The sequence below is a fragment of the Cinclus cinclus genome, chromosome 9, assembly GCF_963662255.1.
Source record: "Cinclus cinclus chromosome 9, bCinCin1.1, whole genome shotgun sequence".
NCBI classification, from domain to species: domain Eukaryota; kingdom Metazoa; phylum Chordata; class Aves; order Passeriformes; family Cinclidae; genus Cinclus; species Cinclus cinclus.
This window is the reverse complement of record NC_085054.1, coordinates 28,344,557-28,415,539: the sequence shown is the minus strand read 5'-3', so window position 1 is coordinate 28,415,539 and position 70,983 is coordinate 28,344,557. Positions and strand designations below refer to the sequence as shown.

Here is a 70,983-nt window from a genome sequence, read left to right as displayed (position 1 = left end):
AGGAGCTGGAAGCACACCCAGCTCCTGAGCCCTGCCCCGGATTTTGCTGGGATTTTGCTGGGATGTGGAATTTGTCATCATCACTGCCTGCCCTGGCCCTGGCAGGTGAGAGGATTTTGGGATCCCTTCCCTCCCAAAGCATCCTGTGATTCCAGCTTCATTCCTCCTTTCCTGGCAGTGAGGTGCTGTGCAAACCCGTCCTGACTTCCAGGCTGGAATGAGCAGGTTCTCACACACAGGAAATGTGGCAGCCGGAGAGATCCGAGCCCAGGGAACACGGCAGCCATGGGGGCTGCACGTCCTGAACATCCTGAAAATCCTGAACATCCTGAAAATCCCTGCACGTCCTGAACATCCTGAAAATCCTGAACATCCTGCACACCCTGCACATCCTGAACATCCTGAAAATCCCTGCACATCCCAAATATCCTGAACATGCTGCACACCCTGCACATCCTGCACATCCCTGAACATCCCTGCACATCCCTGCACATCCTGAAAATCCTGAAAATCCCTGCACATCCCTGCACATCCCTGCACATCCCTGAACATCCTGAACATCCTGAAAATCCTGAAAATCCCTGCACACCCTGCACATCCCTGCACACCCTGCACATCCCTGCACATCCCGAAAATCCCTGCACATCCCTGCACACCCTGCACATCCCTGAACATCCTGAACATCCTGAAAATCCCTGCACATCCCTGCACATCCCTGCACATCCCTGAACATCCCTGCACATCCTGAACATCCTGAAAATCCCTGCACATCCCTGCACATCCCTGCACACCCTGCACATCCCTGCACATCCTGAAAATCCCTGCACATCCCTGCACACCCTGCACATCCCTGCACATCCTGAACATCCTGAAAATCCCTGCACATCCCTGCACATCCTGAACATCCTGAAAATCCCTGCACATCCCTGCACACCCTGCACATCCCTGAACATCCTGAACATCCTGAAAATCCCTGCACATCCCTGCACACCCTGCACATCCCTGCACATCCTGAAAATCCCTGCACATCCCTGCACATCCCTGCACATCCCTGAACATCCTGCACACCCTGCACATCCCTGCACATCCCTGCACATCCCTGCACACCCTGCACATCCCTGCACATCCTGAAAATCCCTGCACATCCCTGCACACCCCTGAACATCCTGCACATCCTGCACATCCCTGAACATCCCTGAACATCCCTGCACATCCCTGCACATCCCTGCACACCCTGCACATCCCTGCACATCCTGAAAATCCCTGCACATCCCTGCACATCCCTGCACATCCCTGAACATCCTGAACATCCTGAAAATCCCTGCACACCCTGCACATCCCTGAACATCCTGAACATCCTGAAAATCCCTGCACACCCTGCACATCCCTGCACATCCCTGCACATCCCTGAACATCCTGAACATCCTGAAAATCCCTGCACACCCTGCACATCCCTGAACATCCTGAACATCCTGAAAATCCCTGCACACCCTGCACACCCTGCACATCCCTGCACATCCCTGAACATCCCTGAACATCCCTGCACACCCTGCACATCCCTGCACACCCTGCACATCCCTGAACATCCTGAACATCCTGAAAATCCCTGCACATCCCTGCACATCCCTGCACATCCCTGAACATCCCTGCACATCCTGAACATCCTGAAAATCCCTGCACATCCCTGCACATCCCTGCACACCCTGCACATCCCTGCACATCCTGAAAATCCCTGCACATCCCTGCACACCCTGCACATCCCTGCACATCCTGAACATCCTGAAAATCCCTGCACATCCCTGCACACCCTGCACATCCCTGAACATCCTGAACATCCTGAAAATCCCTGCACATCCCTGCACACCCTGCACATCCCTGCACATCCTGAACATCCCTGCACATCCCTGCACACCCTGCACATCCCTGCACATCCTGAACATCCTGCACATCCCTGCACACCCTGCACATCCCTGCACATCCCTGCACACCCTGCACACCCTGCACATCCCTGCACATCCTGAAAATCCCTGCACATCCCTGCACACCCTGCACACCCTGCACACCCTGAACATCCTGCACATCCCTGCACACCCTGCACATCCCTGCACACCCTGCACACCCTGAACATCCTGCACACCCTGAACATCCCTGCACATCCCTGCACACCCTGCACATCCCTGCACATCCTGAACATCCTGCACATCCCTGCACACCCTGCACATCCCTGCACATCCCTGCACACCCTGCACACCCTGCACACCCTGAACATCCTGCACATCCCTGCACATCCCTGCACACCCTGCACATCCCTGCACACCCTGCACACCCTGAACATCCCTGCACATCCCTGCACATCCCTGCACATCCCTGCACATGCAGGCCAGGCTTTACCGAGCGCGGTGCCGACCCCCGGCTGTCCCTGGAGGGATCCTGGCTTTGGGAGGAGCGGGAATGCCCGGCTCGCTGGGATTTGCACGGTGTCACGCTCCATGTGCTTCTGTCCCTGCTCGGTGATGCAGCACGGTGACCTCGCCTGGCTTCACCCCGCGGAGAAGGGAGGAGCTCCAGGGCTGGGGGATGGAGGGTGAGCAGGAATTGGGAATTGGGAATTGGGAATTGGGAATTGGGAATTGGGAATTTGGGATCGATTCCTGCCCTGCTCGCTCTGGAAGTTTGTTTCAAAGTGTTCATATTTATATCCAGGATGCTGAAAGGATATTTTTATTGGGATTTACCCATCCAGTCACTGTTTTATCCCCATTTCTCTTTTATCCCCATTTCTAATTCATTTTCGGAGACAGAAAATGGGGTCAAGCACTGAACGTCAATGTCTTGATAGAACCAGTAAAAACTAGAGGACAGAACAGGTGACAAGAATTGTTACAGTTTTTAATTCTGGAGGTTTGTGTCTGACACAGTTGTACTGCATGGTGCCAGCTGGAAGGGTTGGAATTTGGGAAGGGGCCCTGTGCATCCATTTGGGAACATCCCTGTGCATCCTTTTGGGAACATCCCCACATCCAATTGGGAACTTCTCCACATCCATTTGGGAACATCCCTTTCCCATTTGGGAGCATCCTCACATCCATTTGGGAACATCCCTGTGCCTCCCTTTGGGAATATCCCTGTGCATTCATTTGGGAACATCCCCACATCCATTTGGGACCATCCCCACATCCATTTGGGAATATCCCCATGCCCATTTGGGAACATCCCCATATCCTTTTGGGAATATCCCCATGCCCATTTGGGAACATCCCCATTCATCCATTTGGGAATGTCCCTGTGCCCCTTTGGGAACGTCCCCGTGCCCATTTGGGAATGTCCACGTGTCCATTTGGGAACGTCCCCGTGGCCATTTGGGAACGTCCCCATATCCACTTGGGAACATCCCCACATCCATTTGGGACCATCCCGGGGCTCGGTGTTGCCTGGAGCTCCGGAGCCAGCTCGGAGGGATAAATGAGGAAATAAAGGAGCGCGGCTGCCGCTGATGAGGGCCAGCTCGGCGGGAATGTTAATTGCTGTAATTGGCTCGCGGTTGCCATGGCGATCGCAGGGCGCTCCGCCGGGGCTGCCACGGGCGAGGGGGGTTTGCTCCCTGGATCCTCCCTGGATCCTCATTCCTGGAGGGTGGCGGCCCTGGAAAAAAAATCCCCATTTCCCTGCAACTCCTGCCTGGGGATGCGCTGCCTGTGGCAAGACACGGATATTCCGTGGATATTCCGTGGATGTTCCAGGGATATTCTGTGGATATTCCGTGGATATTCCACAGAAATTCCACATATATTCCACGGATATTCCGTGCATATGCAATGTACATTCCATGGATATTCCGTGGATATTCTGTGGATATTTCATGGATGTTCCACGGATATTCCATGAATATTCTGTGGCTATTCCACGGATATTCCTTTGATTTTCCGTGGATATTCCACGGATATTCCATGAATATTCCACGGATATTCAGTGGACATTCCATGGATATTCCGCTGATATTCCACAGCTATTCCATGGATATTCCGCTGATATTCCACAGCTATTCCATCGATATTCCAGGTGTATTTACTGCTGTGGGTGAACCTCTGCCATGGTTCTGTCCATCTTCTCTCCAAGAGGTCCCAAAAATTCCACTGGAGCCCGTGAAGGGATGGGAGAGAGGGGAGATGGGATTTGTTTTTTTTAGGAGCTACCGATAATCACATTCCTGGAATAAGGAATTGCCAGCTCCGCAGAGAGTCAATCCCTGCCTTCCTCAGGGTTTATTCATGGAGGATCCCAGCTCAGTTATTCCTCAGTTGTGGAGGAGCCTCCAGGAATTTCAGGCTTTTATATTTTGGGAAGTTCTCAAGGAGCAGAACCTGGGCTGTCACTTTTCCTAAGTGAGGATTCCTGTGTCCACTCTCCCATTCCCAGCCTCCATCCCTCCCTGAGCCCCCGCTGTTATTTTGGAGCAGAACAAAGTTTTAACGGAGGGCAAAGAGCTGCCAGTGGGCCCTTCCACGCTTCCAGTGACAATAATTCCCTGCCCAGCTCATCCAGGATCCATCCATCCATGGCTGTTCCTTCCCTACAGCCCAGAGCAAGGGGGGGAAATAAATCATTTGGAAGGGACTGAGCAAAATTCGGGATTATCCAGAGCTGAACTGCAGTGGATGAAGCGCCCCTGCGTGACACTGAGCTCTGAAGGCAGCAGGAAAACTTGGATGTGCAGAATTTCCCGGAGCCTGCGGAGTCACAGCTGATTCATTTGTGCTGTGACCAGGAAAAGCCATAAATAAATAATCTGCATGAAGGATTCTTCCTCTCCTCCCCGTTTCCTTTTCCCGGATTTCCAGGATGATGTGCTGGATCCCATCCCCAGGGCCTCGAGCCCCGTGAAGCTGCTCCCGCTCCCTTTTTCCCTTTTCCCTCCCTCGCTCCCAGGAAAGCTCTGGCGAGCCGGGAGAGCCACGTGCCTGGCTAATAATAGTCCCTGCTGCTGTAATTCCTCGGAAAATCAGGCGTTTGGGAAGGGTTATGGGAGCAGGAGAAGCTGCTCTGCACCTTCGGAGCTGTCCCGGGGCTGTTGTGATTCCCGAGCCCTCGCTGGGATTGGGATCCCACGGGAGAATCCCTGGCCTGGCACAATCCCTCCCAAAGAGCTTTTTTTTTAATTATTTTCCATTTCCCTCCAGCTTCCCAGGCCGGTTTTAGAGAGCCGGAGCTGGGCTGATTGTAAAGGATGATTTTTTTTCCTGCAGGGAGAACAACAGCCGTGCTGGAGAAAGGGAAAAACTTCTGTCCAGGCTTTATTGCCCAGCCAGGGGTTAAATCCTCGAGGATCATTTCAAACAGATTGCAAAACCGCCGGGCTCGTGGCTGGATCACAAGTTTTTATGGAAATGAAGCCCGAGGCAGGGCCGGGGAGCAGTGAGGGATGGCAGTGAGGAGTTCCTGGGTTTATTATTCATGGAGAAATCCAGCGGCAGCAGCGCCGTGCCCGGGGCTGGGAGCAGCGCTCGCTGCGCTCCTGTCTCCGCTTCCCACCCCACGGAGGAGCCCCGGCCCGGGGATCTCGCTCTCAGTATTAAAATCAAAGATTAAAAGAAGGAATTCAGGCAGAGATCTCAGTTTGAAATCTCCCTGGCCGTGCTGAGATTCCCAGGAAAAAAAAATTCCCCGGAACGGGGACCTTTATTTCTTTCGGAAGCGCAGTCGTTAGCGAAGTGACAATCTCCTTTTGCCGTTTGGTCTCACACAGTGACAATAAATCTGAGCTTTTCCTCCAATGATTCCACTCGAATCCGGGCTGGATCTGTTCGCTGAGCCAGGAGCTCGGCTCTAGCCCGGGTTTTCCCCCTTAGCCAGGAATTTCTCTCTCCCCACTCCAGCTCCATCATTTCAAAGTTTATTCCTCAAATTTAACTCCGCGTTGTTCCCCTGTCCTGCTCACCAGCTCCAAGCGTCAGCGCTGTGGAATCAAATCCCAAATTCCAGCCCCAAACACACAAACAAAACGTGGGCAGGAAATAAAACCCATCCCAAAGAAATCCAGCCTGGGGAAAGCCGGGAATGCTCCTGAGCGGCTCCGGGATGGGGGGGAAAGGGGACAGAACAACTCGATTTTAAAATTCCTGCGAAACCCCGGGGCTGGGGGGGTGGAGAGAGGATTTGGGAGCCCCGTGGCCACTGAACGTTGTGTGCTCACAAATATTTGCTATATTTGTGTGTTTTCCCCGCGTCCGGCTCGGGCAGGGAGGATTTGGTGCTGCTGGTGCAGAATTCCAGCTGCAAGCAGCCGGGATGAGCGCGGCGCTCCCTGAGCTCAGCCGGGAAGTCATCCCAGCCTAATTGGGACTTTTGGTTTTGTTTCTCTTCAAGGCAATAATTGCCCGTCCTCCCTGATTGTTCCGACAGAACAGGGAAAGGGTGATGGTGGCAGCCGGGGGAACAAAGCTGGGATGGGATTTATCCTCCCCGGGAAAAGAACAGGGGCTCAGCCACGCTGGGCTGGGTGCTCTCCTGAAAGGATTTTTTTTTTTTAATAGAAATGCCAGTTAATTTGATTTATAATCCGGAGTGTTAATGGAAGAGAATCATAAAGAAGCCAGCTCGGGGAGCTCGCCCAGCGTCGTGCAGCTCCTCTTTAATTAGCCCCGAGCTGCCGGACAATTCCGAGCCCTAAATCCCCCTCAAATCCAGCCCCGCTCTGTCCAGCACCCAAATCAAAGTTTTCCTTTCCGACGATCAGAACAGGACCCTCTGTTGTGGCGGTTTTGGTTTGTTTTTTTTATTTATTTTATTTTTCTTTCCCCGGTAATTTTATTTTCTCTCCAGCACGGCGGCTGCCAGAACCCAGCAATGAGCAATGTTTGAAGGGGCAAAAGCGCTGGCTGTAAATGTGCACAATATTCCACATTATATACATGTCATTCCTGAGCACTGTTGGAACGAGGCAGTGTCAAATCTGGATGACAGATTGAGGTGAAAGCTGGGAAGGGAGAGCCTGTGAAGGAACAGCCCTGACTGAGGCAGGCACCCTATAGAATTTATCCTGCAGGCTACAAGGAGCCGGCTCCATCGCATGAAGCCCGGCAAGAGGGATAATTGTCACTAATTTGGGGCTGGGCGGCCGCCGGTCTCACAATGCCACCTAGTGCTGCTGGCCGGGTCTCCGGAGCCCAGCCCCGATCCCAAAATCGGGACCTGGCCCCGGGTCCCCAGTGCCCAAAATCGGGATCTGGCTCCAGGTCCCCAGAGCCCAGCCCCGACCCCAAAATCGGGACCTGGCTCCAGGTCCCCAGAACCCAAAATCGGGACCTGGCCCCGGGTCCCCAGTGCCCAAAATCGGGATCTGGCTCCAGGTCCGCAGAGCTCAGCCCCGACCCCAAAATCGGGACCTGGCCCCGTGTCCCCAGAGCCCAAAATCAGGATCTGACCCCGCCTGCACTACCGGAGCTATAAAACAAAAAATTCCCCCTCCACCAGGTTGTTCAAAGCTGGTTTTGGGGAGGATCCCGGCGGTTCCCATGGGAAGGCCCTCGGGCAGTGGGACTGGGGATTCCAGGGATTGGGGTGATCCAAAAGAGGGATAACGATGGCCCGGGTGTAATTGGGGTGGTGATAACGATGGGTGTTATTGGGGTGATGATAACGATGGGTGTTGTGTAATTGGGGTGGTGATAACGATGGGTGTTGTGTTATTGGGGTGGTGATAACGATGGGTGTTGTGTAATTGGGGTGGTGATAACGATGGGTGTTATTGGGGTGATGATAACGATGGGTGTTGTGTAATTGGGGTGGTGATAACGATGGGTGTTGTGTTATTGGGGTGGTGATAACGATGGGTGTTGTGTAATTGGGGTGGTGATAACGATGGGTGTTATTGGGGTGATGATAACGATGGGTGTTGTGTAATTGGGGTGGTGATAACGATGGGTGTTGTGTTATTGGGGTGGTGATAACGATGGGTGTTATTGGGGTGATGATAACGATGGTTCGGGTGTTATTGGGGTGATGATAACGATGGTTCGGGTGTTATTGGGGTGGTGATAATGATGGGTGTTATTGGGGTGATGATAACGATGGTTCGGGTGTTATTGGGGTGGTGATAACGATGGTTCGGGTGTAATTGGGGTGGTGATAACGATGGGTGTTATTGGGGTGGTGATAACGATGGGTGTTGTGTTATTGGGGTGGTGATAACGATGGGTGTTATTGGGGTGATGATAACGATGGGTGTTGTGTTATTGGGGTGGTGATAACGATGGGTGTTATTGGGGTGATGATAACGATGGTTCGGGTGTTATTGGGGTGGTGATAACGATGGGTGTTATTGGGGTGATGATAACGATGGTTCGGGTGTTATTGGGGTGGTGATAACGATGGGTGTTATTGGGGTGATGATAACGATGGTTCGGGTGTTATTGGGGTGGGTGCTCTCCCCGCTGGGCTTTGGCAGGTTTATTTGGGGCTGGAAGGAAGGAATTCGCACAGGAATAAGGAATAAGGAAATGAGGAATAAGAAAAAGCAGGCTGCAGTCCGAGAGCTGTGCAACTTCCATTTATATTTCTATTTTTTTTTAGCTTAAACTATCTGATTTCACCCTTTTAATTTTTTTTTCTTTTTATTTGCTCCCACTCAGTGCTAACAACTTTCTGATAAAACATCCAGGCTCCACAGAGCTGGAAACCGGGAATGAGCTCCGCGGGAGGTGGAGAAGCTCCTGTGCCTCCAAGGAGGACCATTAACACTCATCCTTGGGACAGGAAATTCCAGAGGAATATTCCCAAAGTGTTCCTGGGCGCAGGTGGGAGTCAGGATCTCGGACACCCCGGACTTCCAGGGCCAACCATCTCCTTCCTCCGCGGTGGATTTTGGGATCAGAGCTCCCAGTCCAGCTTTGAAACTCCAAGCTTTCAGTCATTTTTAAAATGTCAGTTTTTAACGAAAGCTGTGATACTCAAATGCCTTGAAAATAACTTAGGAAAATTTTTTTGTGTAATTTTTTTGTGGTTTTGGGATGGGGTTTTTTGTTGTTTCTTTTTTTTTTTTTTTTGGGGGGGGGGGGGTGGGGGAGCGTTGGGGTGGATTTTTTTTCCTAAATCTGCAGCATCTGAAGCAAATATTCCGTCAGAAATAAATCATGGATCTCGGGAAGGGTTTTACATCCCAACGCTTTTCCATATGGAGGAAACAGAGGAAGTTATTTGGGTTTTTTTTTCTTGGTGCTGTTTCCCTCTCCCAGCACATTTGCGCATTTTGGACCTGGGAAAAAAAATCCGTGGATGCTCCAGGACTTGGGGCCAGAGCTGGGAAGCTTGGAAGGTTTTCCTGGGAAATCTGCCTGGCTTTTGTCAGAAAGAGCAACAAAAAACACAGCAGGTCCTTACAGCGCGTTTTTATCCCACCCAGCTGGCATTTCCTCTCGGGAAAAAAACGATCCGTTTAAAAAATAATAATTAAAAATCTGATGAGTCCTGCAAATACCAGCCGTTCCCGAGCTCCCTCGGAATTCCTGCTGCCTGTGCGTGTCCGTGTGCTGCTGCCGAGCTCCGGCAGTGGAAATTGTGGGAATTGTCCTCCCAGGAGGGAGGTGGCTGCATCCAACCCCTCTCCCGGAGCTCTCCCGCAGGGCACAGCCGAGTGAGTGGCTCTGATATTTAAAAGGATATTCCCGGCAGGAATAAATCTTGGGCTCTCTGAATCCATCCCAGGCTGTCTGGGGGGGCTCCGGTGAATTTTTAGTTTGGAGGAGCTGGAAAGAGCCAGGGTTTGTGTTGGTAATTTTTATTAATTCATGGAGAGCTGCTTCCTTGGAGATGGGGAGCCTGGAGAGAGGAAGGATCAGCAAATCCTGGAATGGTTTGGGCTGGAAGGGATGGGACGGATCATCCCATCCCATCCTATCCCATCCCAAGGCTGCTCCAGCCTGACCTTGGACACTTCCAGGGATCCAGGGACAGCCACAGCTTCTCTGGGAATCTGTGCCAGGGCTGCCCACCCTCCCAGGGAACAACTCCTGCCCAATATCTCATGTAATCCTTGTGGCTCTGTCAATTCACTGGCTCCTGGAATCCATAAATTTACTTGTTCCTGGGGATTTTTGAATTCAGTGATTGCTGCAGGTCCATGAATTGACTGATTCCTGGGCATTTGTGAATTCACTGATTCCTGGAATCCATGAATTCACGGATTCCTGCAGATCCATGGATTCACTGATTGCTGGGGATCCATGGATTCACGGATTTCTGGGATCCCTAGAGCCGAGTGTTTCCCCTCACGCCCTCTTTGCGCTGTCGATGCTCCTGTCTGCATCCCCAGGGCAGTAGATCCAGGGAATTCCATGTAAGAGCCAGGTCTGGAATTCCTTCCTTTGGGATCACAGGCTCGGGATGTGCTGGGGAGCGTCGCTGTGGGACTGGGGTGGGCACTTCCCATGGAATGCTGCCCCCATCCCGGGATCCCTTCCCGCTGTCCCTGTGCTCCCCTCTGTTCCTGCCGTATCCAGCAATGTTTTCCCTTTTGTATTGTACATTTTGTATATGGGAATTGTTCTTTTTTTTCCCAGGCTTTTCCCTGGGGTCAGGAGGAATCTTCTGGAACCAATTCGCATTGAACATTCCTTAGGCACTGGTTGTTTTCCCCACATCTTCCCAGACCCCATCTATGGGATCTCGGTTGTTCCCAGCAGTTCCCAGCTCCAGGGATTCCTCCTCCCCCGAGCCCTCCCAGCAGCCCCATGGAGCTGCAGAGGTGTGATCCAGGTGGGATTTGATGGAGTCACCAGCACAGAGAATGTCTCCTGTCGGGCGTGCAGGGAAAAGCGATATTTAACTTTTGGGAGCAGCCCCGCTTGTCCCTACAGCGGGATTTCTTCCCTGCCTCCATGAATTCCCATAAAACCGATCCTAAAAGACACGCGGGCTGTGCCTGCAGCGCCCGGCCCATTCCTGGAGCTGCAGCTCCATCTACCAGCGGCTCGGGGAATGGGATGTGGGAAATGGAGTGCGGGATATGGAATGTGGAATACGTGATGAGGGATGGCTGATATGGGATGCGGCATATGGAATGAGGGGTAGGGAATGCGGGATGTAGGATATGGGATATGGAATGTGGGATATGGGATGTAGGATATGGGATAGGGGACACAGGGTATGGAATGTGGGATATGGGATGTAGGATATGGGATAAGGGATGTGGAATATGGGATGGCTGATATGGGATATGGGATGTAGGATATGGGATACGGGATATGGAATGTGTAATACGGGATTCGAGGTGGTTGATTAGGGATATGGGATACGGGATGTAGGATATGGGACACAGCACATCCCCACCTCCATCCCCTCCCCGCAGAGCTCACCCGCTGCTCTGTGTCTATAAACATCTCCAATTTATGGAGATCTCCTCTCTTTAGCTCTCTCCAACCTTATCCCGGTTTCTGGAGCACCAGGCTTGGCTCGGACCGAGCCCCTGGACTTTCCCCTTCCACTACTATTAAATTTCGGAGGGATTTTTGTCCCGGCCCGCGGGAAGAGGCGTTAAAAACCTTCTCCCTCCGCATCAGAAGTGGCAGAGCCCAAATCCTTATGACCGATGGCAATCTCCTAGTGACGCAATTAACTCCCGTAATTAACACCTCCAGCGGACCCTGCAACTCCTGAAGCCAGCTAATAAAACCTGAATTTCTCGGGTGCTGCGCCTGGGGAGGAGCGGAAGGACAGTCTGAGCTCTGGATCTGGCTCGGAATTCCTTTTCCCCCTTGGAATGAGGGCAGCTCTGGGAGCGCTCCCGCTTTGCGCACACCGAATGCCAGGTGAAATCCCATCATTTCACATAAATCCCAATATGTGGCACAAACACCAAATCTCCGCTCGTTATCCGCTCCGAGCCTTTGGCGGGGGCAGCTGATTGCAGCTCACTCTTTAATTACCGTTGATTAAGGGAGGTGGATAGCGCGGGAGCCCTTCCTGCTGCTGGGCTCTGCTGTTTTCCAGCGGCTCCGAATCCCAGGAATGTGGGGAAATGCCTCCCTCTAGTGCCGCTGGCCGGGTTTTGGCTGGAATTAAATATCCTGCTGAGGCGCAGGGTTCGATGGAGGCTGGTTTGGAGGGCGCTGGGGCTGAATTTGGTGATTTCTGGGAGGGCTGAGGCTCCTTTGGAGCGAAACCCCCAATCCTGAAGGGCTGGGGGCAGCGAGGGCTGCTCGAGGGAGATTTGTCCGAGATGAACACGGGAGAAGTGAGGGATGGCAGCAGAGAGGAAATCGCTGCTCTGCTCTGGATGAGCTGAGTTACAGCTGGGACGCTCTCCAGAACTGTCCGGGAAACTCGGGGATCCGGCTAGGGGGGACATCGAGCATTCCCCGGGGCTGGGGAGACCCTGGATTCCCTGGGAGAACTGAGAGTTCCCCAAATTAATCTGGGAAACTCTGGGATCCGGCTGGGGGGAAAACCGAGCATCCCCAGGAGCTGCTGGGCTCCTGGTTTTCCTGGGAGTGGAGCCCACCCAGGGATTCCTCATCCTCCCCTTGGTGGGACACTGGGCTCTCCCGAATTCCCATTGTCAGGAAAAGGAACCCACCAACACCAGAGGTTTGTGTCCAGAAAGGAGACAGAGCACTCCTGTAACTTTACTGGGATAAAGGGACAGGCTGTGGGGCGCTCCCCTGGGATCTCTCAGGTTTTTGGAGGACTCTCCTCCCTTTTTATCCCAATTTCCCTCTCTCTTTCCCCATGGGCTGAGGTGCTCGAGAGGCACAGGCTTCCCAGAGCCTCGATACCTGAGATTCGCCTCTGATGTACAGCCCTCCCTTTTCATTTTGAATTTTATGGAATTCATTTATTTTCTCCCATTGCTTCTTTCACCGTTCAATATCCAATTTCATTTATCAGCAAACCTGCATTTTGTTTGTAAAGGCAAATATATTCTACTATAATTATTATTATTCAATCAGTGGAATTCTTCTGATTGTTTCTTTTATCCCTCAGTGCTGTTTTTTATCTACCCACAGCTCGTTTGTAAAGACAAATCCAAAATTCCTCTCACCATCCAAGTCTGCATGGAGCCAACCCCTAAAAACCCAGCCCAGCCCCTCCTCGTCACCCTGGGCTGGGTTTAACCCCCCTGAGGCGCTGCTGAACATCCCACACATCTGAATTATTCACCAAAATGCTGGAATGCATGCGGGAATTGGGAAAAACTGGGAAGGAGGTGCTGGTGGACGGCTGCAGAGTGAAGGTTTCCTGCCATTAATTCCCAAAGTTATTCCTCATACAGCATGAAAAGCTCTGCTCTGGCAGCACTCTACTGAAGTGTCTCAAATGTGCATTTAATTTGGATTTAATAACACCATTTTTCCCTTGGAAAACTCCATCAATTATTGAAAGCATTTCTTGAGGTTTAGCAATTATTTAAGAGGTACATTTACAGTAAAGTAATTAACTCAAATGGCATCGTTGTGGAAATGGTGTATTTCAAACAAATTTCAATATTTGTTCGCCAGAGAAAATATTTTCTCCTGCTCTAATTTGATCATCTCACAGGCATTGTCTGGAAAAGTTTTGGTCTCATTCAGCAACTTGCTGGGGAGTTTGGAGAGTTTTGGGGATGTGATAACAGGGAATTATTTTAAAGGTGGGAATGGCTCCAGCTGTATCCAGCCACTCCTGGATTCTTCATAAGCTGCTTCTGGGGTTTTCCTTAGAGAAAAAAAAAATCAATTACAGGAGAAAATAATGGAATCTCAGATTGGGTTGGGTTGGAAGGACCTTAAATCCCATCCCACCCCTGCCACGGCCAGGACACCTCCCGCTGTCCCAGGCTGCTCCAAGCCCTGTCCAGCCTGGCCTGGGACACTGCCCGGGATCCAGGGGCAGCCATGGAATCACCTGTGCCAGCCCCTCCCCACCCTCCCAGGGAACAATTCCCAGTTCCCAGTATCCCACCCATCCCTGCCCTCTGGCAGTGGGAGCCATTCCCTGTGTCCTGTCCCTCCATCCCTTGTCCCCAGCCCCTCTCCAGCTCTCCTGGAGCCCCTTCAGGCCCTGGAATGTGCTGGAAGGTCTCCCTGAATCCTTCCCTTCTCCAGGGGAGCATTCCCAGCTCTGCCAGCCTGGCTCCAGCCCAGGAGCAGCCCCCTGGTCTCCCCTGGGCTCTGTCCATGCTCTGCTGTTGGATTTCCCCAGGCTGGGGCAGCTCTGCAGTTGGGGTCTCACAGATCCCACCCTCCCTCCCATCCCTGCAGGGACTTTGCTCTCCCATCCCAGCTCCTCTTTTTCCTCACTCTCTCCCCATCCCACGATCCCAATTTCCCCTGCACTCTCCCATCTCCTCTCCATTCCCCGTCCTTTCAGCACTGCCCGGGGCTGCCTGGAAAGAAAACAAAGCCTTGAATTTGTTTAATCCCGATTAGAATCCGTCGGAGGCCCCAGGGAGGGGGCAGGAGGGGAGAGGCCCCTGGGAAAGCAGCCACCAAGTGACAATAAAATCACAATTTTACTGAGGGACAATAAAATGGCCCCGCTGCAGCACCTGGGGGCAATTAATAAAATGATCCCACATCCTGATGTTTGTGATCAGCCCAGATATTCCTGATTACTGCCCTGGATTAATTAACTCTGAATTTATCCTCGTTCCTTCTCATGGCACCTCGTGCTTGTTTACAAGAAACTCTTTAGCCAGAATTAAAATGGGTGTCCAAGCAATTGTCACCAAAACTGCACGGATGGGAATGCTGAGTTCCCAGCTGGAATGGCCGAGATGCAGAGCTCAGGTGTGAGCGTGGCACGAGCAGGTGAGGAAACTCAGCATTCCTTTGGGAATGAGGACTGGGATTTGCCTGTAGAGCACAAGGAATCTGTGCTCAGGGATTCCCAGGAGCTGTAGGATGACACAAACCTGGGCTGAGGCCACAGAGAATTCCTGCCCCATGGCAAGGGTGTTGGGCGCAGGCACAGGGGGCTGAGCCCAGCCTGGGGATCACCCACCCTCTGCCAAAACCCGGCAAAGATCTGGGATTGGCTTTGTCCTGCCGGCAGCAATCCCAGGAATGCTCCTGAGGAGGGGGAATGGGACTGGGACAGACACCAGGGGACACGAACCGGGCCCTGCTGGGCAGCTCTGGGCTTGGTGCTGCTCCTGTGATGTTTGCCTGCACCTGGTTCCTAAAACACCTCCTGTTTGGGGATATTCCTGTCTGGGAAGGGATGGAATTGCTCTCAAGAGCAGGAGGGACGCGAGCACAATTGGGACAAATTCCTTCTTTGAGGCTTCCTAGGAAAATGCTGCATTATAAAATCAGGGAATTGTTAAGGTCCAAAAAGACCTTGGAGGCCATCGGGTCCAACATCGAGCACCCTGTTCACCACTGACCTGCGTCCCCCAGTGCCACATCCACGTATTTCCTGGATATTCCCATTCACGGGGACTCCCCCACTGCTTTCCAATGCTTTTCAACCCTTTCCATGAAAAATTCTCTCCTCATACCCACCCCAAACCCCCCCAGGCACGACTTGAGGCCAGGATTCACCCAGAGCTGCACTCAGAGCACCCAGATTCCCAAAGGCTCTTTCCCTGATTTCTTTGAATGGTGTTTTGTGTGGATCTGAGCTGCTTCCGCAGCGATTCCAGGGATTCCTGGGGTCCCAGCCCAGCTCCTGCCATTGCTGCTGCCTCCCAGTGAAATCCTTTCCTCAGTGTTTGTTTGCAATATTGATTGTTAGACCCTTTCCCCTCCTGGAATCATGTGTCTCCCAGCAGGAATTCACATGGGCTTGCTCGGGACGGATTCCACGGGAGAATCCCAACAGGAATTTTCATGGAATATGCACAGAGGAAGCTATAGCTGTGCCATCCCTGGAAGTGTCCCCTCCTTTCATCCCACTGAGGGGAGCTCTAATCCCAGCAATGAGCCCTGAGCCTACCGAGAGACATTTTTATCATCATTTATCAATATTTAACAATATTTATCATTATTTATTTTTATTTATCATTATTTCCTGTAGCAACAGGAGCAGGGTGGATGTCCTGAAAGCGGCAGAGGGTAGGGAGAGATGGGGCGTTGGGAAGGAATTCCTGGCTGGGTTGGAATTCCCAGGGAAGCTGTGGTTGCCCCAGGATCCCTGGCAGTGTCCAAGGCCAGGCTGGACCTTAGGGCTTGGGGCAGCCCCAGGGGTGGCTCTGGATAATTCTCAATGTCCCTTCCAACCCAAGCCATCCTGTGCCCTGCAATCATTTCTGCAAATCTCCGGCGCTTGGATTTGTTCTGTCAGTCCTTGGAGGTCTTTGGGGTCACCTGATACCAGAAATGGAATTGTCCACAGGCTTTTTCCATGCAGGATTTAAATAATCCCCAAAACAATCCCCTCTGCCTTAACAGGGACACTGTCCTGGATTTTGGTGTTGTTGTTGTTGTTGTTTTTTGTTTGATTGGCTGTTTGGGTTTTTTGTTGGTCAGTTGGTTGGTTGGTTGGTTTTTTGTACGAAGTTTTTAACTCCGTCACTCAAATTTGGAGGCTTCTCCAGGGCCTCAGGTCACAAGCAGTGTTCTCCTGGGGGTCAGTGCCAGAAAGCACAGAAAGCTCAAAAAACCCAAGTTTCTGGAATCCAACACAAGGATATATTCTTTTTAAATTTATGTTTCTAATCAATACTAAGAAATTTTGTCTAATTACAGTGTGACCTTTCTCAGCCAATCCTGTTCTAACACACAGATTTATTTTTAAGGCCATTCTGTCACCTTCATACCTACTTTATTCCTTCTATATCTTAAACTTTATAGCTAAACTTTCCTCTACTTAACTGCTTTAAGCTTTAAATCTGCATTCTTGTTTCTAGCACCCAAGCTTGGGAGCTTTTCCCAAGGCCTCAGTTCAAACCCTGTGTTCTTTCACAGGCTTTGGTTTCCAGGCCCAACGTTCTGAGAATTTCTTGCATTCTGGATTCCAACAGCCGTGGAACAAATTCCAGCAGCCTTTGGCATGATGGAGCTGTGGGAAGGTGTTCAGGAAAGGTCTCAGATAAGGGTTGGGTTTGAAGGTCAGAAATGAGCATTGTCAAAGGGCTGGGGTGGCAGAGCTGTGCCCGGGCTGGGGGCCAGCTCAGTGTCCTTGTGAGGTGACTCCTGGCCACTGCCACGGAGCCTGGGGGATGTGGGACAGCACTGGGAGCACAGAAAATGCTGCCTGAAGTTTCAGCTTTCATATTCTCCAGATTTTGTACTGCACTCATATTTAACTCTGAACTCCATACAAAGCGTTCCAAGTTCTCCTCACAGCTCAGGCACACAAAACAATCCTTGTCCAGCCCCACAACCAAGGACACCTCTGCAGCTCCAGCCCCAAAAAGTGCAAAGAGCAGAGAACTGAGGAGAGAATGTGGGAGGGTGGGACTGCAGAACCTGGAGCTGGGCTTGGACAATGAACCCCAAGGTGGGAATGAACCCAAACTTAGAAAAGTGTGAAACTCCTGACTCTGAGTCCATCTTGAGCTCTTGCACTGCCCAGGGTGAATCCTTTGAAGGGCTTTTAATAAATCCCTGCTTTATTCCTTTACCCCTGTCCAGCCCCTGCTCCAGGTCAGCCTCTCCAGGCATCACCAGCACCATTAAACACAAAGTGACCCTGAGCTGGGTTCTGCTCTGGGGAATCCTCATCCCTTCGGGGCTCTAGGGCTGTCCACAGCTGTTTTGATATCAAACATCTGGAGATTTATACAGCAGAGGATAGTGAGGGGTTGGAGCAGGCCAGGAAGTGCTGAGCTAGGAGCTCTCCTGGCCCTGCTGCAGCTCCAGGCTCTTCCGTTATCTCTGTGCCCACCATTATCAGCTGCTGGCCATGGCCAGGGGGTGACATTGTCCTGGCCACTGCCAGGTCACCTCTCCTGGACTTTGGGCTTTGGCTGAAGGGGACAGGGACTGAGAACACGTCCCATTCCTTGTGGGAATCTCCTGGGTTTCTCCAGCCCTTCCAGAAGGTCTGTGCGGGCTGGATGTGGGGGTGGGATTCTCCTGGGCTGGGCCAGGAGCTCCATGGGGGTGACAGAGCTGGGAATTCTGTGCCATGGAAACCTGGTCCTGCTGGGGAGCTCCTTGGCACAGTAAATTGTTGTAATGGTTGCGGCTGAAAGTTAAGTTTGTTCTGGTGGAACAACTTAAAAAAGGCACGTTCCTCCCTCCGGGTCTTCACTTGTCCTAAAAATGGGAAATTTGTTCTACCAGGGCTCTCCAGGGAGAGCTCAGAGCTCCTTGGAGGGCCTGAGGGGCTCCAGGAGAGCTGGAGAGGGACTGGGGACAAGGGATGGAGGGACAGGACACAGGGAATGGCTTCACATGGACAGAGGGCAGGGATGGGTGGGATACTGGGAACTGGGAATTCCTGTTTGGGCTGGAATTCTCAGAGCAGTTGTGGCTGCCCCTGGATCCCTGAAGTGTCCCAGGCCAGGCTGGACATTGGGGCTTGGAACATCCTGGGATAGTGGGAGGTGTCCCTGCCACGGCAGGGGTGGATTGGGATGATTTTGAAGGTTCAAAATCACTTCAAACAAAATCAATCTGTGATTCCATGATTTCCTAATAAGCAAAAACAGTTTTTGTTCTCTGCAAACCACATTATCCTCCTAGTTTTTGTTGACTCCAAGTGGATTTAGCCCCACAAAGGCCCTCTGTCCTCACCAGGACCTATCTGAGGGGTGGAGGCCACGTTTAACCCCAGGTAACATCTTCCTTCTACAGCTGCCTTTGAATTCTACATTTTGAGCTTTTCTCTGAAATTTAAAAATAGCTGTGCTCTTCCAGAGCATCAAGAGAAACCCAGGGAATGTCACCCCATTCCCAGAGCGCCCTGCTCACAGCCCAACGTGGCAAAAAATAAAAGCATCACCCAGAGCAAATCTTCCCCTGGGAGCACCTCGTTCCTCAGGTGAGATTTGGTTTGGTGGAGCATTTGATTTACCCCTTTAAAAAGGGAAACTTTTCCTTCCTTTTCAGATGGAATTGCAGCAGGCTCTGTGTCTCCTGTGTTTTCTGGCAGGTCCCTTATCTGAGGTGCTCAAGAGCAGCTCTCCAGTGGTTTGTGGCCATCACATGCCTCGTGCTGGGCTATTCCTGGATCCTTATCCATGGGCAGCGCTCCCTGCTCTGGGGGCAGCCGGGGCTGGGGTGGCAGAGGATGAGTGGCAGGCACGGGCACAGCAGAGGTGCCAAGGGAGTCGGGGTCATCCCAAGGGCCTGCCAGGGGCTCCAGCAGGAGATCTGATGTCTTCGGGGCCATTTCTGCCATGGGAGATCTGTGTCCTGCTGTGGGAGCATCCATGGGATGAAGTTCATCCATCAGCTGATGAATCTCAACCCCCAGTTCTGCTTTTCCAGATCCCTCAGGACCTTCCAGCAACTCTCCAAAGGAATTTGTTGGGGAATGGAGTCTGTGCCTCCTCTGCCTTCAAGCTCAGCCTCCTTGGAATGCTGCTCCAGGTTCCCAGCCCCTTCCCTAGGCAACCCAGCCCCTGTTCCCTGGGGAATCCAAACCCTTCCCTGGGCAATCCAGAGCTGCTGGGGGTGGCACAGCCCCCTCCCCTCTCCAAGGGGCACTCCTGTCCCTTTGCCCAAAAGCAGGCGCTTCCCTCTGGAAGCTGCTCTGGTCCCAGAGGGCATTTTAAGATGGATCCTTTGCTGGAAACTATTTTAATGAGTTGATTTCCAACAGGAGAACAGAAATCTTGGAGATCAGTGCCCAGTTCATGGCACAATCCCATCCCACCTTCCTTATTCCAGGGCACAGCCCCACCTTGCTGGAATCCGGAGCAATCCACGATGGCATTCCCAAATCCCATCCAGCCACTGGCAGTGCTGGGCCAGGCCTATGGAAGGGGCTGCTCAGTCCTGTCCCACTTGGAACGAGGATTCCCAGCCCTCCCTCTGCCTGGGAAGGGGAGGGAAGCAGAGCCAGCAGCTCAAACCCCCCAAAAAAACCCCAAAATGCTGGGGTTTGAGTGTATTCTGCAGTGTTGTAGTTGGCCAAATATAGTTTTCCTATAGCGAGGAATATCTATGGATTTCATCTGACTGTGCCAAAATAACCTCCCAAATGTGCTGAGGGTGGATTTTTCTGACAGTAACAGGAGCAGGGATTTCACTGAGCCCCACTTGGGGTGGAGGGAACTCAAAGTTCATCCCAATCCCATGGGCAGGGACCTCTCCCTCGATCCCAGCTCGCTCCAAACCATTCAGCCCATCCTGGAACACCCACAGGGCAGGGACACTCCCAGCACTGAGGCCAGGAACTGCTCCAGAAATCCTTTAGGATCCCAGGCTCTGTGGGAAGGACAAAAGGGGCGGCAGCTCCAGCTCTATTTCTGTGCCACGAGGGTGGCAGATGGTGCTGCTTTTGTGCCTCCCACTCTCCCAATGTTTAATTACATCCCAGAAATAGCTGCCTCCATGACTTACGGTCAGCTGCTCCTCCAGCACGGTGGGACAACAAGGGAGAACAAAAACGGCTTTTTTGTCCCCCTTTCCCTTCAGGATAAAACTCCATCAATGGTGATAGGGGCCTTTCAGAGAGGGGGGTGCTGTCAGGTTTGTGTTTTGTCCTGGTTTTCTCCTGGATTCTCACAAGGATTTGGTGATGTTGGAAGGGCTGTTCCCTATCAGGAATGTTTATTACATAGAAAAATTCCAGATTTTCTGCTCCATCCCTGGAAGTGTCCAAGGTCAGGTTGGACATGGTTTGGAGCATCCTGGGATAGTGGAAGGTGTCCCTGCCGATGGGATGGGATGGGATGGGATGGGATGGGATGGGATGGGATGGGATGGGATGGGATGGGATGGGATGGGATGGGATGGGATCACTGGGATGGGATGGGATGGGATGGGATGGGATGGGATGGGATGGGATGGGATGGGATGGGATGGGATGGGATGGGATGGGATCACTAGGATGGGATGGGATTTAAGGTCCCTTCCACCCAAACCATTCCAGGAATCTGGTTTGATGAGACAATGGCTGGGCCTGTGCATCTCTGGGCATTCCCTGAAAATAATCCCTCTGGAAAAAGAGAACAGCTGGGTGTAAATCCAGCCATTAAACACCTCCCTGCTCTGCCTCCACTCCAGAAAAAAAATGGGATCTCTCCCTTCTCCCCTAACCCCATGAAGTCTCATTCCAAGGAATCCAGCACCACCAGCTTGGCTTTGGAAGTGAGAGCTGCAGCCTGGAAATCCAAACTGAGAGCTGCCCCATGCTCCCAGCCACGGAGAATTACTGATTTCCTCAGGGAAAACCATGCCAAAACCTCAGGACAGGGAAGAGCAGGAGGGTGGGAGCAGATCCCAGGCTGGGAGCAGGCAGAGGGTGACAGCCCTGGAATATCCCAGGCTTGGATTCTGCTCCTCCTGCCTGGAATGCTCTGCCAGCAAGTCTGGGATGTGGGATATGGGATATGGGATATGGGATATGGGATATGGGATATGGGATATGGGATATGGGATATGGGATATGGGATGGGAAAACCCCTGTAAATAGGGGGAAGAACAGCCCAGGCTTTTGTGGAGAGGCCTCAGCTCTGGCAGGAATCATTCCTGGGCTCCTGGGGAGCTCCTTTTCCAATGGGAGGTGCCAGGAGAGGAGGGAGCTGCAGGAACAGGGCTGGATGATGGAATGGGAGCTGCCCAAGGGTTGCAGGTGAAACAAGCCCAAGGTGTTTCCTGGAGAAGATCGGCTGCCAGGATAAAACAAATTTCGTTTGAAAAGGTGGGGAGAAAAATCTAAAATTTGAGTGTAACTCAAAGCCAAATATCCAACTGGGTAAACACAAGATTTAAGCTTCCAAGCTGTGCCAGCTGTTTATTTCTGCAGGTTTTTAGAAAGGTGGGGGGAAAAGAAATTGGAAATTGGAGTTAAACACGGAGCCAAATATCAAACTGATTTAAACCAAGATTTAAAATTTCGGAATGTCTCTTTCTCATCCATGCTTTTTGGAAAGGCAGGGAGAATCTTAATTCTAGTTTAGCACAAAGCCGAACGTGTAAGTGATTTAAACTCAAGACTTTGGCTTTTCAAGCTCTCTGTTCCTCGTGCAGGTGCGAATGTGAATCCTTGGGTGCAGCACCAGCAGAATCAGCTGGGCACAGGTCGTGTAAAACCTGGGCACAGGTTTTGTCATGGGGCAGGGCTTGGCACAGCCAAGGTGGGGTCAGGGGTGTCCCAAAGGTGACACTTTGGTCCCCAGCCCCTTGGTTTGGATGAGACCAGAGACAGCCCCTGGTGTTCCAGGACAAGGAAACTGAAAGCAGGGAGTGGAGAGAAGGAGCTTTGCAGTTTCCTGGGAATGTCCCCTGAACCAGGAATTCCAACAGGTAATTGTTGAGTTGGTGTGAAATTTCATTAAAGGATGCAAACCTGGAATGAAAATTGTTTAATTGCAATTTGTGGGCGGGTTTAGGTTGGTTTTCTGTGTTTGGCTGCAGGCAGGAGTGAATGTTTGCTTGGGGAGAGGAGCAGGAGGCAGGACACGGCTGAGAGCCCAGCAGGCACTTCCATGTGCTGTGCAAAATCAGGGAATCCCAAAATTCCAGGATGGGTTGGATTGGAAGGGATCCTAAAGCCCATCCAGGGCCATGGGCAGCGACACCTTCCACCGTCCCAGGGTGTTCCGGGCTGGCCTTGGACACTGCCAGGGATTCAGGGACAGCAACAGCTTCTCTGGGAATTCCATTCCAGCCCCTCCCCACTCTTCCAGCCAGGAATTCCTGGCAGGGACAGCAGAGCTGGATCACTCTGGATCAGCGCTCCCTGCTCCCTCCTGTCCATGGATTTTCCAGGGGAAGCAGAGGTCCATAAGGAAAGGACGTGGAATTCTCTCTCTCTGGTGTTTACAGGATATGAAATATCCAAAGGTAGCGGATTCCTCACATGGGGATAAATGTCAGTGTGGGAATCTGAGCAGGCTTTTCCTGCTACGTGGATTCATGGAATGGTTTGGGATGGAAAGACCTTAAATCCCATCCCAATCCAGCCGGCAGGAACCTCCCAGGCTGCTCCAAGCCCAATGTCCAGCCTGGCCTTGGACACTTCAGGGATCCAGGGGCAGCCACAGCTTCTCTGGGAATTCCAGCCCAGCCAGGAATTCCTTCTCAGTCTCCCATCTCACCCCTCCTAAGATGCAGTGTGAGCTCATGGGTCCTGCTCAGAGGAGGCAAAGCCAATTGCCCTAATTAGTGTCCCAGCCCTAATCAATAGCCAGCCTGTGGATATGGACTGGAGATTCCTGATGGGAATTGTCCATCCCAAGCTGGAATCTGTGCCTGTAAATCACCAGGAGCATCTGCCTGCCTTTGCAATATTGACTCACTTCTATTACTTTGTCCTTTCCATAAATCTCCCAGATTTATTTTGTTTCCTCCCTTTGTTGTTTCCTTGCCACGGAGCTTTTTTTAGCCTCCACAATCTCAGAGCAGCTGGTGCTTGGCTGACTTTGAGACCATAATTTTCCATGCTGAGATAATTCCTGCTCCAGGAGAGGATCCACTCCAACCCTGGGCTGCTGCAGAGGGAAGGCTTTATTGGAATATTGTGAGAAATCATAGGAATTGCTTCCCAGGGATGGAGAGACAAGTAACCCAGTATTATACAGCATGAAATCATGGAATGGTTTGGGTGGAAAAGGACCTTAAATCCAGGACACCTCCCACTATCCCAGGCTGCTGCAGCCTGGCCTGGGACACTTCCAGGGACTCAGGAGCAGCCACAGCTCCTCTAGAAATTCTGGGAATCCCAGCCAGGAATTCCTTCCCAATAACCCACCCAAATCTCCCCTTTTCCAGGGGGAATCTATTCCCTGTCTCCTGTCCCTCCATCCCTTTCCCCTTGTCTCTAACTCTCCTGGAGCCCCTTTAGGCCCTGGAAGTTCTCTGAGGTTTCCCTGGATCCATCCCTTCTCCAGGGGAACATTCCCAGCTCCCCTCAGGACATTCTCCAATCCCCTCAGCAAAGGCACAAAGTTTTTCCACCTGGATACAAAACTTTGCTTTCATCCAGCAGAGGAATCTCTCCTTGATTGGGATTTGATCGATTATCGCTCTTCCTTGGAGAAATCCTATTAATTGCCTCATTAACATAATTTGGAATGCTAATTGGTGTCATCTCCAGATTGGAAGGCAGAGCCCCAGCCTGAGCCTGGCTGTCACTACTGGCAGCAGATCCCTCTGCCTGGCAGCATTCCAGGCCTGGGGGGGATTGGGTTAAAGGAAAACTGCCTGGATCTGTTTTTTTCCTAGAAAAATCAGGCCTCTGAGTGCTCTCCCCAGTAATTACTGAGCTGGGTTTAGCACCTTTAAGTCTGGCCTTGGCTTTCTGGCTCTGACATCAATGTCACCGCATGTAAAGGTGTCTTGGTTTGAAGGACAGGTGTCTGCTAAGGAAGGAGTCTCTCTTTGAAATGGAAAATGCAAACCCTCTCCTCCCAAATGATTATAATTTTGAAATTAAGGAGCTCTCAGGTAAAGATATGGCAATAGGAAAAACAGGTCTTTACTAGGAAAATTAAAATAAAAATTCAGTATTAACAAAAAACAAAACAAAACCAAAACAAAAAAACCACTGTCAGAGTGAGAATCCAAGCTGCCCCCGTCAGTCACTCAGGGTGTTGGAGCAGTCCCATTAAATGGTGGCTGCATCCTCCTGCAGTGACAGATGTGCTTCTGTTGGAGCAGTGCTCCTGGGGAAGGTGCAGGTTTCCTCCAAAGCTCCAGTGATGATGTGGAAGGGTCTGGTTTTCCTCTGGGATCCAGTGGGAAAAGGCTGCTCTGATGTTCCAAATCCCAGATTTGATCCGGGTAGGAAATGCTTGGCTCCTGCCCCTGGGTGGAGCAAATCCCAATGGGGTGATGGAATTTTCTCAGCCAGGCAGTGGGACTCAGTGGCCATTAACAGGAGATCTCTCCTGGAGGAAGGATGGGCTGTGGGAAAGATAAAGAGCACTGCCCCAGCTGCTTTAACAGATGGAACTGATGGAACACACACTGCTGGACACATCCTGATTTGCATCCCAGGACAAAAGGGTAAAGGGATCATCAGGGACAGTCCTGCTCCTTAACCTGTTCCCACAGATTGCCGTGGGTGCAGGGAAAGCACAGATCCTCCCAGGCAAGGACAATGTGTTCACTGTGCTCTCCATGACCCTGCTGCTCATCAGAGGGACCCAAGGCCAGAGCTGCTGGTGTTTTACTGACGCAGCCACACTGAGGCTGAAGGGGACACCTTAATATTTAAATTAGGGATCATCACTTTGGATAGGATTTGGGATATCATCAACAGGTAAAGAAATTGTAAAAGGAAGGCCTCATAAATCAAGCGCACTCTGCTTTTAATTAATTAAATTAAAGCTAGCCTGCCACTTCTTTTATGTGCAGCTTGTGTGTTCGTAGGCAAAAAACAATGTTGGAATGTAAGGTTCATTAACACAACAAATTATTCCTAGGTAAAAAAACAACTGCACATGGGCAAACAATGGATTTGTCCCATAAGAATCAGTAAAGAAATATGTAAACAATTAAAAAATAGAGTCCACAAGACCACACCCAGTACATCCTGGCAGGGGATGCTCCACAGGATGTTCCTCTTGCACAGCCTTTGGAATCAGGGATTCCAGACGAGCCTTGGAGAGGTCCAAGGCTAACGAAGAAGTGAAATATGGGATGTGTCAGGAGTTTAATTAAAGAGAGAACGATTCCAGTCCCTCAGCTCATTTAAACCACAGCTCGGGAGGGTCTTCTCTTCTCACAGGTAATTATCCAAGCATTCCTTGTGCATATTCCCAAGGAAAAGTTCAGTGTGCTCATCCTTCACTGGGTTAATGCCAGGCTTGGTGATAAACAGGAACAAAGTATAATCAGGGTGAAATGGGATTGGGATCTTCTCATCTCCCTCAGCACAAGAGGAGCTTTTCCCAAACCAACCCCAAGAGGTGTTGCAAAGCAGAAATATTTTAATATGTTAAGTAATGTATAATAGGATTTAATTAGTTGCATAATTAATTCAATTTCATATAAATAATTTAAAAATTATGTAATCTTTTCCCAGTGGAGAGAGGAAGAACTAACCCTTCCATGGCAGAAATGAAAATCCAACATTTCACTGAGGCTTCCCTGGGTTCTGCCTCCATCTTCTCCAGGAGTCAGAGCTGGAGACTGACCCAGGCTGAACCTCCTTGGGGGTGAAGAATCTCCAGCATCTGTGCCCTGAATCCTCGGGGAAGCTACTGGAGAGGGAAAACCAGGCAGAGCACGGCTGCTGCTCCTGGCAAAGAGCACCTGGAAGCTGTGCCAGAGCCTTTGGGTTCGGCCAGAGCAGAGCTCAGAGTGCTCCAGGAGGGCACAATTCCCCGTGCTGGCAGCTTTAATCAGACACTGATTGCTTTGTGTCCTTCTCCTCCTCATTTTGGTGCAGAAAAATGCAATTTAATAGGTACAGAAAACCCATTTTAAGGAGCACAAAAAGCCCAATTTAAGGTGCCTTCAATCATGGCTGGAAGGTTCCGTTCCCTGCCCACGGACGGGATGGAACAGGATGGTTTTTAATGTTCCTTCCAACCCAATCCAGCCTGGGACACAAAGACAAAAAGGGCCCTTAAACCCTGCAGCTGCATCTCTGGTGTGGAAGAGGTGGGAATGAAGCAGCAGCTGGGCTGGAATGGGCTGGGATCCCCCAGGTTCTCCCTCAGCTCCTGCCCACTCTGTGCCTGGGGTGAAGGGTGTCCAGTGGCCTCAATTCCCCAGTCCCTGGAGCTCTGGGATCTGCAACCCTGGCAGGGCTGTTCCAGGGGAACTGCAGCCCCACATCCCAATCCCTGTGACCTCAGGAGCCCCAGCCAAAGGGGGCTGTAATACCAGGAGAACCCACCCAGGAGCCCCTGGATCCCAATCCCGCAAGAGGATCTGGATGTTTTCAAACCCACTGGGCTCTGGGGCTCAGCTGGGCAGCTCCAGAGGAGCAGGGATATATTTAGAGTGGGAATAATCTGCATTATGAATGAAGGAACACGTCACACCAGCCCTACATGGAAAGGCACTCACAGAGCTGCTCTCCAGCACTGGCTTTCCTGAGGAAAATTTTCTTTTTTCCTTTTTTTTTAAATTCCTTTTTCCATGCTTCATCTATATGCAAAGTCCCTCTCTGGAGGTAAAAACCTTTTATGCTCATCCATAGGTAATGAGGGACAGAGTTATAAATACCTGATGGTGTTTAGATCTTTCACAAGTTCGTGGTTTAGCTCTTACAGGGCTCGAATTTTGTCCTGCCAGCCCCGTGCCAGCCTCCTTTCAGTGGAGAGCAGAACTGCACTTGCAGACAGAAATGTATTTAATTAATGACTTGTCAGCTCCAAAGGAGTGCTCAGAAGGTTGTTTAATTTGTGTGTTCACACTGAGGGCCTGGGAGGAGAGGGGTGATGACTGAACAGCTGAGTCACTCAGGAATATTTCATGGGGTGGGATGAAGTTATGGCCTGGCAGGAAAAGGATATTTGGAAAACTGCAAACCCCTCCTCTGCCTGAACCCAAAGGTGCAATTCATAAATCAGCTTCCCACAACTGGAGGTAGGCAGAGAAAAGCAGGAATGGCACCTTTGAGGTTGTTCCCAACACAAACCATTCTGCGATTCCCATTCTGAGCAGCAGAGATGGATTCCAAGGGGGATGATTTGTTCCAGAACACTCCGAGCGCAAAGATGTGCCCAGGTTGCTGGTGCAGACCTGGAACCCAGGCTCTCCATGTCCCCAAACATGTGGGGCTCAGGAGTCTCTGCAGAGATGGGGACAGTCACAGGGAGGTCACTGCTACAGGGTCTGGCCCTGCCCACAGCCTGCCAGAAATCTCCCAAACATCCCTTTCCTCCTCCCGCTTGAGCTGTTTTCCAGCTCCTTGGGTGGAATGTGTGTGTGCCACGCTCCTGGCACGGGAGGGGACATCCAGCTGCTTTGGGGACATCCAGCTGCTTTGGGGACATACAGCTGCTTTGGGGACAGAAGGAGAATGGGGCAAAAGAAAATCATTTAGGATGGTGCAAAACCTGCCTGGGGGAAGAGGAGTCAGGGTTGCAGCAAGAGCACAATGCCAAGATCCTCCTGTGAGGCCATGAGAGGGTTAATAAGCTGACGTGCTGATTAGGAGCACCCAGGTGGGAGCTGCCCTGGTAGGGCCAGTCTGGGATGGCCTGGCTCCCTCCAGGAATTGTCCTTGCTGCTGGTGTGGGATGCAGGTTCCTGTAGGGTGCCAGTGGGGTTTTGGGAAGGGATTTGGGTGCCTGGGGTGGCTCAGGGTGGTCCCTGTGCAGCCACAGCTCCTGGGAGATGTCCCTGCCCTTGCACCAGGAGAGCTGCACAGGAGTGCCTGAGGAGGTTTTTCTGGTTTTTCCTGTTTTTTCCTTCCCACCCAGGGCACCCTGGCTGCAGGGTCTGGTTTGGTTGATGCACCCACAGAAACCCCAGGGAAGCTCAGCTGGATTTTCCACTCTTACCTGGCTTGGGTTTGTGCAGCCTGAACTCAGCTCCATCCATTTTCCACCTCTTTAGATGGAATGTGCACGTGCCAGGCTCTCGGTGCAGCTACCCTGAATTGGGATGGGGCTTCCAGCAGTTCTGGATGAAGAGCGAGAGCCAGGAAAAGGGGTATGAAGGGGCTGATTCCAAACCCTTGAGCATTTCCATCCTCTGGGACTAGATAAATGTGCCTGTCCCTCTTAATTCCCCAAACTGTGCTGACAAACTACTCAACCTGCACATGCACAGCTCCCAAAAAATGGCACCACCTCATTATTTTGTAACATGTGGAGCCATTCCAAGCCAAAACAGCTTCTCTGGAACTCTTGCTGCCATTCCCAGGTACAAGTGGGAGCCACAATTAGCAGGCTGGTGTGAGAACCCAACCACTCCTCAGGCTGGAGGAGACTCAGCCTGCTGAAGTGGATTCGGATCCCATGGGATGCTCACAGCTCCTGCACTGCCGCTGCAGATGGATTTGCATCCTGAGCTGGGTGCTGGCAGCTCTGGCTCTGTGGTTGGATTTGGATCATCCTGTCCAGCCCCATGATCTGATCCCAGCCTTCAGGAGCCCCCAGAGCAGCACCCTGGGCCTCCTGAGGGCTCTGGTGATTCCCCAGCTTTGCCAAGTTCCATTCTGCTCAAATTGGGTTCATCTGGAGAGAATGCAGAGAGGGGAGCTGGGAGCTGGGAGAGGCAGGCACCGATTGGAGCTTTCATTTCCATGGAGCTGAAATGCCCTGGGAGTGGGAATAAAAGTCTGGACAGTCTGCAGGCTTGGAAAACAAAGAGCAGAGCCCTCCTCCTCCATCTCCATGGAAATCCAAAGCTGTGTGCTTCACCGTTTAGGATTTCTAAGAGTCCCCACTGTCTTTAGGCTGTGATTACTTTAACCCTGAGTAACTTAACCCTTTGTTGCCCCAAGAGATCAATAAACACCAGGAATGATTTCCCTGAAGATGAAATGGGAATCAGGGAGGGATTTTTCTATTTCTGGAGCAGTTCTGTTGGAGCAGTGCTCCTGGGGAAGGTGCAGGTTTCCTCCAAAGCTCCAGTGATGATGTGCAAGGGTCTGGTTTTCCTCTGGGATCCAGTGGGAAAAGGCTGCTCTGATGTTCCAAATCCCAGATTTGATCCAGGTAGGAAATGCTTGGCTCCTGCCCCTGGGTGGAGCAAATCCCAATGGGGTGATGGAATTTTCTCAGCCAGGCAGTGGGACTCAGTGGCCATTAACAGGAGATCTCTCCTGGAGGAAGGATGGGCTGTGGGAAAGATAAAGAGCACTGCCCCAGCTGCTTTAACAGATGGAACTGATGGAACACACACTGCTGGACACAAAAAAACCCCCCAAAACCAAAAAAAACAGCGGGACAGCACAGTGTAATTCCAGCACTTCTGCACAGTGGATTTTAGGAATTGTCAGGGTCCGGAGCTGGAGCTGTAACAGCAGAACCTCCAAACTTTTCGCCTGTGCCAAACCCTGCTGTAAAAACACCACCCCCAACCTATACCAAAGCCCCGCTTCCATCCCCAACCCTCCCTTCTGTTCCTCTTCACTCCAGAGGTGGCACTGGGAGCTGGGGAACAACCTGGAGGGGCTGCAGAGGGCTCAGCTCAAACCCTGGGCTGGGATTTACACTGCTCAGAGCCACTTTGCCATGGAAAAATGCAGGTACTAGGTGCTGGAGAGGAAATCGGGATTTTTTTTTCGAGGTGTACAAGGCTATTGTCCTTTAAATTAAAAACAGCCAGTTCCAGTTAATGAGCTCCAGCCCACCCCATGTGCAAGACGAACTCTTGCTAGATAGAGAGCTTTGGTTAATCTTGTAATTATCAGATGAATGAAATGATTCCTAACAGCCTGTAATTTCGTGGTCAAGCAGATAATTGCCATCCCTGCATAAAGCAGGGAAAATTGCCTTGGTGGAAATCAGCTCTGGCCCCCAGGTCTAGAGGGCCTCTCCTCATCCCTGCTCCAACCTGGCTGCCCTGGAGCGCTCTGAGGAACGTCTGGGGATGAGCAGACCTCAGTGCTGAGCTGTGCACAGCCAGCAGAACTCCCCCTGAGCTCCTTGGCTCCCTTTCCCAGCCCTCCTAGCTGATCCAGGTATTTCTGTTTAGGGGGGGAAAAGAAATCCTTGGGAAACACATTTCCCTGAGAGTTTTGACAACTGGAAATAGAAAACCATAAAAAAAACCCACCAAAAACCACCTGTTTGAGAGCAGAATCACTCAGTGCTCTGGGCTGGGGAGGGGACACTGGATGGAATTGATGAGCCTGGAGGGGGCACAGGATGGATTTGATGACACTGGAGGGGAAATGGGATGGATTTGATGATCCTGGAAAGGATGCAGGATGGATTTGATGACCTTGGAGGGAACACGGGATGGATTTGATGATCCTGGAAGGGACACAGGATGGATTTGGTGACCTTGGAGGGGGAACAGGCTGGGTCTGATGACCCTTGGAGGGCTTTTCCAGCCTCAGGGATTCTGGAATTTTGTGGTGTCAGAGCTGCAGGGTGCAGGCTCAGCAGTGGCTCCAGCCTGGCTCTCCCAGCAGGTCCCAGCTCTTCCTGGGGTGCACATCTCACCCTTCCAAGATCTGCAGCTTTGCCTCCTCCTCATTCCAAGCCAAATTTTTCATCCCTGCTGCTCAGGAGCTGCTGGAGGTTTATTTTTCCTTGCACTCTGTGCTTTGACCCAAATGCTTTGGGTTTCATTAAGCAATTGCTGACTTTCCCCTTATTAACATTTCCTGCTGCTTATAAATAAGAAATGAGGTTCTAATAATAAACACTTTCTTTGCTTAATTAAGGCACTTTCATTTAAGGACAGCTGAGTGTTTTTCTGCTTCCTGGTTTGTTTTTTAACACCTTGCCTTCATGATCCTGGAGTTTGAGGGCAGCCCTTGCCAGGACAAATTAGGGACTCTGGGGACAGAGCCATGAGTGGTGACAGTCAGGTGTGACCCAAAGCTCTTCCATTAATGACTTCCAGATGTCTCCAGTGAGGTTTTCAGGGAGTATCCTGGAAGAGGCAGGCAAGGAAATAAAGGCAGGCAATAACAGTGAATACCAATTCCAAGGGCAGCTCCTTTTCCCTCACAGCAGCTGGAAAAGGACAGAGCAGGAATGAATGGATCCATACAGGGGAGGGAGAACCAGGAGCTCGGGCTGAGGAATGTGAGCAGTGAAAGGCTGGAGTTTTGCCTGCTGTCTTCAACAGCCCTTCCCACGTTATTTAATGTCATTGCCTTGAAAATGTTCTTTTAAAAATACAGCGGCCTCAGAAATAGAGAAAACCTTCAGGTGACATTTTTATATATCTCTGCATAAACGCCCAGGGAACCATGGCACCAGTTAACATCAAATAAATCAGGATGTTTGGTGTTATAAGTACATATTATATTGTCAGCTTTTCGCAAATATTCAAATGAATGCTGTATGTACGATGGTGGAAAACTCTGCTGAATGAATAGAATTTCTTTTAGTTCTTCTATTAACAAAACTTAGAAACAGTAATGTGATAAATATATATTTTTTTCTTGAATTACAGCATGGTGATGTAAAAAGCTTTTGTTCGTGTAACTAACTCAGAGAATGGTAAAAAGATAATCAAAAAATTCTTCACATTATTGGATTATCCTGTGTGGGTGAAGACAGGTGTGGGGAAGACCAGAACTCCAGGGAAAGGATTTATTGATCTCTGTTATCAGGGAGTGGGCTGACAAGAAGGAGCCACAAGGAAAAAAAAAATTAAAAAGTGAAAAAAAATTGATTTATGGGTTGGGGGGTTGCTTTTGAATTATGCATGAAGCTCTATGAATATACAACATGTTGATGCATTTAAAGAAGTGTTTTCTGAGTTAAGGTGTGCTCTTGGCTGAATGCCCAGAACCATTGTAACCTTTTGCTTTATTGTCTTTTATTAAACTTTTTTAAATCTACCAGGAAAGCAAACCTCGTTTTTCACACTGGGATAAAAGCTGCAAGGGAACTGTTGTTCGCTGTGCCTGGAACAGGAGCAGGTGCGTGGTGGTGATTCCTTTAGGGAATGTCCCCCCAGACTTTTGGGGTGTGATCATTTCCTTGCAAGAGCCAAGACACTGGGACAGGAAAAGGGGGAAAGAAGCAGGGATTGAAACTGGATTTAAGGACGATTTTTACTGTAAGGGTGGGGAGAGTCTGGGATGCAACTCCCAGAGAAGCTGTGGCTGCCCCTGGATCCCTGGAAGTGCCAGGTTGGAGCACCCCGGGACAGTGGGAGGTGTTGGGGTTGGAATGGGGTGGGATTTAAGGTCCCTCCCAGTCCAACCCAAGCCAGGCTTCATGGGAAGGATCCAGGGAATCACAGATGGGAAGAGCTGATCCCATCTCCCACCAATTGTCCTGATGCAATCCCTGACATTTTGCCTGACAAAGGCTGGTGACTGGAAACTGGTTTGGGATCTCCTGCCCCTTCTGGAGAGCTGGAATTGCACACTGGAATGACCAAACTATCCCTCCCCAGTCCTGGGGTACTGGTACTCTCCCCCCAAAGTGATTCAGCTCTGGAAAAGAATTTTTGGATGATTTTCTATTTCCAGTTGTCAAAACTTTTTCTTTTAGGGAAATGTGTTTTTAGGAATGACCGAATCTAAGGATTTTCTGCACTTCCCTTCCCCCTCCCAAAGAAAAAAAACAATAGAAATACCTGGATCAGCTGAGGGAGCTGGGAAGGGGCTGGAGAATTACTGAGGAAAATGGGATATGGCTGGAGAATTCCTGAGGGGGCTGGGAAAGGAGCTCAGCTTTAAGAAAAGGAGGCTCAGGGGGGGATTTAGGCTCTATTCCCAGGGAACAGGAACAGAAGGAGAGGGAACAGCTTCAGGGGAGGGCAAGGTGAATGTTGGGAACATTTCTTGCCCATCCCAGCAAATTCCTACTTTGCTCCTGGTGGGATTTATGTGTGAAGCCTCAGGAGCCTGGGAATGCTGAGTGCCAACATTTCCTGCCCTTTTCCAGAAGGAATCCATGGACTCCAGCTGGTCCTGCCAGAGCCCTGCAGGTGCCCATCCCTCCCCTCACCTGTCCCTGCCCACCTGACACAAGGTGTCAGGTTTGGCTAAAAGAAGCTCCTTAATTAAACATTCCCACCTGTGCCAGATGGAGCCGAGCTTCCCGGGGCTGGCAGGGATTTGGGAACCCTGGGAAGGCACAGAGGAGCTGCTGGTCCAGCTCCAGAGGGATTTGGGAACCCTGGGAAGGCACAGAGGAGCTGCTGGTCCAGCTCCAGAGGGATTTGGGAACCCTGGGAAGGCACAGAGGTGTTCCCAGCCCTGCTCCAGAGGGATTTGGGAACCCTGGGAAGGCACAGAGGTGTTCCCAGCCCTGCTCCAGAGGGATTTGGGAACCTTGGGAAGGCACAGAGGTGTTCCCAGCCCTGCTCCAGAGGGATTTGGGAACCTTGGGAAGGAACAGGGCTTCTCCCAGCCGAGCCCCCCCTGTGCTTTATAGGAACATTTTAAGGGAAGGAATTTGGAATATTGCGCTCCCCGGCTGAGCTGGATGATGGAAGATCGGCTTTCCAAGCCCTCTGGAATGTGGGCCGGGAATTGCAGCCGCTCTCTCAGCACAGGGAATGCTGAGATGTCCTTTCCAGGCAAGGTTGTTTCCATGGCAACCGGACGGGATGGCTGGGACCAGGAATGGCTCCGCTCCCAGCGCCGGCGCTGGGAATTCTGCTCTGCTCCTTCCCCATGGACACGCTGAGTGGGGCTAGGGGTGGGAATAATCCTGGAGCTCCAGAACTTTCCTCTCACATGCCCTGTGAGAACTGCAGGAATTTGGAATGGAAAACCGGTAGCTCCATTCTGGGCTGATGAACAGTCAGGGGTTGGGATTTCCTCTGGAATAGGCTGAGAGAGATGGGAATGTTCCCCTGGAGAAGGGAAGGATGCAGGGAGAGCTCAGATCCACTTGCAGAGCCTGGAGGGGCTCCAGGAGAGCTGGAGAAGGACTGGGGACAAGGGATGGAGGGACAGGACACAGGGAATGGCTCCCACTGCCAGAGGGCAGGGATGGACTGGATACTGGGAATTCCTGTCTGGGAGGGTGGGGAGGCCCTGGCACAGGTGATTCCGTGGTGCCCCTGGATCCCTGGAATTGTCCCAGGCCAGGTTGGAGCAGCCCAGGACAGTGGGAGGCGTCCCTGCCGTGTGGGATGGGCTGTAAGATCCCTCCAAACCCAGACCATTAATGGATTCATTTTCCCAAATCCCTGATCGCCCAGCTGCAGATCTCAGCCCCTGGGGCCAGCCCTGCCCATTCCAGCCATGAAAACACCCTGGGCTCATTAACCCAGAGGGCCCGAACTCCTGCAACGTTCCCTGTGAACTCCTGCAATGTTCCCACTGAACTCCTGCAATGTTCCCTGTGAACTCCTGCAACGTTCCCTGTGAACTCCTGCAATGTTCCCTGTGAACTCCTGCAATGTTCCCTGTGAACTCCTGCAACGTTCCCACTGAATTCCTGCAACGTTCCCACTGAATTCCTGCAACGTTCCCTGTGAACTCCTGCAACGTTCCCACTGAATTCCTGCAACGTTCCCTGTGAACTCCTGCAACGTTCCCTGTGAACTCCTGCAACGTTCCCTGTGAACTCCTGCAACGTTCCCACTGAATTCCTGCAACGTTCCCACTGAATTCCTGCAACGTTCCCACTGAATTCCTGCAACGTTCCCTGTGAACTCCTGCAACGTTCCCACTGAACTCCTGCAACGTTCCCACTGAACTCCTGCAACGTTCCCTGTGAACTCCTGCAACGTTCCCTGTAAATTCCCTCCTCTTTGCTGGGTAGTTTTGTGCTGTTTTGCCCCAAACGGGTGGCAAAGCCGTGCTGGCTGCCCCTGGATGTGCAGGGGAAGGACAGACACTCATTAAAGGGCGCATCCTGTTCATTGGTAGGAGCTAATTAGTGGGAGCTGTATCCATGTGGGCAGCCAGCGCAAAGCTCTGGCATTTCTTGTCCCTTACAGAAAGATTTCCGTGATGTTTTGGGGGTGTGGCAGTGCCACAGTGACCCCGACACCTCCTCCTCATTTCTTTTTTAAAACAATAATCTGAATTATGGCCACAGCAACTCCTGAATCCCCAACCTTGGCCACGGAAAATCCCCTTCCCTCCTGCCTGTGGCTTTTGAAATATGCTTTACTGGGGATTGCTGCCTATAAAACACATCCCATCCCTGACAGGGAATTAGGGACCTGGAGCCATTCCCTGATAAATGGCTGCTCCCTGCTTTCCATGGGGATGTGACTGGATTTCCCCACGGTGGGAGACTTTATGGCCGTGAAAAGGAAGTGAATCACCTGCAGATTTCCTAATGAGCCTCTCTGAAAGAGCCTTGGGAAGTAAATCTTCCCCGAGGAGCAGGATTTAGGTGTCTCCAGGACACACAGTTCAAGGCTCTTCATCCCAACCTCCATCCTGTGCTAGTTTGGGAATTCCAGGTGGCAAAGGTGAGTTTGTCTTTGGGTTTTTCTCTTCCATTCCAGATGAAATGGCTTCCAGATGGAGTTGGATGGGATGTTGGGAAGGAATTCCTGGCTGGGAGGGTGGGAAGAGGCTGGACGGGAATTCCCAGAGAAGGTATGGATCCCTGGAAGTGTCCAAAGCCAGGCTGGAGCAGCCTGGGACAGTGGAAGGTGCTGGGGTTGGAAGTGGTTGAGGTTTAAAGTCCTTTTCAACCCAAACCAGTCTGCAATTCCACACAAAGGGGTTTTTTGGTGATATTTTATAATTTTTTTTTTTTTTTTTTTGTAAATGCATTTTCAGTGGTGGTCACAGCCAGTGCTCCTCTCCATCCCGGGGCTCTTATTCCAATGGGTCCCAGAGGGGTCTCCTGTTCCTTTTCTTTAGGAATTCCTTTGTCCTGGTGTACACATGAAACTGGGGAAACCCTGTTTTGGGATGGCAGACCCAGCCTCGACTTGGGATCCTCCTGAGCCCAAAAACCAGCAACCCCTGCAACAGGAGGGAAACCTGGGATACGGGATAGAGGGATCTGCAGGAGGAGGGAAAACCTGGGATGTGGGATAGAGGGGAAACCTGGGATACGGGATAGAGGGACCTGCAGGAGGAGGGAAAACATGGGATGTGGGATAGAGGGAACTGCAGGAGGAGGGAAAACCTGGGATATGGGATAGAGGGAACTGCAGGAGGAGGGAAAACCTGGGATATGGGATAGAGGGAAGTAGGAGGAGGGAAAACATGGGATGTGGGATAGAGGGGAAACCTGGGATATGGGATAGAGGGAAGTAGGAGGAGGGAAAACATGGGATATAGGACAGGGAAGCAGGAGGAGGAAAAACCTGGGACACTGTGCTGGGAGAAGTGGGAGCCCAGCAGCAAATCCCATTTGCAAACCCTTATTCTGTAATTAGAGCCAGCTCTAAGCCCCAAATCACCGTGGATTCCAATTATCCAGTGAATTTAATCATGGAATAATAGACCCGTGGGCTGGAGGGGACCTGAAGGACCTTTCAGGGGCGCTGCCATTGTCCTGCTGCCGGCTCCTTTTCCCTGTTTTTCCAAGGCTTTCCAGGATGCAGGCAGCTCTGTCTCTATAGAAACGGGCCCTGGGCTCTGCTGCAGTCGCTTCTCCAGGGTTTCATTGCAGAAACATTCGGAAAATTAACGGCAGCAGGAGGAGAAAATGAGGGATAAGGAATGAGCAGCTGGGAAGATCTCAAATGTACAAATTAGGGATTGTTTCGCCCTAATAGGGAGGGGAAAGGAGGAGGAATATTATGGGTTCTGTAGATTTAATTGACATTTAATGGACATGGAAGAATGGGAGTATTTAAATTTCTTTTGACCCAAAAATGGGTGAAATAACCGGAGTTGGGCGGGAATTAAACACAAAGTTATTTATTTAGGAGCATCACTCCCAGACAGATCGACCTCCCTGCTGTCGGGTTTACCCCTCTCTTTCCTTTCCCCAAAGGTTTCTCTGGTGAAATCCTCGATTTTTGATATATTAGTTATTATTTAAGGTCTATCATCCCATCGGCTTTTTGGAGAAACATCCGTGACAGAATTCCTGCCCCGTTCCCAGCAAGGGCTGCCATGAACCGTGATTCCACAAGGAATTGGATCTCCCAGGGAAAAACATGACTGTTCCCTCATTTATTCCTCCTTTGGGAGCAGATTCCATAGGAATATATATAGGAATATTCATTCCTTTGGTTGAAATTCCAAGGAAGTTATTCCACAGGGTGTCTTGCCTACACTTTGAGTTGGATTCATCTTTTTTTAGTGAGTGATTTAGCAAGTGCTGGAAATTTTACTCCGTGCTCATGCAGTGTCTACATCCAAAATATCCTGGAAAAAGCCTGGAATGCAGCATTCCGGCTCTGCCAGGAGCAGGGCTGTGTGGGAAGCGTTGTACAGAAACAGAACCACTCCTGAGTAGCAGCAGGAAAAGAGGAATTAAAACCCAGGAGATTTTGTACTGCTGGAAATGACTAATTTAAAAAAAAAAATAAAACTCAATGCCTTTCCAAAGCATTGCCTCCTGCTGGAAGCAGGATTTTCCATCAGATTTTCAGGATTTGGCAAGAATATCTGCAATAATGCAGGATAAATATTTCAGGCGTTCAGCTAAAGTTCACTCTGGGAAGGAATTCCAACTTAGAGTCGTTCCTTGTGGTCTGTTTTGTTTGGAACGGTCCTCTGGAATCTTCAGGATGGGGGATATCCAAGATATCCCATGGGATCAGGAGCACTTCAGAATTCCTGGGGTAAAGCAGTTTGTCCTCAGCTTTGGCCCCCCCAGATCCATGAGGTTTTGGTGCTGCTGTTTGAAGACTTTGAAAAGCAAAGCCCTGGGCAGCCCCCAGGGTGAGATCCCAAAATTCTTCACAATTCCCAGCCCCTGGAAGTGACTGATCCCAAAATCCTGATGGGGAAAGAGGAATGCAAACAGGAATTTGGGGTTATAAGGATTTAGGAGAGGAGTGATGAGACCCTGTCAGCTGGGATGTGAATCACGGCAGGATAGGAGAACGATAATTCAGATTTGATTCCAGCAAAATTTGTGTTCCGTTTTTTGGGATGCTGGGAACAACTTCAGCTCCCGGCAGTGTTTCCAGGTAGAAGGGTTTGAGAATAATCCCATTTTACCATCTCCTGAGCCCAGAGCTCTCCTGGCGGGTGCAGAGCTCCCACTGGGCTCTCCCATGGGCATGGGAGCCAAAGCAGGACAAGGAGATTCCAGAGCTAAGGACAAAAGGGGATTATTCTGGAAATACATATATATATTTTCTTTTTCATTATTCAATTCCCTTCCAGATAATATCCCAGCTCTGAAGCCTCCTGCCTCCCTGGCCTCCTTTACTGGCTCTGTAGGGCACCTCTGGATTTTCCAGATTTGTCCTTGGCAATGGGATCATTCTGGCTCCAACATCTTGGATTTCCTTTTTTCCCTTTTGCTCACAGGAATTCCTGCCACCAGGATTGAGGAATTATTCTGTGCGCTGGCACAGCCCGGAATTTCCTCACGAGGTGCTGCCAGAGGGACTTTTTATGGGTGCATCCCACGGATCCTCCGTGGATCTCCGCAGAGGATCCGTGGGGAAGTGAACGCTGGATTTTTCATGTGGATAAGGGAGACCTGCGGGGAAAGAACCGCTGGAGGCACCGGGACCACAACAATTCCTGTGCTCCATCTCCATGGAAACACGGGATCCAAACGGGGCCTGGATCCAAAGCGGATTCCAGCGGGAGCGGCGCTGGGATGGCTCTGGAGCAGCTCCCTGCGATCAGCACGGAGAGGGAAATGTGGGAGAAGGTGTTCCCGTGTCCACATTGTCCCGGTAATGCTGGGGTGGTGCAGCTAGTTCATTTCTGTGTGCTTATATTTCATATTACTTATGTTATTGCATATTAGTAGATTTGATTGTGTATTTATTGTTACAGTCTGTTATATGTTTATCTTCCTATGTATTTAATGCGTACTCTACATTTATTACAGATATATATATTTATATATTATTTATATTTCGTTGCATATGGAGTAATGTTTCATTAGATATTCACTAATATATTTATTTATTAATAGAATCTATTATATATTGTTACATACTTATTATATATAATAAATATGTAACACATTATATATTCCTTATTTATATATTCCTTATTATATATTCCTTGTTATATATTTCCTTATTTGTATTTTATTACCTCTTTATTATTGTATTTAATGATGTTTTTACTAGTACATGTCATTATATATTAAGTTTTATTGTATTGTATTATTACTGTATTATTATTGCATTATTATACTTTGACATTAAATATATTATTTATTATTAACAAATCAGGTTTCTATATCTTTATCCTATTTGTTATTATATGTATATTTATATATATGAATATTTTTATATTTTTATTTTGTTATTTTGTATTTATTTTTATATTTTTATTTATATTGTTTATCACTATTATTAAGAAAAATTTATTTTTTTGGGGTGTGTTATTATTACTGAGCACTAAAATTTGCACTCCAGCCTCACCTTTGGCCCTGAATTTCCATTAAACCTCACACTGGAGGCTCCTCTTGCTCCCTGGGGGATGGATTTGAATGATATCCATGAAAATTCCCATTTTTTCCAAAGACAGTGACCTTTACATTCCCTAAAGGAATACAAAGACCTTGAACTGCAGCTCAACCCAACCCAACCCAATTTTGATTTTCTTGCTGATTTTTAGAGCAAAGAAACTTTTGATTTTCACCATCTCCAAGGGTGAGAGGAGGAAATGGAGGAGCTCATTGTTGAGAATTTTATTAAAGTGACAACAGGAGGGGGGATGAGTGACAAACGCCTTAAACCCGCCCCAGTTTGGGCCAGTTTAACAAAGCTGGAGACAAAGCCGAGCTTTGCAGCCTTAATCCAGGACTTGGTTTTACTGAGGAACTCAAACCGAACTTGAACGTTTATCCAGGGAGACGCCGCATGCCCAAAAAAAACGCTTTTGTTTCTTTAATTTCTTTTATTTGAATTGAAATATTTACAATTTCCAGGAGAATCCAAGCGGGAATTCAGCAGGAGAGAACACAGACCGGCTGTGCAATCCATCAATCAACCAATCAATCACTGTTAATTACAGTTCTTTTTAGCAAGCAGAAGCTAGGGCTGCGTTCAGATGTTCGTTAATTAATTAATTAAACCAAAGTGAGCACACCATAAAAATGAAATATTATCAATAAATAAAATAAATAAATATGGACAGGGAGCTATGTTTGCACCTCAATCCTGGCCACAGACCTTGGGAATTCTGCATCCAGCAGGGGTGGATTTAAAATCCAACAATCCCAGCCCCTCCAGCACTCAGACTGGTTTGTACCATAGCAATAATTCCCTTAAAATTTGCTCCTTTTTTTGGCACGTTTTAATTTAAAAATGAGAATTTTCCAGTTAATCCCAACTACATGTTTTTATGGCATTTATTGGATTAAGTAAGGCTCCTTTTCCAGTTTTTGTCCCACTTCCAGGGGGTTTTTTGGAGGGTTTTTTCCAGCTCCATCTCTTCTCCCTGGAATATTTTCTGTTTTGATTTGTGGAGATACCCTTGGGGATCCCAAATTGCACCTGGACTGCTGTGCCAGAGTCAGGAATTACAATGGAATAAAATGTGATAGGATAGGATGTGGAAAAGAGAGAAGAGGAGAAAACAGAACATAGAAAATAAAAGGAGAATAGAATAGAATAGAATAGAATAGAATAGAATAGAATAGAATAGAATAGAATAGAATAGAATAGAATAGAATAGAATAGAAATTAAAATCATAATATAAGTTAGAATATTAATAGGTTAAGAATAGTAAAGAAAAATATAATTAGAACTAGAGATTAAAATCAGAATATAATTTAAGTTAGAATATAATTAATATAGGCTAGAACAAGACTAGCTCAAGAAAAATAATTGGAAATAGAATATATTAAGATGAGAATAAGAATAAGAATAAGAATAAGAGATCAAGAATAAGAATGGGAAATAGAGTAAGAGAATTGGAATAGAATCAAGTAGGATAGAAAATAGAATAAAATAGGTCAGAATAGAATGGAATAGGAATAAAAATAGATTAAAAGGATAGAATTGTAATGGGTTAAGAATAATAATAGAATAAAGAAAAATAATTAGAATAGAAAATAAGAATAGAATAGAATAGAATAGAATAGAATAGAATAGAATAGAATAGAATAGAATAGAATAGAATAGAATAGAATAAAGAATAAGAATAAAAATAAGAAACCATGGGAAGGAACTCTGGGAATTGCCCAAAGTGCTGGGGAATCAGTGACAGTCACACCTGGGACCTTCCAGGGACACTTCCAGGGCCAGCTCCAGCCCTGCTGGGCTCCCCACTCCTTGTTCCACGCCAGCATCTATACAATCCCGATTTTTTCCTCAAAACCCATCAGCTCTGTTATTAATTATCCAGCCATACTGGCATGAGCCAGAGGTGCCCATCCCTGTGTTCCTCTGGCCACAGCTGGATGTGATGCCAAGGGTTTCACCCGCGGGATGCACTGGGAGCCCGGCTGCTGCTGGGTGCCCAACCTCTGACGGTGTCCCCTGTCACTCCCTCAATCCCAAACCTCCTCCAAGGAACCTCTGGAAGGCCCCAAACACAGCCCAGGGGGTCCATGGGCACCTCAACACTTTGGATTTTGGGGAGGTGCTCCACCACCTCCAGACCTCATCACAGAGCCCTCCCTGGCTCCATCCCAAACCAAGCGGGCAAAGGAAACCCAAAAACACAACTACAGAGGAATCAGGCCCAACATTCCAACATTCCTCCAACGTCTGGCTCATTCTGAAACCCCCGGGTCACCTTCAGCTCAGAACAAGGTCAAACGGGGTTTTCACCACAAAAAGCACTGAGGAACGAGGCGTGGGACCACCCTGCCCTGCCTGGAGGGAAATCCAGGCCCAGAGGGATCGGGGGAATGGGGGCTCTGCTTTTGGGGTGCGGTTCCCCCGGCAGGAGAGCCTGCTTGGCACCACGGGCACCTTCGGCTTCTGTCACGGCTGGCTGCTTCAGCAACAGGAGAAATCAAGCATGTCCCACTGATTTTCTTCCACATGAAAGTCACAAAGATTTTATAAAAATGTTACTAATTGTACCTAAAGTGTGAACTTGAGTCATTTATTTATCGCTTTGCCCCAGGCTTAAGAACACAAGTTTCTTCTCTAAACAAAGCCTGACAAAATACAGATTTTTTTTTCCCCTGGTATTTTTCCCAGTGGCTTTGACACAGGGAACAACACTCCCTCCACCAAAAAAAACCCAACAAAAAAAAAAACCAACCTGAAAGCAAAGTAGAAACCAGCAGTGGATTTAAGGCAAGCAGATTTGGTGTGAGGCATGAAATAAAACACTTTCTTGAAGGAAAAAAAACCAAAAACACATGCAGCGAACAACTCGGGTGAGCAAATCACGACCCACAGCAGGAAAAAAAAAAAAACAAACCCAAATGCTTTCAACTCAAGTTCAACTTACCCTGCAAATTCCCCACTCGGTGTTGTCCCAGTTCCCTGGGGAATACAGGGGAAGGAAGGCCCCTCTGCGTGTTTTTGGGGATACAGAGTATAAATACAGGAGGAGTCATGCCATGGACTAGATTGCACACGATTATTGCATGCGCTGGGATCAGACATGCCAAGGACGCGGCCCTCTCTCGCAATCCCGCGGGATGCTCCCACCTCCTGCAGCACCGAGTGCACCCCGGCTCCCTCGAGTCCTGCCCGGCTCCCTCGAGTCCTGCCCGGCTCCTGGGTGGCCCCGAGCCCCCGGCAGCCCCCGCTGCCCCCGTGGGGCAGTGCCAGCCCCGTGGGATCCCCCGCGGGCCCGGCGCGTTATGTGAAGCGGTCGGAATTCATTTTGCGCAGTTTGGGCGGGAGGTTCCCCTCCATCCTGCCCCCGCCCCCCGAGAGCTTCTGCAGCTTGGGGGGCAGCTCTGCCACCGACTGGCTCATGGGATCCGACATCATCTTGGTGGTCTTAGAGCCCAGTTTCTCCTCGGAGTTGCCGGGCACCGAGCTGATGCGCTGGAGTTTCATGGGCAGATCGCCCATGCTGTAGGCCTTCTCCGAGGTGGTGGAGCTCATCCTGAGCAGTTTTTTGGGGAAGTCGTCCCTCCCGGTGATTTTCTGCAGTTTTGAAGGCAGCTTTGTGCCCACCTCGTCGAGCCCATCCAGGCACTCCACGGAGCTGTTCCTCTCCTTGCTGTTGCTGACGGCGGGCGGGATCAGGGGCGAGGACATGAGGAGCATCTCCTCCTGCTCCTTCACGCTGTAGGGCGGGGTGGGCACCTCGAAGGTGGCATGGAACTGGGAATAATCCACTTTGAAGAACCCTTCTTCCAAGGAGATCACCGGGAAGAAGCGGTGGCCCCAGAGCACCTCGTCCTCCGTGTAGGATGTCCTGGCTTGGCACGTCATCCCTGCAAGGAGAAGGGAGGAGAAGCTTCCACCAGTTCCAGGAAACTGAGGATGCACAGAAATCCTTGAACAATTCCATGAAATGGGTTTTATGGGTTTAAATGTATTTTTTTAAAATAAAATTGGCCTGGCCTTGTTTGTTTGGAGGAAATGATGCACCACAGGACGTTTACTTGGATTTTAGGGAAAACTCCTTCATGGAAAGGGTGGAGTCCCCATCCCTGGAGGAATTTCAAGGCCCTGTGGATGTGGCACTTGGGGACGTGGGGCAGTGGCACTGCCTGATGGTTGGACTTGATGGCCTTAAAGGTCTTTTCCAGCCATAAAGATTCTGTGATTTTAGGATTCCACAGCTGTTAAATCGTCATTCCCAAGGGGAAAGGAACCAAGTCATCGGAAGGGGTGGAACGGAGGAATTCCCACCTACATTTACAGACCCTTTGTGAAGGTGCTGCTGCCAAAGGGACATCAGGGCTACCTGAGAACCCTGGCACCGAAGCAGCAGGAGCTGGAAAGGCAAACGGGACTCGTCAGATCCTGAAGTATTCCAAAGTTATTCCATATTCCCTCATATCCATGAACGCACACAAAACCAGCCCCTCACCAGCACATTCCAACCCGTCATCGAGCAGCAAGCCTTACAAAACACATTTACTCCTCCTCAAAGGCCTCACCAGCAATCTGCTCCCACATCCATCCCTGCCAGGCTGGGATCCAGCTCCAAAAGATTAACAGGGAATCAAATCCATGACTAAGAGGCACAGCACTGCCCCTCCTCTTCCTCCCACCATGGAGAAAAGTCCCCTCAAGCACCAGACCTGGCCACGCTGGTGACCCCTGGCAATCACAGGGAGATGATGCTCATGGGTTGCTGGAGGCTTCCAGAAGAAATCCTGCTCTTTTTGTTCATTATTATTATTATGATTATTATTATTATTATTATTATTATTAACCACTCTGTAGATATCTGTAAATAGAACTAGGCTGCCATTTGCTCCTCACGCAGCCAAGTAGAAATGTGACATTTGGATTTCAGGAAGCTCCATCCAGCTCTGCAAACACATCCCCTGCCTGGCTCGCCAGGAGAAAAGGAAAGGAACTTGGGAAGGCACAGGGAAAACAAGAGCGGCGCTGCAGCAAGGGGGAGTGGGATGGAATGTGACACACAGCCAGGAAAATTCCAGTTTATCCCACTTCATGGTACTGCTCTTGGAATCAGTGCTGCTTTTGCTGCTGATCACAAGACAAACCTATGTTTCCCACTTCATCTCTTGGAAGGAAAATGTGATTCCAGGGTTTTTAGCACTGGATGCTGCTCCCACTGCCAGGGAGGCCTCACATCTGCAGGAGCACACCCGGAGCCATCCCACAGCCTCACCCAGGACATATTTTGAACTTTACAGTGAATTTTCACCCAGATCCCAGATGCTCCTGCTTATGGAGTGGAGTGGAAGCAATCCCATTCCTAAAAGTCTAGGAAAACCCTGCAATTGTCAGAGAAATGGCAATTTGAGTGAGCTCCTCTTCCAGGTGTGCCCCTCGCTCAGGAGCAGCTTCATCAGCAGATCCCAGAGCTTCCCCTCCTGTGCCTCAGCCCTGACCCCACTGGGACCTTCTTCAGAATTGAACGTGGGATTCCACATCTGAATCTGTACCCACATCTGTATCCACATCTGCATTCCCATCCCCTTCTGCATTCCCATTCCTCATCCCCTTCTGCATTCCCATTCCCATCCCAATGCCAATTCACACCTATTTCCATATCCACATCTGCATTCCCATCCCTGCCAGTATTCCCATCCCATCCCAGTGATCCCATCCCAGTGATCCCATCCCTGCCATGGACAGGGACACCTCCCACTGTCCCAGGCTGCTCCAAGCCCCAACCTGGCTTTGGACACTTCCAGGGATTCAGAGGCAGCCACAGCTTCTCTGGGAACTCCATCCCAGACATGAATTCCCAGTATCCCATCCATCCCTGCCCTCTGGCATTGGGAGCCATTCCCTGTGTCCTGTCCCTCCATCCCTTGTCCCCAGTCCCTCTCCAGCTCTCCTGGAGCCCCTTCAGGCCCTGGAATGTGCTGGAAGCTCTCCTTGCATCCTTCCCTTCTCCAGGGGAACATTCCCAGCTCTCCCAGCCTGGTTCCAGAGCAGAGAGGCTCTGTCCTACACCAGGACTTGTGTCCCCACCACACCTCCTAGAGAATCCATCATTATTTCCATGTTTTCCCACAGAAAGAGCAGGATCAGTTGCGTGCTCCCCGCCTCTGCCAGCCCTTCTGATAACCACCCCAGGATTATTTGCCATTCATTTTGCTCGTGGATATCCCTCCCGGTTCCCAGTTTTCAGTTCCTGCTGTTGGCATGGAAGTGTTTCCATTTTCTGAGCATTTTTCCCCTCAGCAGGACCCGCTGCCTCCAACGCCTCCAGGCTGATCACGGCCCTGCTCCCACCTTCCCAAGTACTCCACACAATTAATATTCATTTGCAGGATAAATTCCCAGCTCTGGCTTGGAAGCAAACAGGCTGCCTGCAGTGGAATTATTTATTATGGAATTAGGCAGCCGTTTGTCAAAGGAAAAAGATTTGGAGTGGTTTGTTCCCTGCTCCAAGCTCTGCCTGCACACAAATCCCACCTGAACGGCTGCAGATTCCAGTAGAAATATCCCAGAATATCCAGTCAACCCCCTCTCTGTTGCTTCGAAATCAGGGAATGCTTTCTATGCATATGGGGAATGCAGAGGAGCTGTGGCTGCCCCATCCCTGAAAGTCTCCAAGGCCACATGGATGGGGCTTGGAGCAAGCTGGGATAGTGGAAGGTGTCCCAACCATCCACCCAGTTAAGGATGGTCCTTAATTTCCCTTCCAATCCCAGCCATTCCATGATTCTGTGACTCACTGTCAGCCCAGCTCAGAGCTGCAGCCCAGAATTAACGAGGGGGCAGATGGAAGCCAAAAACAAAACAAACAAACAAAAAAAAAAAAAAAAAATTCCGTAAATAAATGCTTTGCCTAATTCCACCCTCTAATAATCCCCCAATTACTTCCAAATTTCCAAAGGACCCAGATGTAGCCGGCTGTTTTCTAGAGATCATCATAAATTGCCTTGAAAAGAATCCCAGCCCTGTTATTTATCCCATTTGATTCCCGAGGTTGGCCACTGCCTGAGAAATCACGGATCATTAATCATCTTTTAACAGCCCCCCCCTGCCCTGGGAGAGGCCTCAGAAGCAATTTGGGCACCCAAAGGTCCCTTGGCTCATTTCCCTCTCCAAAGCAATGCCAGAAATTTCACTTTCAGCCGTTGGAATGACACAGGGACACCGGGTGTCCTTCCCAACAGGGAAAAGTTCATCTTCATCAGTGGGGAAAGAGGGGATTAACTGGGAATTACAGCGACTCAGCAGCACATGATCCCAACAGCCACGAAAAGGGCACCTCTGTCTCCTAGGATTGGCAGGAAGAGGGATCTCCAGCAGGAATTCCTGGCCAAAATGCACAAATATCCTTCTTTTTTTCAGGATTTGATTTTTTTTCCTTAGGGAGAGTTCCTGCCCTGCAGGTTAAAACCCCTGGACCTGAGCCTGGGGCTCCTCCCTGTGCATTCTGGGGGGCTTGTTCTGCCTTAAGCCTGCAGCCTATGTGTAAAACCTCGGAAATCCCAGCTAAAAATCAATCACACAGCAAAGTTTGATGAATTTCTAACTGAGCTAATTCAGAACGGCAATTTAAGGCCGGTGAAGGGAAGAGCAGAGCCTGATTAGGACATGATATAAAAACACACAACGCTCACCTGGTGCTCTTGTATGACTGAGGGAGGATTTGCTGCTGCAGGGAAAGGATTCCCACAGCAATTCTCCTCTTCCAGGACTGCAGAGGAAATGATGGAATCCTGGAATGGTTTGGGTTGGAACAGAAATTAAGGATCATTCCGTTCCACCCCTGCCATGGGCAGGGACACTTCCCACCATCCCAGGCTGCGCCAAACCCCAGTGTCCAACCTGGCCTGGGACATTTCCAGGGATCCAGGGGCAGCCAAAACTTCTCTCCAAACACAGGTGTGGGAAACAGGAAAGGTACAGGACTCCCAGCAAGCTGTGTGAAAGCAAATGTCAGGATGGAGAAATGCAGGAATGCTGAAGATGAAAGGACAAGAAACAACAGAGCTGTGAGCTGGGTAGGGACAGGCCTCAGGAAAAGATGTTCAGCAAAACAGCAGAAATGTATAAACTTAATAATGCAGCTTTATCCATTGTTTTAAGTTATTGTTAAAGTTATTGTTATTGTTTAAGTTATTGTTTGAACAAGCAAGCGTTGCTCACAGCAAGAGGCACGTGCAGCTTTATTAATGAAACACTTGGAATTAAACACTTGTCAGCTTTTGATATTCTGCTATTGGCTGGAAAGTTGTTAAAAGATTTTGTAGCCAAGAGAACTTGGTCTGCTGTGGCAGCAGCTGGAGCTGCTCCATCTCCCTTGCCTGGCTCTGTAAAATGAGGCTGATGGTTGTGATGGAATAAAGGCCTGGAGAAGCTGCTCCAGCACTCCTGCCCTGTTCTTGTGTACAGAGGTGTATGGAAATACCAAACAAGAGAAAAAATATCCCAGGAAAAACCCAACACACAGGGACAGCAGCTGGTCCATCCCATTTATCTAAGGAAAACTGGGATATCCTGATGTTCACGTCTGGAAACGGTGACAGATGGCTGAGATCTGCAACCAGCCAGAACACAGGGACACAAAGAGGGGGCAGCCCCCAAACTAGGGGGGTTTCAGCTGCCCCCCTCCACTGCTGCACTGGTTTTCCATGGAAGTTCAGCTGCCAGACTGGAAATGCACAGCCTGCCGGGAGGGCTCCAGCACAGACAGAGCGTGGGGCTGCAGCTCCAGCACCTCCAGCTCCCCGGGAACAACAGCCAGCAGCTATTTTTGGTATCAACACTTCCCCAGCACCATCACAAGGCTGGTGCTTGATTAAAGCCATGATGGCTTGAAGTGCTCCAGAATGTTCTGGCAATCCATGGCCAGGGAGCTGGGAATGTTCCCCTGGAGAAGGGAAGGATCCAGGGAGAGCTTCCAGCACATTCCAGGGCCTGAAGGGGCTCCAGGAGAGCTGGAGAGGGACTGGGGACAAGGGATGGAGGGACAGGACCCAGGGAATGGTTCCCACTGCCAGAGGGCAGGGATGGGTGGGATACTGGGAATTGGGAATTGTTCCTTGGGAGGATGCTGAGGCATTTTTTTCCATAAAAACACATTTTGGTTAAAGAGGAAAAAGAAATACAGCATTTCCTGAAATGGAAGACACACAATGTGTCCTAAAGGTACCAACCATAAAACCCCTTCATGAATCCATGAAAATACCACAGAATCCCAGAATGATTTGGGTTGGAAGATGATTAAAGACCCTCTAATTCCAACCCATTTCAGGGACACCTCCCACCATCCCAGGGTCCTCCAAGCCCCATCCAGCCTGGCCTGGAGCACATCCAGGGATTCCAGCTTCTCTGGGCATTTTAATCCCTGGGAATTCCAACACACAGAGATTTAACAAGTCAAGTCTGTGTGCAAAAGGGAACCAAGATCATCTCCAAGGTCCCTTCCAGCCCAAACCATTCCAGGATCCCGTGCTCCTGATCACACTCACCTGGTTTTATCCCAAACACTTTATTCCTCTCAGGCTCCTGCCCTGCTCCTCAATTCAGACACGTTGCTGTTTATCTCCATTCCAGAAATACCTCCTGTGTTATTCCCACTGTTCTCCCAGAGCATTCCTGACATTTCAACAGAGCCATGACACCAAAGGTATTTTCCTTATCAGCCAGGCCTCTTCCAGGGACACTTTTTAATCCCATATTTCCCTGGCACCCTCAGCAGCTCATCCTGGTGTTTGCCAGGACCATCCTTAGCCCAAATCATGGCAGGTTTCCAAAATCCCATGGAAGCAGCACAGGAAAGCACATCCTGCTCCTGCTCCCACATCCAGGGATGCAATGGGCTGCTGGCAGGTGAGGAAGCTCCTTTATTTGTACCAAAAAAAAAGGAGGGGAAGATGAAAGTTTGGCTGCCTCCAGGCCCAGAGCAGGGTTTTCCATCCTTTTGGAAAAGCAGAGGCAGGAGCAGTTATCTGGATCAAACATTGCATGCAATAACACACATTCCACACAATAATTAATCCTGGCTGGGAATCTGCCCTGCTATTTTTATCCTCTCCTTTTTTACCCTGGGCTCTGCTCCTTCCTCTTCCCTATGGCTGGAATGCGTCAGGGCCCACCCCAGCCCCTTCCTGGGAGCAGGTGCCTTTCCCAGAGCCATCTGCCACGTCCCCAGGTTTGCATCATCCCCCTCCCACCCGGCTGGGATTGACTCAGAAGCACCAGAAGGGCAGGATTTCATTCCCTGCTCCACACAGCTCCTGGGAGGAAGCACCAGGAAAGGCAGGGGAGGAAAGGGATGGAGGGAGGAGGAATGGGAATGGGAGAGGCAATGGGGAAAGGGGTAGAATGGGGTTTGGATAAAAAACTGGAATTGCCCACCCATGCCCTGGAAAAATGCAGTGGATGCTCTCCAGAGCTCCCATCAGCCTCAAGCATTCCCAGATTTTTCCTGACAGCACAGCCCTATGGAAGCATTCCTCATGCTGAACAGAGAATCTCAAACTGGTCTGGGTTGGAAGAGAAATTAAGGATCATCCCATTCTACCCCTGCCATGGCAGGGACAACTCCCACCATCCCAGGCCGCTCCAAGCCCTGTCCAGCCTGGCCTGGGACATTTCCATGGATCCAGGGCAGCCACAGCTGCTCTGGGAATCTGTGCCAGGGAAAAAACTTCATGGAAAGTCCCCATCCCTGGAGGAATTTCAAAGCCCTGTGGATGTAGGGACATGGGGTGGCCTGGGCATGGTTGGACTCTGTGGTCTCAGGGGGATTTTACTAAAGAAAAAAAAAAAAAAAAAGAGCTGATTCTGCTTTTCATGGATTTAGGGCTCCAAAGTGCAGCTGGAAATGAGGGTATTCATTTGTAACTCGATGCTGGGAATGGTAGAGAAGAGCCACAGGAAAAAAAAGATTATTCTGTTAAATCCCAGGAGATTGGTGGAGGTCAGAGCAACACCTGAGGGAAGGAAGACTGGGGACCAGTGAGAAAAGGGGAAAAAAACAAAAAGATATTTACAATAATTCCTGCTCTTGAAACGAGAACATTTCCATTGTGAGGCTGAGCAGCTCCTCCTGCTCCTCCAAACACCCACCCGGCCATATGGGCTCTGCACCAAAATAGAGCTTCCCTAAAAACACCCCCAAGGCAGCCAGAGATGCCTTCCTGGATGGAAAATCCAGCTCTCTTCATATGGAAAGGGACAATTTACCAGGGTGGATGGCAGAGCATTCCTGGATGTGGGGATGCTCCCTGAGTGCTGCCAGAGGGAGACCAGCTCCATGCATGGAAAAAAGGATGGCTGGGATTCTGCTGTAAATAGAAGAGAAAGCCAGCAGCCCCTCTCTGAGCTGAAAATCACCTGTACCAGCATCAGGGCTGGTACAGAGAGGGATCATCCCCCTCTGACTGTCCTGAGAAGTTGTGGAATCCCCTGGATCCCTGGAAGTGTCCAGAGTTGGACAGAGCTTGGAGCAGCCTGGGACAGGGGAAGGTGTCCCTGCCCATGGCAGGGGCTGCAGCAGGATGAGCTTCGGGGTTCCTTTCCAGGAAAAGCAGTCTGGGATTCCATGGTTTTACAGAAGGCGGCACAGAGCTGTGTTTGGGAATATCCTGTCAGGATTTAGTGCTGCTGGTTTAACACAGGGATTGATCTGCTGAGTGTCTTTAAAACATTAAACGTTGAACATCGATTCACCCCCAGAGCTGCTTCCAACAAAGCTGCTCTGCCATTCCTGCTCCTCAGCTGGGCCAAGGAACTCAGGGAGAGAGCTCCCCAAATCAGTCTGGGGAGAGGGAAAACAGCTGGAGCTGGAGATCGGGGAAAGGTTCTTTCCCAGGCGGTGCTGAATTCCCTCAGGGAATGGTGACATTCCTGAGACTGCCAGAGCTCCAGGAGCATTTGGACAGCGCTGCCAGGGATGCCAGGGTGGGATTTTGGCCTGTCTGTGCAGGGCCAGGAGCTGGATCCATGATCCCGTGGGTCCCTCTCAGCTCTGATATTCCACAATTCTATACAGACCTCGTTCAGCATGCCCTTATGGGATCCCAATATTTAAAATTCCCGGAGAACACGCGCTGCACTCCCTTGTTCCCAGGGCTGGATCCAGGGGATGACCCCAGTGCCTGGAAAAGGGGATCACCAGCCCATGGCAGCCCTGCCAATCCCAACCCTCCTGTTCTGAGGGATCCTTCTGCTCCTCTGTGCCCCAGACAGCTCCCGAGGCTGCGCTCGAGCAGCTCCTCCAGCTCCTCACCTGCACCCATCTGTCTGGCACTGGGAGCGTCCCAGCTCCCGTTCCCAGCATCTCCCAGCCCAGAACAGCTCCTGTCAGGGATTTCACATCCGTGCACAGCTCTAACACCTCGGCCCTGGAACTACACACGGATTGTGGCACGCAGCCGGCGGGAGGAGCTGCCAACCCTCCCTGCCTGACACCAGGAGGGCACAGATTCCCAGGAAAGAGAGGATCAGGGCTGCCAGCACTGTGGGAATGCCTGTCAGGCTGCATTTGGGGCTGCAAAAAGCTCTTCAGGAATCCACAGGCTCCTTGCTGGGCCACAGATACACAATTATATACAAATATATATAAATATATACAATTATATACAAATATATACAAATGTCACAGGGATGACACGCTCCCAGTGCGGTTTGGGTTGGGAAGGACATTGAATCCCATCCCATCCCATCCCTGCCTTGGGCAGGGACACCTCCCACTATCCCAGGGAACACTCCCAGGGCCGGGGCAGCTTCCCCTTCTCATTCAGTGAGCAGAGACCTCACTGGGGCCTCCCCAACTTGAAAAATCCTGGAAAACCTTTTCCTCCATGGAAAAAATTTTCCCAAACAGCATCTCCACACCCCCAGCAATTCCATGTTGGATTTCCCCTCTTGGTGACACATTTTCCTGATCCTCCCAGTTGCTCAACATCTCCAAACTGCTCCTCCACCCGCAGCATCCTCAAACCTCTCCCGGAGGAGAGCAAACATCCCAAAACACCTGGGATAAGCATCCCCAAGTCCCACAGGCCCCACATCTCCTGCAGCACCGGCACACGAGGTTCTGAGTTATTGGATGCTGCTCCCTCCCTGCGGCTCCCAGCGTGGTTTGGATGCGAGGGTGGCACAGGGAAATCGTTTCCTGCAGCGTGGGCAGGAGGGAGGGAGGGAGGTGATCCCGATCCTGCCATCAGGGAAGGTTAATTAGGGCCCACATCCCTGGGGATGTGATGTCATCCAGCAGGCTCGTTATTCCCAGGAGGATCAATCCTGAGCTGCACAAATGCCCACGTGCCTGCGAGGGGTTTCTAATTTTACATCCAAGCCCTGCCTGCCGTCCCCATCATGCTGATTTAGCTCTCCCCAGGCTGGCTTAAAAGCCTCCAAGTCTGGAGCGTTTTTGCCATTTTAGGGAAAACGATGCCTTTTTTTCCCCCCCCTGAAGGTTTCAGAGGCGGCTCAGCATTTATGACACTGGGAATTCTGGCTGGGGTTCTTTGCCTTTTCCCATCCCAAATGTCAGGGCGCTGCTTTGCTTCCAGGAAAAATTCCTGGGGGGCTGCAGAGGTGCTGCCACACCTTCACAGGATCCCAGCCTGGTTTTGGGTGGGAAGGGACCCTAAATCCCATCCCATCCCCCACCACTGTCCCAGGCTGCTCCAGCCTAGCGCTGGACACTTCCAGGGATGAGCCATCCATGGAATCACCTGTGCCAGGGCCTCCCCACCCTCCCAGCCAGGAATTCTTTCCCAATATCCCATCCCTCTGGCAGTGGGAAGCCGTCCCCTGTGTCCTGTCCCTTCTTATCCCAGGTTCCCTTCCAGCTCTCCCAGAGCCCCTTCTCATCTCTGGAAGTGTCCAAGGCCAGGCTGGACAGGATTTGGAGCGCCCTGGGATAGTGGGAAAGGTCAGGGATGGACTGGGATGGGCTCTAAGATCCCTTCCCACCCAACCCATCCCGAAATTCTGTGATTTACATTCTGAAAGCTTTCTGGCTAGGAGCCACTGCTGCTCACTTCCCCCATCCCGTCCCCAGGTGCCCAGTTTGGGATGAGCAGGGAGCAGGCCCCAAAGCAGGAAGCGACAGCCACCCCACCCCATCATCCCAACGGGAATTCCCTTGGCAGCAGCACCCCCAAATCCAGCTGCTCCAAGGCACACCTGGCCCAGACCCACCTCGGTGCTGCCAGGGCCGGCAGCAGCCGCTGGAATGGTGGATCCCATTCCCTGAAAATCGTTAATTGCTTTGTTTGTGTTGACGGGGCTGAGCTGCTCAGCACTAATGAGCCATTAACTCCCAATTAGGAGCCTCTCTCGAGCAGAGCTCTAATTCCAGGCAGTTCTGCTGATGAATTAATTACCAGGTGAGCTCAACTGCTGCCTCAGAGCCCCAGCACCCAGGGAATGGCACTCCCTAAATCCCGCTCCTGGAGACACATTCCTGTGGGAATACAGACGCAGCAACGTGAAATCCCAGGATGGGCTGGGTGGGATCTTAAATCCCATCCCAATCTACCCCTGCACGGGCAGGGACACCTCCTGCTATCCCAGGCTGCTCCAACCTGGCCTTGGACACTTCCAGGGGCACCCACAGTTCGGGGAATTTCTCAGAATTTCCTCTTGGAATTCCATTCCAGGCCTTCAGCATCCTCCTGGCCTTCCCAGTATCCCATCGAGAGCGGAAATCTGGGATGCTTTCACAGGCATCATGGATCAAGCCACAACTCCAGGCTTGTTTTTCATGCAGCTTTTAAATTCTTAACCTCTTCCAGGTTAAAAAAAAAAAAAAAGGAAAATCTCCTTTTTGTCTGGCTGAGGTCCTTGGCACAAGGCACTCCATGAATTTTCCTGAGCTTTCCAACCCTGCCTGGGTCTGGCTGCTGAGCAGCACTGGGAGAAGCAGCCACGGGCAGGGAAACTGTGGGGAAAATTAAATATAAATCCAAGCTCCAGCATCACGTGGAGGGCTGAACACAGAGCTAGCAATGCTCCACTAGGGGAAATTCCATCCCCAGCTCCAGCCCCGGGAATTTAAAGTGTCTGCAGCACCATGGGGAGCAGGAAAGGCTCCAGAGGAACATTGGGAATGTGCTCAGCACCACGGGAAAAGAGATGGGAAGAGGGAGGCTATGGGATAAAAAGGGAAAAGGGATGGATCATTGGTAGGGATAGGAGTTTGGAGAGCTCTGGGATGTGCTTTTATCTGGGACTCGGAGTGTGGCTCCACGGCTGCTGCTTGAACAAAGCACAGCATCCACAAGCACCACACATCCAGAATCCCAGGATCCCGAGGCTGGAAAATCCTTCCAAGGCACCGAGTCCAACCTGTGCCCAATCCCCACCCTGCCAGCCAGCCCACAGTCAGATGGGATACTGGGGATACTGGGAAGAGATTCCTGGGTGGGAGGGTGGGAAGGGGCTGGGCTGGAATTCCCTGGAAGTGTCCAAGGTCAGGCTGGACAGGGCTTGGAGCAGCCTGGGACAGTGGGAGGGGTCCCTGCCATGGCTGGGATGGGATTTAAGATCCCTTCCCACCCAAACCATTCCATGATCCTGTGCTTCCCTAATATTTCCTGCCTTTGCACTGACAATATATTTTAAATTTAAACACATTCCAGTTACTGGTTCCACCAATCCCAAAAATATTCCAGAACCCACAGTCAGCCCCACACCCACATTAAATCCCTGGAGAAGCCAAACCCAGGACACAGTGAGGAGAGCAGGGAGATGGAGAGACCTTCTCTGTGAGCCATCCCAGCTCCTTAATCACAATTAGTGCTGCCTGTCCCGGGTTATTTATCCCGGAGCTGTGTCCTGACGGATCTGGCTGCTGCCACAGATCAATATCCTAACGAGGAGAGGAAATCTCAGCAGGAAAATTGCTGCTCCAAGAGGCTGCCCTGCTTCAGCTCCGTTTATCTCTGCACATCTGGATTATCCTTCCCTGGAGCTGTCCCGGTGGAACAGGAGGTGATTCCTGAGGGGTTTGGGGTGCCTGACTTACCCCAGAGCAGCAGTGGGAACTCTCAGCATCCCAAAGTCATCACTGCCACCAATCCCAGGAATGGTTGGTTAAATCCCATCCCAATCCACCCCTGCCATGGCAGGGACACCTCCCACTGTCCCAGGCTGCTCCCAGCCCCCATGTCCAACCTTGGGCACTGCCAGGGATCCAGGGACAGCCACAGCTGCTCTGGGCATTTCCAGGTCTTACCCACCCTCCCAGCCAGGAATGCCTTCCCAATATCCCATCTAAATCAACCCCCATCTTCCAGTCCAAAGTCATTCCCTCTTGTCCTTGTCACACGGTGGCTCCTTGAATTGTTATCCTTTCTGACAAACCCTGAGCAGAACGAATCCTTGCAGGCATTCAATGGAACAAATCCCTAACAACAGCAGGAATTCCAGCAGAAGGGGCGGGGGGGAGGCACAGAGCAGATCCAGGAGCTGGATGAGCAGACGGTGATTCCAGTTCCAGCCCAGGCTGGCCACAGCCTCACAGAGATAGGGGCTGACCCAGCTCTGCTCCACAGTCAATAAATCTCCAGATTAATCGACTTCACAGAGCATTTTCCTGTCGGGGAGCACAGTTGTTTGTTTCTCTGTTGGTTTGATTTGGTTTTGTTTTTTTAAATCTTGCCAGTGCTGAATGCAGGATCAGCCACAGCTTCCCTGGGCACCCTGTGCCAGGGCCTCCCCACCCTCCCAGCCAGGAATTCCCAGTTCCCAATATCCCATTTATCCATCCCTGCCCTCTGGCAGTGGGAGCCATTCCCTGTGTCCTGTCCCTCCATCCCTTGTCCCCTGTCCCTCTCCAGCTCTCCTGGAGCCCCTTCAGGCCCTGGAACGTGCTGGAAGCTCTCCCTGGATCCTTCCCTTCTCCAGGGGAACATTCCCAGTTCTCCCAGCCTGGCTCCAGCCCTGGACCAGCTCCGTGGCTCCTCTGGACTCTCTCCAGCAGTTCCAGGTCCCTCTGATGTCGAAGCCCAGGGCTGGGGCAGCTCTGCAGGTGGGGTCTCACCTGGGCAGGAACAGAGTGGCAGAATTCCCCCTTTTCCTGCAGGTCCCAGATTCCAGAGGCACCTGGAAACCCTGACCCCGTGCCCTGCTCCTGGCAGCCCCACGCCCTGCCCGGGTCTGGGGTGAAATCCTGGGGGTTTAACCCCAGCATTCCCAGCACAGGGGTTGAGCTTGGGAGCTCTGGGATTTGTTCATCTCCTGCACGATGTGCCCAGGAGCTCCAGAGTCACTGAGGCTGGAGAACAAGGACAAGGAACCTGTCACAAATATTGCAGCTAGAGGAGGGAGCGTGTCCCAGTGCTGGAATGGCACACACAGCTCCAAACCTTTGGAACTCCGTCACGGTCACTGACTGGCTTGGTTTGGCCTCCCAGATTAATTGAGAACCAGGCAGGAAGATGTTTTTCCCTGGATGCCTCCAAGGACTGTCTTCAGCTATGCTGGAGGCTGAACAACTACTAAAATATAGGATGACTTCTTTTTTTTCCTATTAATTTGGACTAGTGCACATTTTACTAATGGAGTGTCACAGTTTGTATGTACAAAGCATGGTACTCAGTGCTCAGATCAAAAGGGGCACCTTTGTCTCCATAGCCCAGGAAGGGTGTTGGGATGAGGCAGGGCTGAATTCCCACAGGGATGGAGCCTCCTTACCCCTTCCTGCTCCCCAAATCCCAAAAAAAAAAGCCAGCAATGGAACGTGTGGGAAATAGGAAAGGTACAGGACTCCCAGCAAGCTGTGTGAAAGCAAATGTCAGGATGGAGAAATGCAGGAATGCTGAAGATGAAAGGACAAGAAACAACAGAGCTGTGAGCTGGGTAGGGACAGGCCTCAGGAAAAGATGTTCAGCAAAACAGCAGAAATCTGTAAACTTAATAATGCAGCTTTATCCATTGTTTTAAGCTATTGTTAAAGTTATTGTTATTGTTTAAGTTATTGTTTGAACAAGCAAGCGTTGTTCACAGCAAGATGCACGTGCAGCTTTATTAATGAAACACTTGGAATTAAACACTTGTCAGCTTTTGATATTCTGCTATTGGCTGGAAAGTTGTTAAAAGATTTTGTAGCCAAGAGAACTTGGTCTGCTGTGGCAGCAGCTGGAGCTGCTCCATCTCCCTTGCCTGGCTCTGTAAAATGAGGCTGATGGTTGTGATGGAATAAAGGCCTGGAGAAGCTGCTCCAGCACTCCTGCCCTGTTCTTGTGTACAGAGGTGCATGGAAATACCAAACAAGAGAAAAAATATCCCAGGAAAAACCCAGCAGGGGTGCAGGGAAGGGAGGCAGGAGCAGCCCCCAGCCCCTTCCCAGCCCGAGCACAGCTCTGCCCTTGATAAATTCCCAACTCCTGCTGACATTTTGGATGACTTTCCTGGAATGTCCCAGGGTTTACCCACGCCAGGTCTCTCCCCCTTCTCCTGCCAAGCACTTTTATCATCACTTAGCTCACTGCAGCCCTGGTTGTGTAACACACAGGGAGCTAAAACAGCACTTTGCTCTTAAACCTTGCCCCAAAATCACCCCAAGAGCCAGCAGCAGGCACAGAGCAAGGCCTGAACCACAACTGGTTCATGTCACCCCAAAACTGGGACAAACCCAGCTGCAAAGGGGCAGGACAAGAGGGGTTGGAGCGGGTTCTTCCCTGGGGATGAACCCTGGGATGGGATCACTGGGAGAGAGGGGCTAGAGTGTGTCCAGGGAGGGAAATGGGGTTTGGAAGGGGCTGGAGAATTCCTGAGGGAAATGGGAAAGGGGCTGGAGAATTCCTGAGGCAGATGGGAAGGGGTTGGAGAATTCCTGAGGCAGATGGGAAGGGGTTGGAGAATTCCTGAGGGAAATGGGAAAGGGGCTGGAGAATTCCTGAGGGAAATGGGAAAGGGCTGGAGAATTCCTGAGGCAGATGGGAAGGGGTTGGAGAATTCCTGAGGCAGATGGGAAGGGGTTGGAGAATTCCTGAGGGAAATGGGAAAGGGGCTGGAGAATTCCTGAGGGAAATGGGAAGGGGCTGGAGAATTCCTGAGGGAAATGGGAAAGGGGATGGAGAATTCCTGAGGGAAATGGGAAGGGGCTCAGCCTGGAGCAAAGGAGGATCCAGAGGGATCTTTTCCCTCTCTGGAATTCCCTGACAGGGGGGGACACCCGGGGGGGATTTGGGATCTTATCCCAGGGAACAGGGACAGGAGCAGAGGGAACGGCCCCAGGCTGGTCCAGGGGAGCTCAGGGTGGATATTGGGACAATTCCCTCATGGAAAAGGTGCTCAGGTGGAGTCCCCATCCCTGCAGGGATTTCACAGCTGTGCCCCTTGCCCCACAGCACATCCCACTCCCCACAAGCCTTCCCAGAGAATTCCAGGGGTTCAGAACCCTCCAAAGGCAGGAGAACCCCAGAGTTAATCACGAGGAGAGATCAGGGGTTTGTGCCTTTCCCAAAGCAGACATCGAGTGTGGCTGCTCAGGGATTGCAACACCTGCACTGGGAAGGTCACTTCAGCTGGAATCGGGGAATTCCAGAACGCTTTAGGCTGGAAAAGCCTCTCGGAGCATGGAGTCCAACCATCCCCAGCAGTGCCCAGGCCACCAGTGCCACATGTCCCCAGTGCCACATCCACGGGGCTTTAAATCCCCCCAGGCATGGGGACTCTTTGCCAGCCCTATCCGTGAAGAAATTTTCCCAAATATCCAACCTAAACCTCCCCTGGTGCAATTTAAGGCCATTCCCAAGCCACGATCCCTCAGGAGAGCGAGTCCATGAGGAGGGAGCTGGAATATTTAATATTCCCCTGTTGAGCAGAGCTGTAAATAAAGAATAACGAGCACAAAAGTATCCAGGCCAAGGACCAGGTATCCATGGAAAATCCAGCTGGGCATTCCTGGCAGGTTTGGAGCAGCACATCTGCCTGAGGCAGGGACCCTGCTGCAGATTATTGAAACAATAAATAAATAAAACTGAGGAGGGATCAGTCGGCTGCTGACAAAAACCTCTGACAGCAGCATCCATAACTCACTGAGGGCAAATATCCAGGGAAAGCTGTGCTGCCAGCGGATCCAGGAGGTAAATAAGGAGTGGGAAGAAGTTGCTACAGAGAAAAAATGGCTCGGATTTCAATGCAATAAAGGATTCAAGGAGTGACGAGGAGGGAATGGCTTTAAAGGAAGGACTGGGGTTGATTTAGGTGGGATTTTGGGAAGGAATTCCTGGCTGGGAGGGTGGGGAAGACCTGGCGCAGATTCCCAGAGAAGCTGTGGCTGCCCCAAACCCTGGAAGTGTCCAAGGCCAGGCTGGATAACCTCGGATAGTGGCAGGTTATGGGTTTTCAGGGATATTCAGGATCCCTTCCATCCCAAACCATCCAGGATTTCGTGGATCAGCAGCACTGGAGCACTGCAGGGTTTTATCAGTCCATGGATTTCTCCAGGAGGAGCAGTCTGGATCTATATTTAACCAACAGCATCCCTGCACTCCAGGAAAAATTCCAACCCTTTGCCTTCCTCTTTCCCACCCCACCATTCCTGAACCCTGGCTCGTGCTGCAGCAGGACACAGCTCCCACAGGGAGCTGAAAATTCCTTTCCCCTGCTCCTGGCAGCAAAGATCCAGAGCAGGGATCAAGTTTTGGTGCTCCCGAGCTGTCTGGCTGAGTGCACACACAAACAACCGCTCCTGCTCAGCCTCCAAAATAAAAATCCATGGAAAAACGGGAGCCCACGGGGAGCCTGCTGATCCAGAGGCTGCGGAAGCACCGGATCAGCACAGGGAGGCTGCTCAAGCAGAAGGAATTCTGTTTGGTTCAGCCTGAGCAGGGAATTTTGGCAGGAATTTCGGCTGCATCAGCGGTCACCGGGATTATCCGTGGGGAAAGGGAAGCTCCTGCCCAGCTCCAGGTCAAAATCACTCCCAGTTTTCTCTGCTGGGTCTCCGAAGAGATCTCAGGGAGGAAAGGAGGGAGCAGGGAAAGCCTGATGTGGAGAAATGGGGGATTTTGGGGAATTGCTGCCTCAGGCAGGAGGAGGGAGCGTTATCCAAGATGAAAGTTATGTAAGGAATGGATCCCAGAATCCCAGACTGCTCTGGGTTGGGAGAGACCTTAAATCCCATCCTAATCCAGCCCTGCCATGGCAGGGACACCTCCCATTATCCCAGAGGTCCAGCCCAGCCTGGGACACTTCCAGGGATTTGTTGTTGTCAAATTCTTTTCTTCCACCAGCATTTTCCCAGCACATTCCACTTTTTCCTCACCTTTAAAAATCCCCTTCCCCCCTTTTCCAGCCCAACAGCTCCAGGGGGGCAGAGGGAAGCTGGAGCTGAAGGTCCCAATCCCAGAAAATCTGCCTGGGCCAAACGTGTTTGTCCACATGACCAAAAATATTGGATTTTCCACTGACGAATTTCCTATAACGGCAGTACTGGGAAAAGATCTGCGGAATGTTCCAGGAATATTTCATCATGCTCAGGCTGCGCTTGGAAATATTTAAAATAAAATAAATGCAACTTCAAAGCTACTTCCAATATGTAAAGTGCTGAATCCTCTTTTTCCTCCCATCAAACGCACATGAAAAAAAATTTCCAAAATTTGGATGGAAAGATAAAAAACAAAATAAATAAATTGACCTTTAAAAGTCCCTTCCATCCCAAACTATTCCAGAATTTCCATATTTTATGCTCCACATTTAAAGTTGGTGAATTTGTATTGAGGTTTGTCACTGACCCTGAGAACAGACATCAAAAAAACAACAACAAAAAAATCCATATTAAATGGAATTATCAGGATCCTGGTAATTTTCAGATCTGTCCCAGCTCTTTATTCCCTCAAGTTGTTGAATTCCGAGCTCACCCCCATGGATCTGAGAGAACCCTTCCTGTGGTTCCATAATTCCCGTTTTTTTCATGTTTTAAAAGCAAAACCAGAGGAAAAGCCCTGGGTGCCATCCCTATTTCTTTAATTAAAAAGCCTGGCAGGCTCTGGAGTTCTTTAATCACGGGAAGAGGTTTCCAAAGTAAATCTAATGAGTTTGGAAAAGGGATGAACAAACCATTCCTGCAGGGTTTTGTCTGCTTCGGATTCATATTAATGGTTCCTTTTCCAGGAATTTCAGCGGCTTCTCAATAAATTGCAGGATAACACAAAACTGTAAAGGGTTACATGATCCCAAACACATCCAGAGGCAAATCCCGGCAGGAAAATCCAGGATGAAAATCAAATTCTGCCACAGCTGAGGCTGATCATTCCAGGCCTTCATCCCACCTTCCCAGGACCACACTCAGCCTCTCCAAAGCCCCTTCCCAGAGGTATCCAGGGATGTGATCCACAGGAAATGCATCTCATTATTCCCAATATTTCATGCACATTGATATCCAGGGATCACAGGGTTTGTTCCTGCGCTCCCACAATGCAGCATTTGCTGGGAAAACCCTGGGACTGAGAGGAGAACCTGGAATTTCTGCACGATTTAAATCCACGGAGGTGTCCCCAAAAACCACAGCATCCCTGGATGAGCTCTCTCATCCCTCAAATCCAGCCCTGCCCTCTCCTGCTCTTCCCTTGGCTCCCACTGAAGATTTTTCCACCTTCCCAACCCTTTCATTTCCTCCTGTTTTATCTGGATCCAGCACATTTTGCTCGATTTTCAGCTCAGCTCCCAAAAATAGGTCACAACATTTGGAACCTTTTCCCAATTAGGCTTTACAGACCCAGAAATTCCTTTTTTTTTTCCCCCTCTCTCATTCCCTGTATAATTTCCAGGTCAATAATAATCCCCAAAACAAACCCAAGGTTTAAAATTCCAAGAGTTATTTACAAAAGAGATTTTCTTCCCTCATTTTGTTTGGGATGGATTTTTTGAGGAATAAAACCAAGAAACATGCAAGGTCAGGTCTGCAGGTCAGGCCTGCAAGTTTTCCATGAGCTTTTCCAGGGCATTTTTATGGAAATATCACAAAATTTTTAGGGAAGCATCAGGGGGAATTTAATAATTCCTTTAGGGAAATATCAGGGGGTTTATAGGGAAATACCAAGGAGATTTTAGGCACGTGTCAGGAGGATTTAGGGAAATAGGGAGATTTATGGAAATGTCAGGGAGCTTTTAGGGATGCATCAAGGGGGTTTTATGGAAATATGAGGAATTTTTTAGGGAATTATCAAGAATTTTTTAGGGAATTATCAGGAATTTTTTAGGGAATTATCAGGGAGTTCTTATGGATATATCAGAGAGTCTTCATGAAAATAACAAGGAGTTTGTAGAGGAATGCTAAGGAGTTTTTAGGGAAGTATCTGGAGGGTTTTATGGAAATGTCAGGGAGTTTTTAGAGGAATATCTGGGAGTTTTTAAAGGAATATCCAGGAGTTTTTAGGGAAGTATCAGAGGAGTTTTAGGGAAACATCAGGGAATTTTTAGGGAAGCACCTGAAGGATTTACCTTCCCCTCTCTGGGATGTGCTCTGCTGCCCTGGGAAAGCAGGATGGGAACTCTGGGACTCCACAACGTGGCCCCAAACCAGATCCAAGCTATCCTGAACATTCCCCGTGCCCGGCAGCAGCTGGGAAATGCAGGAACACCACACCCCAACCGGGAGCTCCACATTCCCAACCCCACATCCCAAATCCCATCCCCTCGGAGACAGCCCCAAAACCAAATCCCCGCCCCAAACCGCCCCGAAATCCGCGCGGAGCCCCGAGCTGCCCGAGGCCGGCGGGGAATTGCAGCGGGATGCTCCCACTCACCCGTGGTCTCGACGATTCCCTCGAGGATGACGACGATCTCGAACTGCTCCGTGTGCATGCTGCGCTGGGACAGGTCGTAGAAGGGGCTCTTGGAGTCGATGACGTGGCAGATGGTCAGAGGGGACACCAGGAAGAGCTGGTCAGCCCCCGTGCTGAACCCCACGTCCAGCTCCAGCTGGTCCAGAGGCAGGAATTCTCCCTCCGGGGTCTGCCGGGACTGCAGGGATGAGGAGGGTGAGAGAGGCTGGAGATCCTCGTGCATGGAAGTGCTCGAGGTGAGGTTGGACAAGGCTGGGATGGGATATGGGATGGGATATGGGATGGGATATGGGATGGGATATGGGATGGGATATGGGATGGGATATGGGATGGGATATGGGATGGGATATGGGATGGGATATGGGGACGGGATATGGGATGGGATATGGGACGGGATATGGGACGGGATTGGGGACGGGAATGGGGACGGGGGATGGGGACGGGGGATGGGGACGGGGGATGGGGACGGGGGATGGGGACGGGGGATGGGGACGGGGGATGGGGGATGGGGATGGGGAATGGGGATGGGGAATGGGGATGGGGAATGGGGATGGGGAATGGGGATGGGGAATGGGGATGGGGAATGGGATTCGATGGGATTCGATGGGATGGGATCCCCTCCTGCCCAAACATTCCAGGATCCTGGGATTTCACCAGGCAGAATTGGGAATTAAGGACATTGTGGCGCTTGGGGACGCGGCCAATCCAAGGAGACAGCACAAGCTTCTGGGGGAGAAGGAAATCGTGGAATCCCAGAGAATGTGGGTTGGAAAAGCCCTCCAAGATCAAATCCCAACCATTCCCAGCGCTGCCCTGGCGCCCAAGTGCCACATCCATGGTGTGGAAATCCCTCCAGGAATGTGACTCCATCCCAGCCCTCACAGCTGTGCCAGTGCCTGACGTCCCTCTCCCTTCCCATGGAAAAATCGTTCCTAATATCCAATCCAAGTCCAGGTAGAATTCCCACAGCACCATCACTGGCCTCCCTCCCCCTGGATCATGGATTTCCCAGGGAATCCAGCACATCCCTCCCAGCCCTGCAGGGATTCAGCTGTTCTGGGATGTCACATGCTCCCAGCTGCTCCCAGGCAATTTCGATGGAATTCCAGAGGTCAGATCCAGAGAAACTAAATCGAATTTCACGCCTCCCCAAATCCCAGGAAGAATCCAACCCCTGGCAATTCCAGAAGGGAACATTCTGCAAAGGAATTAACCCTGAGTGACTCCTTTGCTCCAAGGGATGAGAGGGAAAACTCAGGAATTCTGAGCGACATCCAAGCTCTTTCCAATCCCAAAAATCCATCCCCAAATTTCCCATTCCCCAAAGAGGCATTGCACAGATTTCTTTCCTTTTCCCTTCCTTGCTTTTATCTTTTTTTCTTTCTTTCATTCTCCCTTTTCCTTCATTTTCTCACTTTTATTTTCCTTTCTCCTCTACTTCCCTTCTTCTTTTATACTTTTTTTGTCTTTTTTTACCCTTTTTAAATTTTCCCCCCCATTTCCCTTTTATTTTCCTTTTTTCATTGATTTTTCCTTTTATTTTCCCCCTTCTTAATTTTATTTATTCCTCTTATTTTCCCTTTAATTTTCCTTTTCCCCCACTCTTTACATTTTACTTTTCCCTTCGCCCCCCCCCCCCCCCCCCTTTTTTTTTTCCTCCCCTTTTTTTCCTTTTGCTTCCAGCCTGGACTCAGCAGGAAAAACAAAGGAATATTTCCTCCTTCTTCCCCTTTATTTTCCCATTTTTTTGTTTCCTTCCCCCCATTTTTCCCCCTTCCCCCTTTTTTTTGTTTCCCTTTTCACTTCTTTTTTTGTTTTCCTTTTCACTTCTTTTTTTTTCCTTTTTATTTCTTCCTTTTATTTTCCATTTTCCCCATTTTATTTTCATTTTCCTCTTATTCTCCCCACCATCGGTCCCTTTTATTTTCCCTTCCCTGCTTTTATCTTTTTTCCTCCTTTCATTTCCCTTTTCCATTATTTTTCCCTTTTATTTTCCTTTCTCCTCTTCTTCCCTTTTCCTTTATTCCTATTTTTGTCTTTTTTTGCCCTTTTTAGTATTTTTCCCTTTCCCCCTTTTTGTTTTCCTTTCTTCGATTTTTCCTTTTATATTCCTTTTCCCCTTTTTCAATTTTATTTTTTATCTTATTTTCCCTTTAATTTTCTTTTTCCCCACTTTTTTTCATTTTGCTTTTCCCTTTTCCCCTTTTATTTTGCTCTTCCCCAATTTTTCCTTTTAATTATCTTTTTTTCCACCTTTTTTCTCCCCTTCCTTTTTTTTTTTTCCCCCAGGAGGCCTGGCCTGGAACTGCTTTTCTTCCAAGCACAAACCTTTCCTTTCCCATATTTCAAATCCAGGGAATTCTTTTGGAGCCATGCTAAGTTTGAAGCTCCAACTTTGACAATTTGTCCTCTGCCACCTCCAGAGCCAAAAATAAAATGCTCGACTGGAAATAACTTATTTTTGATCTTTTGCAGCATGAAATATATTAAATTATTTAAATATATGCCTATAGTATGTAAATATATTTTTACACAATATTAAATATTTTAAAAGAAACTGTATAAATTATATCTTGTTAAATATGAATATGTATTATTTCATATTGCATAAATCTATGCTATTATGCTGTAATGCTATTTTATATATTTATCTATAAAATAATATTTGTAAACAACATTTATAATATCTATAAATTATAATCCATCATTTTAAAGCTATTAAAGGGTTATTTGGGGAGGTTTTTAGGAATTCCATCATTTTAAAGCTATTAAAGTGTTATCTGGGGAGGTTTTTAGGGATTCCATAATTTTAAAGCTATTAAAGGGTTATTTGGGAAGTTTTTTAGGAATTGTCTCCCTCTTTTAGGCACAGACTCCCTCAAGGTTTAGGGGACCCCAACACTGGGCCAGTCCTGATCCCGAAATCCCACGGGAAACGGGGATTTGGGAGAGCAGGACAACTTCGGGAGCCTCCCCTGGGGCTGAGCGTCCTTCCCCGGGGGAGCAGGGAGGAAAACCGGGCAGATTCCCAAGGGGGATTGTCCTGGGAATGGGGACCCTGCCCCCCCCTGCACAGCACCCACATCCCAACGGTGTCCCATTCCTGCCAGGACACCCCAATTCCCACCAGGATGTCCCCAGTCCCTGCAGGACACCCCCATTCCCTGCAGAACATCCCCAATCCCACCAGGACACCCATCCCAAGGGCACCCCAATCCCAAGGACAGGACACCCCCATTCCCTGCCCAGCACCCACCTGCGGGCACCCCGATTCCCGGGGGATCCCTGCGGGATTCTCCGCCTGCGGCATACGCCCCCCGAGCCGGCTCCTTCCTTCCTTCCTTCCTTCCTTCCTTCCTTCCTCCCCTTCCTCCTCCCAGCCGCTCCATCCCAATTCCTGATTCCTGATTCCCGATTCCCGATCCCCTCAACCCTCTGGAGCCACCGGGCGAGCCTCAGGCCAAAGCCACCTTTTCCCAGCCCTCCCCGGTAGGCATTTTCCAGGTCTAACCCTGGCACTCCGCTTTCCTTGGAGTTCACATCAATAAAGTTCAGCCTAGCTGGGCTCAGGGTTGCCAAAAAAACTCGGGATTATGCCCGGAGCTTTCTCCTTCCTAGGTCACACAAGGCTTGGAGCTACAAAGGATTTCCTTGTCAGGGAAATGGAGCATTTTACAGGAATCTATAAATATCCATCCCAATCCTGTGCTGAATGTAGGAATTATCTCCAAGGAGCTTGGGAATGCGGTGCTGATGGCTGAGCCTGCAGCCAGAGGCTCCCAGAGATGTTCCCTGTGCCAAGGAAACAGGACAGGGATGCTGGGACAGCGGCAGGACCCAAAAAACCAATCTGGGATCATCCAGTCCTTTCACTGGCCATGGGCAGGGCCACCTTCCATCACCAGGCTGCTCCAAGCCCCAGGGACGTGGGGACAGCCGTGGCAGGAGCGAGGGATGTCCAAGGGACACGGAGAGGGGTGGGATGTCCTCACGGGAATGGCAGTGGGGCCACGGCTCTGTCACAGAACCGTGGAACTGTTCAGGTTGGAAAAAAACTCCAAGACCATGGAGTGCAACCATCCCAACCATCCCCAGAACTGCCAAGGACCTCATGGAATTCCTGGGGTTGGAAAAGCCCCCCAGGCTCATGGAATCCAAACATCCCCAGAACTGCCAAAACCCTAATGGAATTACTGAGGCTTGAAAGCCCTCCAGGCCCATGGAGTCCAACCATTCCAACCATCCCCAGCACTGCCAAAGCCCTCACAGAATTATTGAGGCTGGAAAAGCCCCCCTTGCCCGTGCAGTTCAACAATTCCAACCATCCCCAGCACTGCCAAGGCCTTCTGAGACCACAGAATCCAACCATCCCAACCATTCCCAACACCACCTGGACCCCCCACCTCCCCACGGCATGGGGACTCCACGCCTGCCCTGGGCAGCTTTCCAGGAAGGAATTTCCACGCTGTCCCACCCGGAGCACCCACCTTGAGCAGCTTGCAACGGATCTGCGCCGAGACCATGTGGCTGTTGCGGAGGTTGCCCACGCGGAACATGAGCGTGAGCTTTCCGTCGCGCATGGAGATGGCGGCGTGCTCGCTGAACATCAGCGTCTCCGCCCTCTTCTTGGGCTGCGACATCTTGATGAACATGCAGCCGATCAGGAAGGCGTCCACGATGGAGCCCAGGATGGACTGGAAGAGGAAGAGGATGATGCCCTCGGGGCATTTGTCGGTGATGTAGCGGTAGCCGTAGCCGATGGTGGCCTCCGTCTCGATGAAGAAGAGGAAGGCGGAGGGGAAGTTGTAGACGTTGGCCACGCACGGGGTGTAGCTGTCGTCGTGCGCCTTGTTGAGGTCCCCGCGCATGTAGGCGATCACCCACCACATGGAGGCCATGAAGAGCCAGGCCACGGTGTAGGTGAGGATGAAGATGAACAGGTTCCAGCGCCACTTGAGGTCCACCAGGGTGGTGAAGAGGTCGGACAGGTAGCGGCTGGTCTCGCCGCCCAGGTTGCCGTGCTGCACGTTGCAGCGCCCGTTCTTGTCCACGAAGCGCTGGCGCTTCCCCCGCGGGGCGCTGCGCGGGGGCGGGAGTCCCCCGCCGCTGGCCGAGGTGCTCACCACCTGGTACTCATCGCCCAGCTTGCGCCGCAGCGCCGACATGCTCCGCACAGCCCCGCGCAGCCCCGCGCAGCCGGCAGAGCCCGCGCAACCCGCGCGGCCACCAAAACCCCGCGCGGCCACCAACACCCCGCGCGGCCACCAAAACCCCGCGCGGCCACCAACACCCCGCGCGGCCACCAAAACCCCGCGCGGCCACCAACACCCCGCGCGGCCACCAAAACCCCGCGCGGCCACCAACACCCCGCGCAGCCGGCAGAGTCCGCGCAGCCACCAAACACCCGGCTCAGCTCCGCGCTCAACGCGCAACCCGCGCAGCCACCAAATCCCCGCGCGGCCACCAAAACCCTGCTCAGTCACCAAAACCCCGCACACCCCGCTCGGCCCCGCGGCCGCGGAGCCTCCGCCCGGCGCCGCCGCCTCCCACGCGGAGCCGCCGGCAGCGGCCCCGGGCAGGGCGGCACCGCCCCGCGCAGCGACCCTCCTCCCGCACCGCCCCAGATCCGCCCCTGGATCCGCGCACCGCACCTGGGCCCGCCCCCACCCCGCCATCCGCTCCCTCGGGCCCTGCGCGTCCCAGCGCGCTGCGTCCCCCGCGCACATCCCGCCCTCCGCATCCTCGGTGCGCTCCGCATCTTCATCCTCCCCCCCAGCATCCTTCGCTCATCTTCCTCCCCCCCCCGCCCCCCGTCCTCCTCCTCGTCTTCCTCTCGCCAGCATCCTCTCCCGGGGCTCCATCGCTCCTCCTCCTCCTCCGCCCTCGGAGGGGCTCCAGCTGCCACAGAACTACCCAGGAGGGGCCGAGGGGAGGTCGGGCACCCCCATCCCATCCCATCCCATCCCATCCCATCCCATCCCATCCCATCCCAATTCTATTCTAATTCTCTATTCTATTCTATTCTATTCTATTCTATTCTATTCTATTCTATTCTTTTCTATTCAAATTCTATTCTATTCTAATTCTATTCTAATTCTCTATTCTATTCTATTCTAATTCTCTATTCTATTCTATTCTATTCTATTCTATTCTATTCTACCCCGTTCCCTTTTATCCCGTTTTGCATCTTCATTGCATTCGATTTTATCTCAAGTTTTTCAAATGTTTTGATCCCCGCAGCACTGCCAGCACGCGGAGGGGACACAGCCCCTTCCATCCCGGATAAAAAATTCCCTAAGAGAAGCCACAAAGCTCACCCCTGATCCAGAACTGATGGGAAGCAGGAAGTCAGTCCAAAACTGTGGATAAATACCCAGGGGATGGTGGAACAGTTTGGGATGGGAGCTGGTGACGCTCCGAGGGGTCGGGCTGTATCCAAGGGGGGTCCTCACCCATTCCTGCTCCTGCTCCAGGACTGCTGCCATCAGCTCCAGAGAAAACGTGGATTGTCAGCTTTCAGCCATGTGATAACGCCCAGACACACCTCGTTTTTTAACAACTCTCCCTTCACCTTCCTCAGAACTGATTCCCAAGGATTTTTCTTGCCACTGCGTTCCTATTCCAGCTCTTTTTTTTTCTTTTTTTTTTTTTTGGTCAGAAAAGGAATTTAGATACTCACTTTTCTGTTTTCTATTCCCGCTCTCTCCTGTTCCCCTGCCTCCCCCCCCCCCCGCCCCTTTTTCTCCTGTGATTGACACAATGCCTGTTAATTTTCCCACACAATGAAAGGGAATTTTCTATGGAATTCATCCCAAACTCTGGCCACGCTGCCAGAACTCTCCTGGCTCAGAGATCCACCAGCCTTGCCAGCTTCGCCTTCTCCTACTTCTCCTTCCTCACATCCCTCCTGCTTTCCCAGAGGCCTCTCCCTGGACAAAGATTCCTTGTGATCCATCACAATGTTACAGTGACAATCCAAGGGGAGTCATTCCCTGTAATTACTGCAATTAAAATCATCGTTGCTTTGAGGGGATGAGCA

The 70,983-nt window shown here is 50.7% G+C and overlaps 2 protein-coding genes across 2 annotated transcripts; one reads left to right on the top strand and one right to left on the bottom strand.

The window, feature by feature from the left end:
• Positions 1-42,575: 42,575 nt before the first annotated feature.
• KCNJ3 (potassium inwardly rectifying channel subfamily J member 3) lies at positions 42,576-69,109 on the bottom strand. Its single transcript, XM_062498099.1, has 3 exons — positions 68,432-69,109; positions 63,906-64,122; positions 42,576-44,012 (listed from the first exon to the last, which is right to left on the bottom strand). Exons 1-3 carry the CDS (start codon positions 69,107-69,109, stop codon positions 43,426-43,428), a joined length of 1,482 nt encoding a protein of 493 aa, XP_062354083.1. The 3' UTR covers positions 42,576-43,425.
• On the top strand, positions 69,108-70,472 carry LOC134047105 (uncharacterized). Its single transcript, XM_062498031.1, has 2 exons — positions 69,108-69,877; positions 70,418-70,472. Exons 1-2 carry the CDS (start codon positions 69,108-69,110, stop codon positions 70,470-70,472), a joined length of 825 nt encoding a protein of 274 aa, XP_062354015.1.
• The last annotated feature ends 511 nt before the right edge of the window (positions 70,473-70,983 follow it).

Coding starts and splice junctions, on each gene's coding strand:
- LOC134047105 (XM_062498031.1), top strand. CDS start 69,108: ATGCTCCGCACAGCCCCGCGCAGCCCCGCGCAGCCGGCAGAGCCCGCG. Junction 69,878..70,417: donor CCAGGAGGGGCCGAGGGGAG/GTCGGGCACCCC, acceptor CTCCTGCTCCAG/GACTGCTGCCATCAGCTCCA.
- KCNJ3 (XM_062498099.1), bottom strand. CDS start 69,109: ATGTCGGCGCTGCGGCGCAAGCTGGGCGATGAGTACCAGGTGGTGAGC. Junction 64,123..68,431: donor TCCGTTGCAAGCTGCTCAAG/GTGGGTGCTCCG, acceptor TCATCCCTGCAG/TCCCGGCAGACCCCGGAGGG. Junction 44,013..63,905: donor GGGAATCGTCGAGACCACGG/GTGAGTGGGAGC, acceptor TTCTCCTTGCAG/GGATGACGTGCCAAGCCAGG.